This window comes from Loxodonta africana, chromosome 16 (assembly GCF_030014295.1).
Source record: "Loxodonta africana isolate mLoxAfr1 chromosome 16, mLoxAfr1.hap2, whole genome shotgun sequence".
Lineage (NCBI taxonomy): Eukaryota > Metazoa > Chordata > Mammalia > Proboscidea > Elephantidae > Loxodonta > Loxodonta africana.
The window spans coordinates 81,141,225-81,212,707 of record NC_087357.1 but is presented as its reverse complement, the minus strand read 5'-3'; the positions used below and the strand labels follow the sequence as shown (position 1 = coordinate 81,212,707).

At 46.4% G+C, this 71,483-nt stretch overlaps 1 protein-coding gene across 1 annotated transcript; it reads right to left on the bottom strand.

Moving 5' to 3' along the window:
- Window positions 1-18,214: 18,214 nt before the first annotated feature.
- Window positions 18,215-51,502, bottom strand: TMEM72 (transmembrane protein 72). The gene is made up of 5 exons (XM_064269106.1): window positions 51,433-51,502; window positions 28,773-28,839; window positions 22,214-22,285; window positions 20,131-20,270; window positions 18,215-18,693 (listed from the first exon to the last, which is right to left on the bottom strand). Exons 1-5 carry the CDS (start codon window positions 51,500-51,502, stop codon window positions 18,215-18,217), a joined length of 828 nt encoding a protein of 275 aa, XP_064125176.1.
- Between the last annotated feature and the right edge of the window lie 19,981 nt (window positions 51,503-71,483).

The window sequence follows — 71,483 nt, the reverse complement described above, 5'->3', positions numbered from 1 at the left end:
TAAAGAAGTTTGCGGGCTATTTTTAGATACCCTGCCCCATTGTTCTGGGGGATGGCTTTATTTCTGTGCCCTGGCTTATTGTTTGTTACTTTGCAGATTTGGGGGCCCCTCTGTTCCTTGTCTTACTAAGTCTCTAGGTTCCACACTCAACCCCCTATTACCTCTCTTGTAATACAGTCTATTTCTCTTTTGCTTGTTTCTCCTCTAACCACACCGGTCTCTTGGCTATTTTTCAAACAGGCACCCTCTGATCTCAGGGCCTTTGCTCCCTGTCTTGCTTCCATTCCTGTTTTCCTGAGTGTGTGTGTGTGTGTGTGTGTAGTTCATCCTATGGGCCCTGGGTGGCACAAACAGGTAAGCACTTGACTACTAGCCAAAAGATTGGTGGTTCAAGCCCACCCATTAACACCACAGAAGAAAGACGTGGAAACCTGCTTCCAAAAGGTCACAGCCAAGAAAACCCTATGGAGCAGTTCTGTCCTGCACACAGGAGGCGGTCATGAGTTGGAATCGACTGGGTGGCAACTGAACAACAAGAACCACTGTCCAGATCAGAAGACTAGGGAAGGAGATTCCTCCCTGCATTCCCAGACCTCCCCTAGGACCTGGGCTGCCTTCTCGCCCATCCGTTCCTCATACCCAACTAGAAGTCCTCAGCTTCTGCTTGGCTTGTGCTCCAGAGGATGCTGACAACGTGTGGCTGCTGGAAAGTAAATTATTATTAATGGATATTCTCAGGGCTGCGAGTCGATGACACCTTAAACATGAGAAGAAAATCAAGACTCCTGAACAGACTGCATTCACCATGTAACTATAGTCTTCTTTTTTTTTCTTTTGATTGCCCTTTAAGTGAAAGTTTACAGTTCCAGTTAGTTTTTCTCACACAAAAATATTGTTACGTGACCCTAGTTTCTCTCCCTATAAAGTGACAGCACACTCCTCCTTTCCACCCCGGATTTCCCGTGTCCTTTCAACCAGCTCCTGTCCCTGTCTGCCTCTGGACAGGAGCTGCCCATTTAGTCTCATGTATCTGCTTGAGCGGAGAAGCACACTCTTCACAAGTATCATTGTATGTCTTATAGTCCAGCCTAATCTTTGACTAAGGAGCTGGCTTCAGGAATGGTTTCAGTTCTGGGCTAACAGAGTCCAGGAGCAATGTCTTCCAGGTTCCCTCCAGTCTCAGTCAGATCATTAAGCCTGGTCTTTTTATTAGAATTTGAACCCTGCAACCTACTTTTCTCCTGCTCTGTCAGGAACTCTCTGTTGTGTTCCCTGTCAGGGCAGTCATTGGTGGTAGCCAGGCACCATCTAGTTCTTCTGGTCTCAGGCTGATGGAGTCTCTGGTTTATGTGGCCCTTTCTGTCTCTTGGGCTCATATTTTCATCGTGTCTTTGGTGCTGTTCATTCACCTTTGCTCCAGGTGAGTTGGGACCAATTGATGCATCTTAGATGGCCGCTTGCTGGCTTTTATGACCCCAGATGCCACTCACCAAAGTGGGATGCAGAACATTTTCTTAATAACGTTTGTTATGCCAATTGACCTAGAAGTCCCCTTGCCGTTTTGATTTGCATTTCTCTAATGGCTGTGGTGCGTGAGCATTTCCTCATGTATCTGTTAGCCACCTGAATGCCTTCTTTGGTGAAGTGCCTGTTCGTATTCTTTGCATATTTTTTAATTTGGGTATTTGTCTTTTTGTTGTTGAGGTTTTGCCGTATCTTGTAGATTTTAGAGATTAGACACTGATCGGTTTTGTAGTAGCCCATTTTTTTCCCAGTCGGTAGGTTCTCTTTTTGCTCTTTTGATGAAGTCTTTGGATTTTTAGGAGCTCCCGCTTGTCTAGTTTCTCTTTTGGTGCTAGTGCATTGTTAGTAATGTTTTGTGTTCTGTTTATGCCGTGTGTTAGGGCTCCTAGTGTTGTCCCTACTTTTTCTTCCATGATCTTTACCCTTTTAGATTTTATATTTAGGTCTTTGATCCATTTTGAGTTAGTTTTTGTGCATGGTGTGAGGTATGGGTCTTGTTTCATTTTTTTTGCAGGTGGATATCCAGTTATGCCAGCACTGTTGGTTAAAGAGACTATATTTTCCCTAATTAATGAACTTTGGGCCTTTGTCAAATATCAGCTACTCATAGGTGGATGAATTTACGTCTGAATTCTCAGTCCAGTTCCATGGGTGTGTATATCTGCTTTTGTACCGGTTCCAGGCTGTTTTGACTACAGTGGCGGTATAACATGTTCTAAAATCAGGTAGTGTGAGGCCTCCCACTTTGTTCTTCTTCTTCAGTAATGCTGTACTTATCCGGGGCCTCTTCCTTTTCTGTATGAAGTTGGTGATTTTTTTCTCCATCTCATTAAAAAATGCCTTTGGGCAAAACTTGGGTCAGGATTGCATTGTATCTGTAGTTCGCTTTAGGTAGAATAGACCTTTTCACAATGTTGAGTCTTCCTGTCCATGAGCAAGGTATGTTTTTCCAATTATGGAGGCCTCTTTTGGCTTCTTGCAGTAGTGTCTTATACTTTTCTTTGTATATAGGTCTTTTACATCTCTGGTTAAATTTATTCCTAAGCATTTTACCTTCTTGGGGGCTATTGTAAATGGTACAGATTTGGTGATTTCCTCTTCGATGTTCTCTTTGTTGATGTAGAGGAATCTAACTGATTTTTTGTATGTTTATCTTGCATCCTGATACTTTGCTAAACTCTTCTATTAGTTCCAGTAGTTTTCTTTTGGATTCTTTAGGGTTTTCTGTATATTTTAAGATCATATCAACTGCAAATAGAGATAATTTTACTTCTTCCTTACCAATTTGGATACCCTTTATTTCTTTTTTAGTTTGATCGCTCTGGCTAGGACCTCCAGCACAATGCTGAATAAGAGCAGTAATAAAGGGCATCCTTGTCTGGTTCCCATTCTCAAGAGGAATGCTTTTAGACTCTCTCCATTTAGGGTGATGTTGGCTGTTGGTTTCGTATAAATGCCCTTTATTATGCTGAGGAATTTCCCTTCATTTTGCTGAGAGTTTTTATCATGAATGTGTGTTGAACTTTGTCAAATGCCTTTTCTGCATCAATTGATAAGATCATGTGGTTCTTTTGTTTTATTTATGTGAAGGATTACATTGATTATTTTTCTGATGTTGAACCATCCCTGCATACCTGGTATGAATCCCACTTGGTCATGAGGAATTATTTTTTTGATATGTTGTTGAATTCTGTTGGCTAAAATTTTGTTGGGGATTTTTGTGTCTATGCTCTTGAGGGATATGGGCCTGTAGTTTTCTTATTTGTAGTGTCTTTACCTGCTTTAGGTATCAGGGTTATGCTGGCTTCATAAAATGAGTTTGGGAGTATTCCATCCTTTTCTATCCTCTGAAGTACCTTTATTAGTAGTGATGTTAACTCTTCTCTGAAAGTTTGGTAGAATTCTCCAGTGAAACCATCAGGGCCTGGGCTTTTTCATGTTGGGATTTTTAATTACCTTTTCAACCTCTTCTTTTGTTATAGGTTTATTTAGTTGTTCCACCTCTGTTTGTGTTTAGGTAGGTAGTGTGTTCCTAGAAATTTGTCCATTTCCTCTAGGTTTTCAAATTTGTTGGAGTACAAGTTTTCATAGTATTCTATTATGATTCTTTTAATTGCAGTTAGGTCTGTTGTGATATTGCCCATGTCATTTCTTATTAGAGTTATTTGTTTCTTCTTTTGTTTTTCTTTTGTCAGTTTGGCCAGTGATTTATCGATTTTGTTGATCTTTTCAAATAAAAAGCTTTTGGTCTTATTAACTATCTCAATTGTTTTCTGTTCTCTATTTCATTTAATTCTGCTCTAATTTTTATTGTTTGCTTTCTTCTGGTGCCCAAGGGCTTGTTTTGTTGCTCCCTTTCTATTTGTTCTGTTGTAGGGTTAATGTTTTGATTTTGGCCCTTTTTTCTTTTTGGATGTGTGCATTTATTGCTATAAATTGACCTCTGAGCACCGCTTTTGCTATGTCCCAAAGGTTCTCGTAGGAAGTGTTTTCATTCTCATTGGATCCTATGGATTTCTTTATTCCAACCCTAATTTCTGCTATAACCCAGTAGTTTTTGAACAAGGTGTTGTTCAGTTTCTATGTGTTTTTTTTTTTTTTTTTCCTTGCCTTTTCTGTTACTCATTTCTACTTTTATGGTTTGATGCTCAGAAAAGATTCTTTTGTAGTATTTTGATGTCTTGGATTCTGCAAAAAAAAAAAAAATTTTTTTAAGGCTTGCTTTATGGCCTAATATGTGGCCTATTCTGGAGAGTGTTCCATGTGTAATGGAAAAGAAAGTATACTTGGCTGCTGTTGGATGGACCATTCTGTATATGTTTATGAGATCAAGTTGGTTAATTGTGGCATTTAGATTTTCCATGTCTTTATTGAGCTTCTTTCTGAGTGTTCTGTCCTTCTCCGAAAGTAGTGTGTTGAAGTCTCCTACTATTATTGTGGAGTTGGTTGTCTCTCTTTTCAATGCTGTTAGAGTTTGTTTTATGTATTTTGGAGCCCTGTTGTTGGTTGCATAAATATTTATTATAGCTATATCCTCCTGGTGTATTGACCCTTTAATCATTATATAGTGTCCTTCGTAGTGGATTTTACTTTAAAGTCTATTTCGTCAGAGATTAATATTGCCACTCCTGCTCTTTTTTGATTGTTGTTTGCTTGATATATTTTTCCATCCTTTGAGTTTTAGTTTGTTTGTGTCTTTAAGTCTAAAGTGTGTCTTTTGTAGGCAGCATATAGACAGATCATGTTTTTCTTAATCCATTCTGGCACTCTCCATATCTATTGGTGGATTTAGTCTATTTACATTCAGCATAATTATGGATAGGTATGAGTTTAGTGCTGTCATTTTGATTTTTGTGTGTGTGTGTTATTGAGAGTTTCTTTGTTCTGCTTAATTTTCTGTGCTGAGTTGTTTTTCTTTATGAATTTTCTTTTCACCTTTTCCATTGTTGTTGATTTTGTATTTGCTGAGTCTATGTTTTTCTTGTTTTTTATTTTGATGTGTAGGATTGTTAATTTCTTTTGTGTTACCTTAATATTTACCCATATTTTTCTAAGTTTAAACCATTCTTTTATTTCTTTATATCATCTTGACTTGTTGTCCATACGAAAGATCTATGACTACATTTTTTAGTCCCTCTTTTTTGTTTTTATATTGTCATTTTTTACATATTGACATCTCTGTTTCCCTGTTTTCAGTGTTTTAGCTTTGATTTATTTTTGTGACTTCTCTATCTGGCTTTATGTCTGGTTGCTCTGTACTGTGTTCTAGTCTTGAGTTGTTATCTGATGTCACTGGTTTTCTTACTGGAGGACTCCTTTTAGTATTTCTTGTAGTTTTGGTTTGGTTTTTGCAAATTCCCTAAATGTTTGTTTATCTGAAATGCCCTATTTTTGCCTTCACATTTGAGAGACGTTTTTGCTGGATATATAATTCTTGATGGCAATTTTTTTCCTTCAAGGCTTCGTGTATGTCATCCCATTGCCTTCTTACCTGTATGGTTTCTGCTGAGTAGTCTAAGCTTAGTCTTATTGGCTCTCCTTTGTAGGTGACTTTTTTGTTATCTCTAGCCACTCTTAAAATTCTCTCTTTGTCTTTGGTTTTGGCAAGTTTGATTATAATATGTCTGGTGACTTTTTGGGGGGATCTACCCTGTGTGGGGTTTGATGAGCATCTTGGATAGATATCTTCTCATCTTTCACAAATCAGAGAAGTTTTCTGCCAACAAATCTTCAACAATTCTCTCCGTATTTTCTGTTTCGCCCCTGTTCTGGTACTCCAGTTGCTTGTCGGCTATTCCTCTTGATAGAGTCGCACATAATTCTTAGGGTTTCTTCATTTTAAAAAGTTATTTAATCTGATTTTTCCTCAAATAAGTTGGTGTCAAGTGCTTTATCTTCAATCTCGATTATTCTTGGACCCCTGTTGCAGGTGCCTAGGTGGCCCAGGTGCAGCCCCCAGTCCTCAGACCCCTGATATGGGTAGGCGAGGACCCTGCTTAATGGGCAGAGCAGTGTCAAATGTCACTAATCTGCCACTCTACCATTTACCTGACACAGTGAAGTTAGGCTTCACATATATTCCCTGTTGTACTGTGCTAATGAGGTCCTATGCTGTTGAAATGGGTCTATGCAGGGGTGACAGGCGTTCAAAGTCCACGAACCCCTTATGCCTGTGCCTAGGCAATGAAGCTTTACCTGCCGTGAGTTGCCAGTTTAGGGGAGCTGGCAGATTATTTTTCCCTATTTGTTAATTTGTTCCCTCTCCCTGGCCAGGAGAATGGCTCAGAGCACATGATGGGCCCTACCTCCAGCCCACGGAAAGTGGCAACTGGCAATTGCTGAAGCCTCTCTGGACCAGGTGCAGAACGGGGAGGGAGCAGGGAGAGAGCTTCTTCCCAAATGGGGTGTTTTTTGATTCCTTGTGGTAGGTTAGACACATATACTTATCTTTTGCTGATTGGGAGCTGCTTCTTGCTGATTCTGGAGGGTTGAGCAGACTCTCTGCACTCGGTCTCTCCCAATGTGGAAAACACGTCCTGAATGCCACTGCTTGCCTGCAGGGTGCTGGTTCCCACTGGGTCAGGTTCGGCAACTCCTTGCTGCTTCTGAACTGTCTCTCTGTCCCCCTGCCACTCAGTCTGATTCCTCAACTTTGCCTTTGATGTTCAGGGCTCCTAGATTGTCATATATAATCAATTCACTTTTTTTTTTTGGTCTTTGTTGTAAGAGGGACCATCCTCTGTAACTATAGTTTAAACATTAGAAAATTACTTATTGTTCTGTATTTTCATTCTTTTAACAAACAGCAAGACTCTTTGCTTGACCCAGGTGCTAGGCATGAAAAAACACAAGTTCAGGGAGGTTTGGAGAAGGATAATGTTTCTCAAAGGAGAGGTGCCCAGGAAGGGTTTTGTCTTAGTCATCTAGTGCTGAGTGCTGCTATAACAGAAGAGAAGAGAAGTTTATTCTCTCACAGTCTAGTAGGCTAGAAGTCTGAATTCAGGGCTCCAGCTCCAGGGGAAGGCTTTCTGTTCCAGACGGCTCTGGAGGAAGCTCCTTGTCATCGATCTTCCCCTGGCCTGGGAGCTTCTCAGCACCGGAACCTCAGGTCCAAAGGATGTGCTCTGCTCCCAGCACAGCTTTCTTGGTAGTATGAAGTCCCCCACTCTCTGTTCACTTCCCTTTCCTTTTATCTTTTTTTAAGATAAAAGGAGGTGCAGGCCGCACCTCAGGAACTCTCCCTTTACATTGGATCAGGGATATGACATGAGTAAGGTTGTTACATCCCACCCCAATCCTCTTCAACATAATCCAACCTTTCCTCATTAACCACAGGCAGAGATTAGGATTTACAACATATGGGAAAATTATGTCATTCACAAAATGGCAGACAACCACACAATACTGGGAATCATGGCCTAACCAAGTTGACACATATTTTGGGGGGACACAATTCAATCCATGACAGGCTTCCACAAGGATTTTCTTCCACAAAGAGTCTGGTGTTCCCCTAAGTAGCAAGATACTGATGAGACTGAGGGCTGTGAACTAATAAGCCATCAGGCCCTTCCCTCAAGACAGGATATAAAGCAGCCAAAGGAAGTGGAGGCCTTCCAGATAGAAAAGAAGAGGAACCTTGGGAGGACACAGAACACTGGCACAGACAAAGGCCATTTGTCCAGCTCCTGGGCTGGCTATTTCAAAACAGACCCTCCTCAGGGCAGCTGGGAGAGACTACCCAGCCTGAGAATGTGGCCATTCCTGTGCTCTGGAGGGAAGAACAACCCCCTCTGTCTCTTTTCCTGAGGCTGAAGCTTTCCAAGGAATGTGAAACACCCCACTGGGGGAAGGGGCAAGCTGGCCCACCAGCTAGCCAGGCTTGATCTATTAACCCCATGTTTAAAAAGATGTTTCATTTGAGTTGCCCTCACCTCTGAACCTACCGTCAGAGTCACCTCTGTTTAGCCCCTGCATCACAGAGGCTGCTCATTCCCAAGTCTCCTTCCCAGTCTTTGTGAAGTAAGAGCCTGTGTGTTTAAGGAAAGATTGAGCCAACATCCTGCATTTTATCACCATTTGGGAATTATTGCTGGCTTTTTACTTTGAAAATTCTCTCACAGTAAAACAAATAAACTGTCAACTTTACAGCCAGGACAGAAAGAGCATGACCAGTAATTCCAGAGAGTTTGACTAATAGCTCATACCCCCTCATGTCCCTATTGGGCACAGACTTGGTGGTAGAGTGTGGCTGATACCAGGGCATTCCAGGACGTATCTGGATGTAAGCAGTGCCTTTTCGCTCCAGGGATGTCATGTTCCCATATACCTGTGTAAGCTATAGCAATATTTGAGGAACCTTTGCTTCTCCATTGACCTAAAGGGTCTAGATTAGGGGTTGGCAAATGTTTTCTGTCAAGGGCCAGATAGCAAATATTTTCCTACTTGCAGGCCATATGGTTTCTCTTGTAACTACTCAAGCAGAAATAGCCACAGAAGATGTGTAAATAAATGGATGTGGTTTGATTCCAATGAAAGTTTATTTATAAAATTGGGCAAAAGACTGGAGATTTGGAAGGGTTTAGAGTGACATCAGACCTTTTTTCCTAGCCCAACCTGGAAAAGGGGGTGAATTGAATAAGGTACACCCAGGGTTAGGATGCTCTCAGCTGCAAGGAATAAAAAACCCAAAAGGTTTTTTTTACTGTATAGTAAAAAGCCCCAGTAGGTTAATTCAGTATCTCAAAAGATATCCTCAATTACCCAGGTTCTTTCCACCTTTGTACACCAACATCTTCAGTGTATTGGTTTTGTTCCCCAGTAGTTGTAAACTGCTCCTATATCCTCTGCAGACATGACCACGTTCGATGGATGAATAAGGGCCTGTTCCTGTGAGTCTCATTTCAGTAGCAAGGGGAACCTTTCCCAGAAGGTACCAGGTTATCTCCCATCACTTTTCCTTGGCCACAACTAGGTTCTGGACTCACTTGAAGAGAATGGACCCACCACGACTGGCTTGGTGAAGTGCATGGCTAGCCAGGTGGAGGAAGGTAGATTAGCCATGAGGATCGGGCTCTACCAGCAAAGAAGAGAGCAACAGGTGTCCCTGGGAAGAAGACCAATAAAGTCTGCTACAGCTCTTCAGAGTCCCAGCATGTGACGTTGGTTTATTCCAGGAGGGGCAAGGTTAATGCCCTGTGATGAGTGAGCAGGGTCTAAGGGGGGAGAGGAAGGGAAGCAGGCTGAAGGGAAGTTCAGGAAAGAAGTTTTCTGTGTCAAGTGCCCTGTATGAGGGGTGGAGGCTCCAGGTAACTGGGAGGGGACACTGGCTAGAGAAAAGTAGGATAAGCATTACTGCAGTGTGCCTCCTAGGCCACAGAAATGGGAACTGAAAATGTCCATGGAGAAACAAAGAGCAACTGTGGGGACCCTAGACAGAAAGGCCTCCAGCAGTGACTCAGGTCGGGGGAGCAGGAGGCCTTGAGTGTGTGTGTAGGCTGCTCTCCCTCTATTAACTGTCTTTATAGCCAAATCCCCGGGGAATGGAGTGCAGCAAACAAGAGGAGTGGAGACCTGGAGCACGACCTCAGAGAGAAAACCAGGATGTTGATGTTGTGTGTCTCAGGGTCAAGGTGACAGTGTCTACTTATCCCCTTCCTACCTGCAGGGGGTGGGGTGAGGCTCTGCTGTGACTGGAATTCTTGTCCTGGGCTTAAAAAAATGTCCTGGGCTTAGAGGTGAGCAATTCAAGAGGCTCCTGGGTTCTTCTGGGGCCCAGCTCTGCTCAGGCCTATCAGAAACCAGAAAGCACATGACCCCTGGCAGTGTAAGGAGCCCCAGAACAAATAGGAAGCATGGATCTGTCCTAGGGGGAAGGCAGAGCCTATGAGCTCTGTGAGTATTGGGGGGTAGGGTGGGCTGTTCCTCCTCTCAATTTTAGCTGTCTTCCCCTCCAGCTTCCTTTAGCTCTCCCTGGCAATCATCCCTTTTCCTCCTCTTTATCCACACCTCCCCCCTTACCCAACACAACTTGCCCAAGAAAAATTAGAGGAACTTTAGGAGTCGCCACTGGGAAGAAGAAGGTTGAGAGGCCCAGAGAGGAAGAGGCATGCCCAAGGCCACTGGGGAGGTGAGGTGAGTGGCCAGTCTCAGAGTTTGGTCCCCTGATGGAATCAAGAGCCCAGGCTCTGGAGCCTGGGATGAACACTGGCTCTACCGTTGTATTAGCTGCATGCCAATGCACAAGTTACTGAATTCTCGACGCTGCAGATTCCTCCTCTGTAAAATGGGATCGTGACAGATCCTGCTTCATGGGTTCAGAGAGTTAAATGAGATGGGACATGCAGAGCATTGAATGCCCAGCACACACTGAGGTCTCAGTTACTGTTGGTTGTAATTGTTGCTGCAGATATCGTCTTTGCCTTTCTACTACAGAAAAATTAGTTTTGTTATACGTGGAAAATATAACTGACCCCTTCAGACTCTCATAAGTTTATAAGGATGCTGCTGGTTTGAAAGAAATTGTTTCGCCCTAGAAAGAGAAAGTCAAGACTCAGAGCCTGCAAACATCCTTCTGAGTTTCCTGGAAAATGAAGAGGTAGTGGGCTGGTGGCATCCCAACTCCCACTCTAGGCCTCTTGGAAAAGCACCTTGTGGCTGAGTGGGAAGGCCATGTGCAAGCTCAGACAGAAGCCAGCTGTTTAGGGACAAATGAATCATCAAACACATATTACCCATAAACTTTACTTATGACCTAATCCTTAGAAGGAAATTTGATTTGAGACTTACAGAAGCTTTCAATATCCATTAGGTGGTCAACATTCCGTTGGATGGGCTTTTGCATCTGCCCCGGTAGATTGATTCCCCAAAGTCAACGTTCTCCTATTATGATGTTCTCCACCTCCCCAGATCACTGTCCTAAGAGACTATGCACATTTCCCAGTAGCTAATGACATCAAAAAATTGCAAAGTATACCTTTAGACTCAGTGACTTACTGCTGGATTTTTGTTGAGTAGGCTCTGAAGACTGGTCAAATGCTTCCTGTAAATATGAATAGCTGGGGGTCCCTGAGGATTAGAGGTGGCAGGAGTCTTAGAGATGGACTGGACTGGTCTCATTCGCTCAGGTTACATGAGGAGCTACTCAAGTTCCCAAACGTCAGCAGAGCCAAGTGGGGCCATGCTCCTGGCCTCCTCGCTTCGGCATGGTGTTGTGCAGTCTATGCAGCTGTTTTCACCCTTGTCATTTTGTGACTCATACAATGTTCCACTTAAATGAAACTTGGTTTCTACAAATTCCTACTTCCTCCTGTGCAAAGGTCATGCCTTGTCAGTTCTTCCCTCTTTTCTGGACAATGATAAGGCATTCAGTCAGTCACGGGGGAGCAGCCCCATTCGGGTAAGTGAGATGGTTAAAAAGCTGCCTCTCTACTGTCGAGCCAGTAACTCTTGGCTCCAGTTGAGCCCAGGGCCTTGAAGGGCAGATACAGATGGGATGACTGACCAGTTTGGAGTGAAATCTTGACATTTCCTGCAAATAGGATGGGACAAGAGGTTTTCACATTTGCACATACTAAGGGCTGTGTTTCCTTTTACAGATCAGTGAGGAGTGTGGTAGGGTAGAGCCCCAGGAAAAGAGTGTCAAGTTTGTTTCTCAGACAAACATGCCCTGGGCAGATACTGGCTCCAGGCTGAGCTGAAAGGAACAAGTGGAGTTTGGAAGACTAATCTGCAACCTGCAGAGCGAGCTGCATCCCTGCAGAGCTGATCAAGGAAGGAAAAACAATCCCAGAGCAGTGATAACCACCCAGGTCCCAAGAAACAAGCATTCAGGGAGGCCAGGAGTACCAGGGAGCTAATGTTTACTGAACACCTGTCAGCTACCAGGGGCTGTACTTCATTTATATTTATTCATATATTTAACTTTCAGTCAATACTTGGAGGTAAGTACTATTATTACCCAAAAAAAAAAAAAAATTTTTTTTTTTTTCTTTACAAACAGAAGTGGAGGCTCAGAGTACTTAAGCAAGCTGGTGAAGAGCAGATCTGGGACTCAAGTCTAGTTCTTGTCCACCTGATGGTCTAAGCATTCATCAGTAGATCACAAATATATAACCATTATAAATATATATATATACCTAACAACAAAGCCCCAAAACACATGAAGCAAAAACTGACAGAATTGAAGGAAAAATAGATAATTTAGCAATAATAGTTGGAGACTTCAACACCCCACTTTCAGTAGTGGATAGAACAGCTAGTCGGATGATCACCAAGGATACAGAAGACTTGAACAACACCACAAAACATTTAGACTTAATAGAAATGTAGAGAACGCTCCGTCTAACAGCAACAGAATTCTTCTCTTTTGTACGTGGAACATTCTTCAAGATAGACCGTATGAGAAGCCATAAATACGCTTCAGTACATCTAAAAGGACTGGAGCCATACAAGGTATGTTCCCCAACCACAGTGGAATTAAGTTAGAAATTAATAACCGAAGAAAATTTAGGAAATTCATAAATATGGGTAAATTAATCCACACTACTAAATAATCAAATAATCAAAGGGCCAAAGAAGAAGTCACAAGGGAAACTATAAACTATTTTGAGATTAATGAAAACAAAAGCACAATATAGCAATATGTATGGAATTCAGCTAAAGTATTTCTCAAAGTGAAATTTGTAGCTGTAAATGATTACATTTAGAAAACCACACATCGGTAACCTAATCTTCGACACTAGGAGACTAGAAAGACAAGAGCCAACTAAATGCAAAGCCAGCAGAAATAAAGGAACATAGAGATTGGCATGGCGATAAATACAGAATGGAAAAACAATTGAGCAAATCAGTGAAGTAAAATATCGGTTTTCGGGAATGATAAAAAAAAATGGAGAAGTGTTTATACAGATTTACCAAGGAAAAAAGAGAGAAGGCTCTAATGACTAAAAGCAAGAGTAAAAAGAGGGACATCAATAGTGACCTTGGAGAATAAAAGATATTATAAGGAAATACTGTGGATAATACTATGCCAAAAAAATTCTTAACCTAGATGAAATGGACAAATCCTGGAAAGACACAAACTACCAAAGAAGTCCTCTGTGTCAATTGAATTGCTAATCAAAATACTTCCTAAAAGGAAAGGCCTGTGCCCGAAATGACTTCGCTGGTGAATTCTGCCAAATTTTAAAGAATGAATCAGACCTTCAAAAACTCTTCTAACAAATGGAAGAGAAAAAAACACTTCTTAATTTATTTATGAGGCCAGTATTACCCCTGATACCAAAACCAGACAGAGATATCAAAAGAATAGAAAACTGCAGTCCAATTTCCCACATGAATATAAATGCAAAAATCTGTAAAAAAAAGAAAAAGGTAACCTAAGTCCAGCAACATATAAAAAAGATTAAACCCAAAACCAGACCCATTGCCATCGAGTTGATTCTGACTCAACGACCTTATAGCACAGAGTAGAACTGTCCCATAGGGTTTCCAAGGAGTGACTGGTAGATTCAAACTGCCACCATTTTGGTTACCAGCCACAGCTCTTAACCACTACGTCACCAGGGCTTCACATAAAAAGGATTACACACCACAAATACAAGTTTTTTAGCATCTGAAAATCAACTAATGTAATATATCATATGAATGGAATAAAGGACAAAAACACGCTCATCTTGATAGAAACAGAAATTTTCATTTTTATGAAATCCAAAAAAATTCATGATAAAAACACTTAACAAACTAGAAATACCAGAAAACTATACCACCCTGATAAAAGGCATCTATGAAACACCCACAGCTAACATTGTACCTAGTGGTGAAAGACTGAACACTTTCCCTGTAAAATTAGGGGCAAGACAAGGATGTATGCTCTTGCTACTTCTCTTCAACATTGTGCTGGAAGTTCTAGCCAGGGCAATGAGGCAAGAAAAAGAAATAAAAGGCATTCAGATGGGAAAGAAAGAAGTAAAACTATCTCTACTTGCTTAAGAGTAATCTTGTACGTAGAAATTCACTCAATGTCTATTAGAACTAATAAGTGAGTTTATCAAGTTTTCAAGCTACAAGGTCAATATACGAAAACCAATTGTATTTCTAAATTCTAGCAATGAGCAATCTGAAAATGAATTAACAAAATTATTCTATTTACAATAGCTTAAAAATACTTAGGAATAAATTTAATAAGATTTGCACACTGAAAACTAGAAAACATTGTTGAAAGGAATTAAAGAATGTCTAAAAAAATGGAAAACATCCATGCCTGTGGATGGGAAGACTTAATATTGTTAAGATGGCAATACTTCCCAAATTTACCTACGGATTCAATGCAATCCTATCAAAATCTCATTTGGCTTTTGCAGAAATCGAAAAGCTCATCCTAAAACTCTTGTGGAAATGTGATTAATCCAGAATAGTCAAAACAATCTTGAAAAAGAAAAACAAAGTTGGAGGACTCACACTTCTCAGTTTCAAAACTTAGTACAAAGCTATGGTATGGCATAAAGACAGACATACAGATCAGCGGAATAGAATTGGAAGTTCAGAAATATGCCCTTAACTTAATGGTCAGTTAATTTTTGACAAAGATGCCAAAATAATCCAATGGGAAAAAGAATAGTCTTTTCAACATATGGTATTGGGCAACTGGATATCCAAGTGCCAAAGAATAAAGTTGAGCCCCACCTCGTACCACACATAAAAAGTAACTCAAAATTAATCATGGACCTAAAGGTAAAAGCTAACATTAAAACACTCTTAGGAGAAAATATAGGAATAAACCTTCATGACTTTGGTTAGGCAATAGTTTCTTAGGCATGACCCCTAAAGCATGAACAACAAAGCAAAAATAGATAAACTGGACTTCACCAAAATTAAAAGCTATTATGCTTCAAAGGACACCATCAAGAAAGTGAAAAGGAAACCTACAGAATAGAAGAAAATATTTGTAACACGTGTTGTGTTATTCCACTTATATGAAAATCTAGAATAGGCAAATCTGTAAAGCAGAAAGATTAGCGGCTACTTAGGGTTAGGGAGGGGGCAAGGCTGCTAATGGGTATGAAGTGATTACAATGTTGTGAACTTAGATTGTGGTGATGGTTCTACAACTCAATGAACGTAGGAAATAAATTGTACACTTTGAATGAATTTTATGGTATGTGAATTATATAAAAATAAAGACATTGAAAGAAAATTGGAGATTGGACACACGGGGTGACCTCCAGGGCATGGCTCCTCATGATTAGAGGGTAAGCGGTGGCTCTTTACCTAAGTCAGGTAGGGGGACCGGGGTTTTGTACTCTCCCCAGGCTCGAGCCCTGGAGTCTGGAGCTGTGAAAGGAGCTCCTGGATATGGTCTTGCCTCAGGTACCAGGCTGCTGGGGCTTTCTCAGTGCTTCCTCACTAGCAGGAATGTGTACTCACTCGGTGACTTATAGTCTGAGAAACACTTACTGCTGTAGGTCTTGTTGAGTTGTTGCACCAGTCCTGAGAGAAATGCCGTTCTTCCCACCCGTTAGTGCTGCTGTTCTTGTGGAAAGGCCAGTTGGGGAGCGGTGCCAAGTTTACTGGTTCCTGGCCCAGTGCTTTTTCTCTGCTCCGGTTTCTGCTGTGAAAAAGGGGCAGGCCACCCCAAGTCAGCAAGGACAAGGGTGATCACAAGCCTGCTCCGCTGGGAGGGAATAAAATGGAGACGCGGGGTGCTCCTCTGCTTCTGAGGAAGGTGTTCTTGTAGCCTGGCCTGTTGACTCGGTGAGGGCTCTCGTCTGTCTAATGACCTCATCCAGGTCATTTTTTGGACAACAGTGAGGGTGTTTGAGGAGTCCCTGGGTGGCACAGATGGTTAAGGGCTCCACTACTAACTGAAATGTTGGCAGTTGGAACTAACCCAGAGGTGCCTTGGAAGAAAGTCCTGGCAATATACTTTCGAAAGGTCACAGCTTTGAGAACTATGGAGTGGTTCTCCTCTGAACATGTGGAGCCGCCGTGAGTCGGAACTGACTCAGCAATAATTGGTAGGAGTGTTTGAACGCCCTCCTTTGCCAACCAGGTAAGCTCCTCACCCTCTGAACCTCGAATGGGGTGCACCCAGGCCTCTCTCTCTTCACTGATGACAGGGGCCAGGAGCCTGGACGTCTAAGGATCAGGGCCTCACACACTGTGTCAAATATGTGCCCAGCACATATTTCACCTTTAAGACACATAGGAAACAATGCTCCTGCGGGTTTACAAACACGCTTGCCAAACAGGCTCTGACAGATCTGACGTCATGCTTAGGTTACGCTTCTGGAGACCTGGCCATCAAGCTCCCCCGGCTCTGAGGATGGAGCCACTCTGGTCAGCGGGAGCAGCCAAGTCTCCAGACACTTGCCATGCCTTTGCTGTAAGGCTCTCTGTGGCCTTCTCATTCTCTTTCCTCACGCGACAGGTGGGAAGATACCTGGCTTCTTCCTGCCTGGCTCTGCCCCACCTAAGCTCCTTCTGTGCACAGGAGGCCTGCCCAGGACACCTGGCCCTTTAGGAATTGGGCACACTCCCACCTGCCTCTAAAGCACATCTGGTATTATTCAGTCTCCCCAGCCTGGGGGCTCTCAGGCCCCGAGGCCCCCTCCTGTGCTGCTCCCACAATCAAGAAGGGATGGGGATGCATTCATTTGCCTTTTTTCATTTGATTTTAGGGAAGAACTGTGTCACTGCAGGCATTTACCCATTTAGACACTAGCCTGATACTGGCTCCTTCTGGTTGGCCATCATTTCCACACATTTGCAAGATGACTTTTAGGGAATGCTGAGAAGTCTACATGAATAAACAGAACACTGTCGTCTAGACCTTAAAGTGTGTGCCCTGAGGCTTCCCCGTGTGTCCTCACCACAAGGCCACGCACCTGCTTCTTCTTAAGACGGTTCATTAACTGAGATCGCCTGTGAGGAATAACACACTCTTCCTTGCAACAATCTCATGAGCCAAAGAATGCTTTTTAGAAATAAAAAGTATGTTGTAAGTCCCTTTATTTAGGAATATTGGATTCAATTTTTAATTCACTATGGGTTGACTGGAAACCCTGGTGGCGTAGTGGTTAAGTGCTACGGCTGCTAACCAAAGGGTCGGCAGTTCGAATCCGCCAGACGCTCCTTGGAAACTCTGTGGGGCAGTTCTACTCTGTCCTATAGGGTCGCTATGAGTTGGAATTGACTCGGCGGCACTGGGCTTTCTGAGAAGGGTTGACTGTCACTTCTCTGTAGTCTCAAGGCAGAGCGTGCCTGCCAGCCTGTTTTCTTCCTCCCTCCCTCCCATTCTGAAAAAAACCACATCTGTTGCCCATTGCCAGGCCCCTAAGGGTGGTGGAGCCCCTTCTCCGAGCTGTGGGGATCTCGAGGTCACCCTCCTTGTGTTTCCAGGGCCGGGTGTACAGCAGGGCCTGGGTGCTGAAGATAGCCGTAGGCTTTTTAGCCTCATCTTGTTTATGTCATCTACTTGGAATCTTGAAAACGCCCCTGAGATGAGGATGCAGGGAGCCTCAGTGCCACTTCTAGCATGAACGTGGCTCGCAGGCCTGGTGTCCCTCGCTGAGTACAGATGCGCATTGTTCCCCGAATGGCTCTGGAATGCTTCCTGCCGCCTACTGCCTGGCTGGCTCCTGCCCTTCCCCACCCTGAGCCTCCCCTCCCTACCCTGAGCAACCTCAGCTGGGACCTGTGGCCACAATTAACAGCTGCCTTTGAGGTGCTTAAGCTGTCAGTGTATCTCTGGATCTTCAGAGGTGGAACGCTGTGTCAGAGATAGGATGGATGATAGGGTCTTGGTGAGTGGAGGGTCCTGCATTGGGAGCAAGGGAAGCCCAGTGGCATCTGAGGGGTTTGACTGATCTGTCCCTTCTGGGGCTAAGGAGGCGGCCCCTGCAGCCTTGTGTGAAGTGAGAGTCATGGTCTCCTTCTGGGAGGTGCAAGGATTCCCATACTTTTTGGCCAGGAGGAAGGACTCTCACTTGTGGCTCCCTGGGCCTCTGCAGAAGGCTGACATGTCACATCTCTGATGGCCCCAGCCACGGTAGGGTTGTTTGGCCACCCCTTCCAGAGCTGACCTCTGAAGACTCCAAGCTGTCTGTAAGGCCTCACATATTGGGAAACTGTAGGCAGGGCCATTGCTCTGTGGAAACTCCCCGGCCTCAGTGCCCCAGGGGGAGCAAGTGGCTCAGAAGAGGCCCGTGGCCGTGAGTGAGGACATGAAGAGTGGGGCCTGGGGTGGGGGGATGATGGGGGCGGTGTCCGAGGTGGTCTCCTCTGGCTCGCTGTCCCCATCGTCCAGGCCCTCAGTGAGTGATGGGATGATCCTGACCACTTTCTCTTCAAAGTGCACCTGCTTCTTCTTGGGCAGTGTGTCTGTGGGCTCCAGGCTCAGCTCCATCAGGGTGTCTGGGGGCTTGCAGTCACCGGGTTGTGTGGCGCCCTTCAAGATGCTCTTCATGTGGACGAAGAGGGAGCCTGGCCCCTCCTTGAGGGCCCCGTGGAAGGTGTAGGTTTGCTCAGTGTCCCCGGAGCCGGTGGTGCTCACAGCGCTGCTGGAGGGGTCGGTGTAGTGCTCTAGGGAGGCTGGTCCCCGGGGGGCTGCTCTGCTCTTCTTCCGCTTGCTTAGCAGGAAGTAGGCCAGGCCAGTGATGATGAGCATGGAGCCTGGAAAAGAGCTGGAGATCAGGGGCACTGGACATGGTGTGGGGAACACAAAGGCCTTCCAAGCCACATTCCGAAGGGCTGCTGCAGCACAATGCTGTGTGGCGGTGGCCAGGCCCCCAGCCCAGCTCTCACACCTGGCTCACTTGACATACAGACACACACACACACAAACACACACACACTTCAGCCTCAGGGACAAGGCCTGCCTCCAAGCCAGTGCATGTGACTAGCACAGTGACCACTTGCCAGGAAGCCTGGGCTCTGGATTGGAAACCTGAGGAAAGGCTCTGCCTGGGTCCTGAGGCCTCTCTCCCTGTGTCCCTCTGCCTGAGGCCTCTACTCGTTGACCGTTCATCTGATGCTGCTGCCTGGCTTCCCACTACCATTCTCCACTGCTCCCCTCTCAGGACAGCTTTTTGGGCTGGACTTGTGTTGCTGGCCATGAGTCTGGACCCTGTTTTGGTTGCTGGGCCTATTGCTGGACTGGGCTTCCTTTCATTCCCAGAACTGGGTCATCCCTTTACTTCAGCCTCCCCCAGTCCTGTGGGTGCAGCTAGCATGGCATTTGCCCTCCCTGCAGGCCCAGCCCAGGACCATGCTGCTTTTCATCTCCTGTGTGAGACTTGTCCCATCTCAAAAGGAATGGGTGGAAGGGGTTGTGCTGTCTGCCAGGGCCACAGCCTCCTGTGTATCTGCTTCTCCCCAAGGAGTGGAGTTTGTGGTTTGTTCTGGCCTCGGTCAGAGCTGAAGCCTTCTCAAGTGCCTGCCTGGAAGGTTGGTGCATCTAAAAAGATCTCAGAAAGGTTGAGGGCAGCTTTGCCTTTCAGGTCAGTCTCCCTGGACAGTTGGCCTTATGGCACTTTAGATGGGCCATAAAGGAAGGGTACATTTTTACAGAGAGAGAGGATGGAAGAAGAGGGTGATAGAAGAAAAGGTCATGGACAAAAACACAGCAGTGGGAACACTGAGTCCTAGGTTCTGGAGGACTCGGTGCCTGCTGGGGTGTAGGGCTTAGAGGGTGAGGTCTTTTGGGATCAATCATGGCGTGCCTGGAAAGCCGACCTGAGGAGTTTGGGTCTAAATTGGTAGGCACTGGGGAGACTAGAAGGTTTGGATAGAGAATGAACCCATCTCAAGCCTTCTGCAACCTCTGACCATAGATGCAATGCAAGGAATGAAGAGTACCCCTGTGTGGGTGCAGCCTTGTGCCACCTCCACAAAGGATGTGGCTTCTTGCCATGTCCCTGCCATTCAGCCAGGATGGAGGGCATCTGATGGCTTCTCACCCCTGTGCTCTAGGCCAGGGAACTAGCAGTGGGGCTGATGTGGGTCATGAAGCCAGCTTCAGAGCAGATGTACTTCCCCGAAGAAGACCAGAGAGGGAGACCAGCCCTTCCCGCTCCGAGGCCTGGCTTCGCAACTTCCCAGTGCCCATACCTGGGATGGTCACATGCCAGACCAGGACTGGGTGGAGGAAGCAGGCCACAGACAGCAGCAGGTAGGCCAGGAACTTCTGGAAGCAGCCCAGCCAGCGGGCCTTCTCCTTTGCCCTGTAGGCCAGGGAGCCTGGCTGGCACCTGGGGGAGGGAGTCCTAGGATTAGCCTGAGGTGGGCATTCCTGGAAATCCCCTTCCATACCAGAGACTGCTTCTGTCCCAGGTTTGGCTCCACTCCCCATGGAGGCTGTGAGAGGCTGGGGCCAGGCTGTGCTGTGGTGATTTCCTCTGTGGTGGCCCCAGGGGCTGGAGTTCTGGGAGCTTCAGAGATCCTCACTATGGGTGCCACAGCTAGGGGTCTTGCCTAAGCCTCTCTGGAGCAGCCACAATTTTTCTGAAAGCCCGCCTAGGCCTGCCCTTCTGGTCTAGGGGGAAGGAAGGTGAATGCTCTCATACCCTGCCCAAGGCAGTCAGAAGGAGAATGGGTTAAGGGCTCACCATGGAGCCCCAAGAGGAGTGAGAAGGTATGGAAGACAGGGCCCACTGCCGCCAAGGTGTGTGGAAGAGCACTGCACAAGGGGCCTCATCAGGTGAGTGAGCAGGGGGCTGAGACCCAGCCTTGCCTCATGCCTTGGGACCACATCTTTCTAAGTCAGAGGCCTAATGGGAAGTGGGTTTCCCCAGGGGTGGGCCTCCAGGTTCCAAAGGAGGAAAACACCTGTCTCATCTTCTTCACCTCTGAACTGGCCTAACGGGGTTGCCTAGGCCCTGGCCAGGTGCGTCCTGCCCAGGCGGACTTTGCAGGGAATGGTGGAGGTGAGCAGGTTAACGTGGAGCCCAGAGCATCGGGGGCCAGCTGCCCTCATCTCACACCCGAGCCGCAGGCAGCCCTGGCTCGGGGCACCTTGGCGACTGCTAGTGGTCACTCCTTGTTGGTCAGATTCCAGGTCAGAGTGCAGGGAGACCCTAGCAGATAGAAGGCTTGCTTTAGATGCAGGACTCTTCCCTCCCCACACCCCTGGGAAGTTACAGGGACTCCTTGGCAGAGCAAGCAGGCAGCAGAAATGGGGCTCTTGCAGTGTTCCTGCCATTTGGCCAGGGTGGAGAGCGTCTGATGGCTCCTCATCCCCTGCTCTAGGCCAGGAAACTAGCAGTAGGGCTGGTGCGGGTCCTGGAGCCAGTTTCAGAGCAGGTCAGAGGGTCAGAGAGGGAGATCAGCCCTTCCTGTTCAGAGGCCACCTGTCTCTGATGACCCTGGAGGAAGTCAGTGGCCCTGCAAAGTGCTGGCAAAGCTGAGCTCGAGGTCTGGCTCTCTCACTGACCACCTAGTGACCTACTGTGTAGGTTCCAAGAGCCCTTGGCAACACTGATGACAGAAAAACCAAAAAAGACCCAAACCCAGTGCTGTCGAGTCGATTCCGACTCATAGTGACCCTATAGGGCAGAGTAGAACTGCCCCATAGAGTTTCCAAGGAGAGCCTGGCAGATTCGAACTGCCGATCTTTTGGTTAGCAGCTGTAGCACTTAACCACTACGCCACCAGGGTTTCCACACTGATGACAGAGTTGATTTATTGAGCTTGGTCACGGAGCAGGCTCAGGGACTCCATGGCCTTTGGACTCTTACGATGACCTGCAAGGTGGGGCACTTTTGCACTTAAACAGGGTGTGGGATTGCAGCCCCTGACCCTCTGTGGCACTGGCGGGTGGCAGAGTGCGCAGACACCCAGCTCTGCTCACCCCAGCCAGGCCCTCTGTGGGCTTGCTCCTCCCCCTATTTGTAGATGGCTTGGACCTGAGCTCAGTGATAGGCTAGCGTTTTGGTGGGGCTTGGCTTACCCCAGGAACTGTGAACTGAGGCAGGCACTGAACGAAGATGTGGGTTCACTCCCTGGTCGGGAGTAAGGACAGAAGACGAGTGAGCTGGCTTACCCTAACAACAAACCTCTGGGCCGGTGGCTTACGGTCCCTCAGGGAGGGGCCGCTGGTGTCAGAACAGGAGGTCCCAGGGGCTGTGGTCTCACTGGGGGTGCATGGAGCTGGGGGGGTGGGTGGTGGGGGAGAAGCAGCTCTCCTGGTACTTACTGGAAGCAGGTGGTCAGCAGCTGAGCCACGAAGTAGGCACCTTCACACACAGAGACAGCAGCTCCTGTAAACCTGAGGATGCAGACAGGTGAGGAGGGCTCGGCCAGCCCTTGGATCCCCTCTTCACTCTCCCACAGCTGTCTGCTCACAGCCTTCTTGGCCTCCTGGGCATCTGCAGCTGACTGGACGATCTATATTTCTTAGCATGAGGTTCCCACTCCAGCCACCAGCCAACAACTGCCAGGTGCTGTCTGGGCACCAGGGCCAGGCCTGGGCTGTGCTTGGTGGTGGAGGGGGAGGGGGACAAGCTCAGAGACAGGTGAGGAGGAAGCTCCTGTTGAGCACAGGAGACCACCGTCACCTCAGGACCCTGTGAGGACACTGGCAGGACACATCCCTCTGTCTGCTGGGCGCCAAGATTGACCCTGCTGCCTCCTTGTGCAAACCTTAAAGCTGCATTCATTTCCAAGCTGTTTTCTTCTCTCTCTTTCAGGATTAGCTACCAGAATCTATTGATTTTATTCCTTAAATGCCTTTAGAGTCATTCCCGTTTTCTCGGGCCTCACTGGCATCACATGTGGTCAGGAGCCTACTCCGGGCCCCCTGGCACCCTGGCTCCATCTCCTGAGCCTTCACTATATCACCACTGAGCCACTCAGGGCTCCTTCTGACTCCGGTATCGGACCACGTTCCTCCTAATCCAGATGCTTCAAGGCTCCTCGTACTCAAAGTGTGGTAAAGGGACACTCCAGAATCTTCCAGAGAAATGCAAAAACCCCAGATTTTTTTACCAGCATCTTTGGGAATGGAACCTACACTGGCCTCTAGAACTGGAATTTCTTAGAAAGTCTTTTACGGAACTTCAAGAACTCCTGTACTCCTCTGACTACACAGGAAGCTGTCAGGTTCCACTGACTGGGCCTTTGCACGGGCTAGCCCCTTCCGTTGAAGGTCTCCCTCTTCTTGCTCTTGTCTGCCTGGCGCCCTCCTATTCCTCGTGTTGTCCAGTGTGACCAGAGCCCCTCTCTAGAGCCCCCGTGCAGCCAGGCCCAGCTCTGTGCATGTGCATTGGAATGAATAGATGCGTGAGGGTCAACGCCGCCCAGAAACACTCAGGCTGGGGCAAGCTACCTGGGCAAGAGCAGGATTTCCCCAGGGCCAAGGGCATCTCTCGCTCTCTCTGTGACCATTTTGGACTCAGGTTTCTACTTTCTCCCACTCTCTGTATGCCTCTCAGTGTCTGCCTAACTCTTCTTGTTAGCTGCCGTCGAGCTGCCCCAACTCATGACAACTCTATGCACAATGAGCTGAAACACTGCCTGGTCCTGCACCATCCCCATGGTGGGTTGTGAACTAGACCATTGTGATCCACAGGGTTTCTAATGACAGATTTTGAAATTAGATCGCCAGGCCTTTCTTCCTAGTCTGGAAGCTCCACCGGAACCTGCTCAGCAACACCAAGCCTCCACTGATGGACGGGTGGTGGCTGTGCATGAGTTGGCCAGGAATCGAACCCCAGTCTCCCACATGGAAGGCGAGGATTCTACCACTGAATCACCAATGCTTGTTAAGTCTTAACCCTTAGCTTTTAAAATGATAATAACTAAACTTCATATAAAGACCTCTGGTGGTGCAATGGTACAGTGTTAGGCTGCTAACCAAAAGATAGATCAGTGGTTCAAGCCCACCGGCAGCTCTGAGGGAGTAAAGACCTGGCAATCTGTCCCTTTAAAAATTACAACCTAGGAAACCCTATAGGGCAGTTCTACTCTGACCTATAGGGTCGCTATCAGTTGGAATTGACTTGATGGCAAACAACAACCTTTATATAATGATTACTGTGTGCTGAAGGTAATTCAAAAATGGTTGCAGCAGTACACCCACAGGGAACTACCAGAAATTCAAACTGGATTCAGAAGAGGAGGTGGTACGAGGGATATCATTGCTGACATCAGGAGGATCTTGGCTGAATGCAGAGAATACCCGAAAGATATTTACCTGTGTTTTACTCACTATGTAAAGGCATTTGACTGTGTGGATCGCAACAAATTATGGATAACATTGCAAAGAATGGAAATTCCAAAACTCTTAATTGTGCTCATGAGGAACCTGTACATAGACCAAGAGGCAGTCATTCCAAAAAACAAGGGGATACTGCATGGTTTAAAATCAGGAAAGATGTGTGTCAGAGTTGTATCATTTCACCATACGTATTCAATCTGTATGCTGAGCAAATAATCCAAAAAGCCAAACATGGCATCAGGACTGGAGGAAGCTTCGTTAGCAACCTGTGATATGCAGACGACACAGCCTTGCTTACTGAAAGTGAAGAGGGCTTGAAGCACTTACTGATGAAGATCAAAGACCACAGCCTTCCATATGGATTAAACCTTAACATAAAAAAACAAACAAACAAAAATCCTTACAACCAGATCAGTAAGCAAAATCATGATAAATGGAGAAAATATTGAAGTTATCAAGAATTTCATTTTACTTGGATCCACAATCAACACCCAAGGAAACAGCAATCAAGAAATTAAACGACGTACTGCATTGTGCAAATCTGCTGCAAAAGACCCGTTTAAAGTGTTAAAAAGCAAAGATGTCACTTTAAAGACTAAGTTGTGCCTGACCCAACCCATGGTATTTTCAATTATCTTATATGTGTATGAAAACTGAACAATGAATAAGGAAGACCAAAGAAGAATTGTTGCATTTAAATTATGGTATTGGTGAAGAATATTAAATATACATGGACTGCCAGAAGAATGAACAAATCTGCCTTGGAAGAAGTACAGCCAGAATGTTCCTCAGAAGTGAGGATGGTGAGATTTTGTCTCACATACTTTGGACATGTTATCGGGAGGGACCAGTCCCTGGAGAAGGACTTCATGGTGGCTAAAGTAAATGTCAGCAAAAAAGAGGAAGACCCTCAATGAGACGGATTGACATAGTGGCTGCAATAAGGGGCTCAAACATAGCAATGATTATAAGGATGGTGCAGAACTGGGCAGTGTTTCATTCTGTTATATGTAGAGTCACGATGAATTGGAACCAACTCCATGACACCTAACAACAACAACAATGTGTGCCAAACATGGTTTTAAGAGTTTTGCAAATATCAACTTATTTAATCTTTATAACAATTTTATGAGAAGTAGTATAATTACCCCCATTTTACAGATGAGGAAACTGAGGCACAGAGAGATCAAGTCCCTTGCCCATGGTCACACAACTGTCCAGGAGAAGGGGCAGCATTTGAATCTAGCACTCGGGCTCCAGATCTGTGTGTCCAACAACTGCACTAATCTGTGTGCTTTGCAAATAAATTGGCATTGCCTTTTTCTAGGCCCTGGGACAGAGGCAGGAATAGAGGCTAGTAGAATCAAGAGGCTCATTCAAACTTCAGTCTGGTGCTACAGAGGCTGTGCCTTTTGGGGCCATGGGAGTCCAGGTGCTTCTGTGGGACAGCAAATTCAAGCAGAGGGCCTTGCCCCGGTAGGACCATCTGCTGAGAGGCCCCTGCCCTGGAGCACCATGCTGGTATTGGCCTGGCTCTGAGTCATCCATCCCACCACTTGCACATGAGAGTGAAGAAGGCAGTGGAGGCCTTACTGGAAGAAGGAGGAAGACAGAGAGGAAGCAAGTGTGGAAAGGATAAGCAAAGAAGAAAATGGGAAAAGGCAATCACAGTTTAGTTCCTGGCAGTGCTGCTCTCGGCCATGGACCTGCTTGGCGCTGGGGATGCAGAGAAGTGGGGGACAGTTTTGTTTAGGGCGATTTGCTACCATTGACTTGTGCTGCCAGTGGGAGGGGCCACAGTGGCTGGAGTACCAGAGAAGACGGTGTGGCGGGGAGGGTGGTGTTAGAGGATTGAAATGAGAGAGGCTGGTGTCTAGACACCGCCTTGAGGAGTAAGTGGGGTAGTCAGGTGGCAGGAGTGATGGGTGGAGTGGACAAAGGATGTTGGCCCTGCAAGGCTTAGAGAACAGAGTGTTGAACTAGTTCATGATGAGGGGCAGGGGACACAAGGCACAAGGCTAGAAATAATGTCTTGTGGGACTGGACCATAGATTGACCAGATTGGCACAGGGACAGAATAGACAGGAAGAAAGGACCCCTCAGAGGACCTACCTGTCACACTGGGATAATAACTCCCCATCTCTTATTCAAGGTGATGTTGGGGTGACTTCACAATCATGTGAAGAGGAGGAAGCTGAAGCCTGCTTCTAGACACAAGGGAGACAGTGGGACAGTGTGTAGGGGCAGAACCAATGAGACACGGGGTTGGGGCGGAGGGGGGGATCAGGGTGTGGAGTAATGTCTTCCAGCAAGTAGGGGCTCCAGGGCTTGGTGCAGGCTTCACAGGGTGGAATGTGATAAGTGGATGCCAGGCCTTCCAAACCCATTGCCGTCAAGTTGATTCTGAGACTCTATAGGACAGAGTAGAAGTGCTGCGCATGGCTTCCAAGGCTGTAATCTTTTCAGAAACAGACTTACACATCTTTCTCCCACAGAGTGGCTGATGGGTTCAAACTGCTGATCTTTTGTTTAGCATCCGAGGCTTAACCACTGCACCACCAGGGCTGTTGAAATGGGTGGACAGGCACTCAGGGCAGAATCAGCAGTGTGAGCAAAGCCTCACAGGCAAGGTGACGTGGGTGAGTTTGAGAAAATGTTGGGGGCTCCAAGGTGTAAATATGAATGGTGGAGGCCAGGTGCTGACAGAGTGTGGACCAGAGGCAATGGGAGCCCTTGAAGATTGTGAGAGCTCTGAGTTTCTAGGAAGTTACTTCTGTGGCCTCCTGACCTGTCTGCTCGTTTGTTGTACTGTGGAGGCTTGCACGTTCCTATGATGCTGGAAACTATGCCACCAGTATTTCAAGTATCAGCAGGGTCACAGACTGGGAAGAAAGGCCTGATGATTTACTTCTGAAAATTAGCCAATGAAAACCCTGTGGATCACAACGAATACTGTCACATCATCAGAAAAGATCAATTGCTAGAAAAAGGACATCATGGTTGGTAAACTAGAGGGCAAGGAAAACCAGGGGAACCCACAATGAGATGGACTGACACAATGCTTTTAACAATGGACTTAAACATACTGAGGATAATGAAGATGGCACAGACCAGGGGATGTTTTGTCCTGTCATACATACGGTCACCATGAGTCAGAGCCAACTTGATGGCAACTAACAACAACAACAACCACAACCACAACAATTCTGTGGCAGTGTGGAAAATGGGCTAGAAAGGAGGAATCTGGTTGGGAAATTGTAGGTGTGATGCAGGCAAGCCAAATCAAAGAGCCCACTCTAAGGAGGGTTGGAAGGAGGGCCGCAGACTTGAGGGCTCTTGGGTATCCAGACCGGGCAGATTATGAAGAAAGAGGATGCAGAGGGTGAGGGAAAGACAGGATCGGAGGACACAGCCTGATGGCACTGCAGGAGGTGAGGATTCTCAGGAATAGCCGCCACAGACTAGTGCTTCTGTGGTCTGCCCAGCCGGTTATTACCCACAGCTTCCCAGCTCAGTGGAGCTGGAGAGAGCAGCCTTCCTGCATTGCCAGGAAGAAACTCCTGTTAGCCCCAGGGCCCTCAGTAGAGGGCAGCTGAGAGGCCAGGTCAGAGCCTGCAGGGACCCCAGGCTGTCCTCACTCCTGTGGGGCACCCTAGCACAGTTACCTCCTTCCTGCCAGGGAACGTTCTGGGTGGAGAAGAAAAGGCACAGCTGGGGATATGAGGGACCTGGTTCCAAACTGGACTTTGCTGGTGATGTGCTCTGTGATGTGGGCTGAGGGGTTTTCTGAATGTTCTGATTTGTAAAGCTCAGCAATACATGTTTCTCATATGGTAGCTGTGAGGCTTAAATCACATACTATAAACAAACGCTTAACTGTACTTGGCATGTAGAGGAAAGCAAATATGTATTCCTTGGACCTGATTTCTTTCCTCTAAACAAGAGCTCAGTTAATGTTTACTCAATGAAGAAATGATCGAAGGAATGGATAGATGGATAGAGGAATAGAGTTGGATGAAATGGTTGAATGGATGGGTTGATATATAGATAAAAGAATATACATATGGATAGAAGGAATGGATGGATAAATTGATATATGAATGGGTGGGTGGATGGATGGATAAATGGATGAATAGGCAGATGGAAGGATAGATATAGGGATGAATTGATGGATGGGTGGGTGGACTGATGGATAAAAGAACAGATATATGGGTAAACAGATGGATGAGTAGGTGAATAAATGGATGGAAAAAAGGATGGATGGATGGATGGATGGATGGATGGATGGATGGATGGATGGGTGGGTGGGTGGGTGTGTGGGTGGTGGATGGAAGGATAACTGGCTGATTTAGAGATGGTTTAACTAAAGCCCTGGTCTGACCAGGGACCATCCTAGAAGGCCCCTCAACTCTTTCCATCTCTGTGATAGCATAGGATTAGTATGGGGAAAGGAGGCTCCTCTGGTCTGTTCTGAGCATACAGATGCAGGGTGAGTAGGAGCAGACAGGTGGGGAGGGCACACTGGGGTCATACTCACAGCAGATAGAAAGCCAGGCTTGTGAACTGACCCCGGAGGAAGGTCTCGGTGCCCACGCCGATCAGCACTAATGGGGAAGAGGAAAAGAGGAGTGTTCCCAGTTGTTCCTCGCCATAGCACCGCCTACCAAGTGTGCAAATTCACACTGGGGTGGGAAGTTCTGTTGAGGGCTCCTCAGGTGTGGAGTGAGCCTTCTCCTGGGGACCAAGAGTCAGAGCAGTCTTTTCGCATAGCACTGGGAGCTGTGGCTGGGAAGAAGCAGAACAGGGATCTTCTTAGATTGGTCTCTGGAAACCACAGGGAGAATCCTGGAGGTCTTAAAACCCAGAGCACAATGCCTGTCTTTCTCAGCACATGCTGGTCCTGCGGCTGCCCCTTAGTGCCACCAGATATCACCCACAGTGGCCAGGCCCCCACTCCTCTGCTCCGCACTGTCATCCTACCCATGTTTCTCACCTGTTGTGACTTCAAGGGCCCTCACCAACATGGCAGCCATTGCCAATGTGTGCTGAGTGTCTGGGCTTGAGGGTTTGCCCCCCCCCACCACCCCCTGTCCAGAACCCTATTCTTGCTTTGCCATATCTTTGTTTTCACTTGCTGATTTGGCAGCTGCATCAACACTCTTGGCTCATTGCTTTGGACAAGGTGCTGCATGCCACTTCTGTAAGGCCTTCTACAAGGCCCTGAATCCCACTTTTCTCTGAAATGCCACTCAGCCTCTTCCATTTCTGGGCAGTTGGTGTTCTCGCCCAAACATCCCACCTTCCCTTTGTCCTGGGCGAATTTTGTCTTGGATCCAGGCTTTGCAGACTTGCTTGCTCCTGATACTCGTTTCACAGGGCTTCTCTCAACCAGCTGCTGTTACGACCCTGTCCAGTCCCTGACACAGACATTCCAGAGACAGGCTGAGGACAGAGTCCAAGAAACACCCCTGGACCTTCCTCCAGGTTGGCACTGACCCCTAACCAGGCCTCTTTATGTCCCTAAGTAATTACATCCCCATGCATGATACCTGGCCAGTGCCATCTTTGGCTAGGTGTCTGTGGGTGGCCCTCTGTCCTTGCCACTCATGGCTTCCCTTCTTTTTCCTGGCAGAGACATTGCATGCGCTCCCTCTCCACCCTGAGTGTCCAGGGTCCTCTCTGCTCTCAGTGAGCAGCCCACCCATGCTGGCAGGGCCCTTTACCCACTGCTGAACTGCTGCCTTCTGAGAAGTAGGCCCTGTTCCCGACCTGTCACTTCAGGGAGGATTGTAGAAGTAGCCCAGGGAGAAGGGGGCAGAGAGCTTACATCCAGGAAGGGGACGGCATTTTCCCAGTGATGAAGGGTTCAATTGCTCCCTGTGCTTTAGGGGCGGAGCCTATCTTCCAACCTCTCCAGATTCTACCTGCTTTGCCAGTTCATGCTGGGGGATGGGCTGGTCATGCAGTGTTGACATAATTAAACAGCCCAAATTCACGGAGCACTTAATACCTATGCGCAGCGGTTACACACGCACCGTGACTCCTCACAGCAGCTCCTGACTCCGGGAGTCCTAATCTCCCCATTTTACAGAGGAGGAACTGAGGCTCAGAGCCTTTGTATAGTTCACTCAAGGAAGGTACTAGAAAGTAAAGGGCCTAGAGACCAGTTAACAGCTGAGCCACTCGATTTCTTTGAGTCTCAGTTACCTCATCATCATTACATAAGTGGTCACGAGGATTCAATACACTAATTGATGCCAGTAAATGTTCCATAAAATCAGTCTCTAATTTTGGTACACAGGTCCGGCCCAGCCTGGGGAAGGGGTATTCAACTCAGGGATGATGCTCACGGTTGTGTGAGCTGTGCTTTGCACTTCTCCTGGGCTGCATTCACGTTTGTAGCCTGAGTAGATTTGTGGAGTCCCTGGGTGGTGCAAATAGTTAAGGCACTTAGGTGCTAACCAAGACTTGGGAGGTTCGAGTCCACCCGGAGGTGGCCCAGAAGAAAAGCCTGGCAATCTACTTCCCCCAAATCAGCTATTGGAACCCTAAAGAGCACAGTTCTACTGACACACAGTGGGTCACATGAGTCTGCAACGACTTCAAGGCAGCCGGTTTTTTATGGCAGATGAGCAGCAGATGGCAGTAGAGGGTGTTGGGAATGCAGCCTCTTTCCTTGGTTTGCACCAGGTGGGCACCTAGACAGCTACTCTGATGCTTTTTTTTTTTTTCCCCTGGTCTGCTTTAGAGTGCAGCAAGGGTCAACAGTCAAAGGAACATGTGAGAAAGGCTCTAGAGGCAGCGCTGGATTTACAGTTAAAAAAACAAATCCAAATAACAATAAAACATGAGAGTGGGCTGGAATCCCAGGTCTGCCTGTTATCACCTGTGTGAGCCCGGGAAAGTACTTCACCCATCAGATTCAGTGTCCTCATCTGCAGAATGGGAATAACAATATACCTCACAGAGTTGTTGCTTGGGTTTTAGGAAATAGCAAAAATGAAGTGCATGGCTTTGTGTCTAATGGTAGGTGGTAAATAGACGTGAGCTCCTCCTGCTCCTAACTGGGCCCATGGCAGCTCTCACGGCCATCAGCTGGCACATTTGGCACCCAGGAGAGAGGAAGCACCCTCCCAAAACTACTCAACCAACCACACCCAGGGAACAGAGTGCTGCCCTTGGCTGAAGGAGAAGCACCAGGGGTGGGGGAGTGATGAGATCTGGGTGGAAGTCAGGAGAACAGACCCTCAGCTGGGATATCCTTAAAGAGACCCCTTTCTGATTCTTCTGGGGTGCTGTAAGGCCCTTTGACCCTGAGTCACCTGCTTTCTACTTGATCCTCCTGGTTCTGGGGCTCATCTCTCAGGGGCGGGTCATGCCAAGGCGAGGCAACTTTGACTGCCATGAAGTCCTTCCTCCTGCCCCCGCATCTGTCTCTCTGTGGTCCTGGCCTTCTGCCCAGGTCTGCATGCTCTGCATGGACGATGCTGGCCATCATGCAAGTGACTTGGGGCCAGGCCCATGCTGGGCTGAAGTCAGGCATGGGGCTCCTCTCTGGGTGTCTTTGGTCCAGTAGGAGCGATGGGGTGTGGACTGAGGAAAGCACATACATGGAAGACAGCATCCTGGGCTCTGGGGCCAGAGGAAGGAAGGGCCAACTCTGGGGACTGTCAGGAAAGACTTTATAAATAAGATTCAATCTAGGCATGCTAGATAGTCAGGTGGGAAATGGACATTGCACATGGAGAAGTCATAGCATACCAGAAAGGGGACTCTCCTGTGACAGCAAATTGTCTAGTCTGGAGCAGAGGGCACAAAGGGGGGCAACAGGTAGTGCAGTTGGATTGTGGGGTCCTTAAATACCAGATTCCACATGGTGGGCCAAGGGGGACCATGGAATCTTTTGAGGCAGGGGAGGAATATTTTAGAAAGTAGCATTTTAGAAAGTTCCCTGATCTCAGGCAGACTGGGTAAGAGGTTTTGGCAATATTTAGCTGAGACTTTGGGCAGCTGGGAGGTGGTGGTGAAGGGACAAGGCCCTGCTCCAGATGTTCCTGGTCTTGCCCACCCCCAGCACACTAGCAGCCACTAGGTCCTTTATTGGTCCTGGCTTGAGGTGGAGCTCTGGTTCCAGCCTCTGGTGGGGCTCGGATGGCCCCATCCACCTATCTGCATGGCCGGTGGGAAGTTTGGCACGTGGCATGAGAGGGACGGATTGGCTCTGGCCACTGGAGAAGCAAGCTTCCTGGGGCTCGGAGGAGAAAGGCATTCCCTGCCATTGGTGGGCTGGCTTTTTGACTCTTCCTGGGTAGCGAATGGTCACAAGTGGGCATCTGGGCTTAGGATGCTCTCTGGCTCTCCATGAGGACCTGCCACAGCCACATGCGGCAGTAGCCCACACGCACATCTTGTTTACTCTGTGAAACATTCTCAAGGGTGGGAGCTGCCAACTCCACGTTATTTATAGGAAACAGCAAGCCACTGGGAGGTGAAACACCTTGCTCAAAGCCACACAGGTAGTTAAGCATAGAGGGAGCCAAGGTCTAGCAGGTGTTGGGGAAGGACTCAGGCAAGATGTGCAGGCTGGGGAGGACATTTGCTGAGTGAGCACATGAAGGGTGTCAGTGGAGTGATGAGATCCATCTTGCCATTGGCAGCGGGGCAGTACTCTCTCCCAAGCCTGCTGCTAAGGGATTTCCTAAATGTCTGAATCAGAATGAGGCAGAAACTACCTCTTTGCTGCTTCAATGATCCCAAGCTGAGAGTCAGAGTGGAGCATGGAGACCTGTCCCTTTGCCCCAGGTGAGGGCTCTCTGCCTGTAAGAAATTCTCTTCTGAGTGTCAGAAGCTGTCACAGCCTGCATCTCCCCTGCCAGGACCACCTAAACCCAGTAACCCAAGCTTGCCCTGGTCAGAGTTCAATCTTCCCTCAGACAGTACACAGCCACATTCACGTGCTTCCTCTGTGCCAGGCCTCCACGGAGTGTGGGGGTATAAAAAAATCACGGGCTGACAGTCCCAGACCCAACACGCGGTGTGGAAATAGAGGCCACAGTGCTCTGGGCAGGACCCCCTCTGCCTGGGGACCCAGATGGCTGCACAGGGAGCAGCCTGACCCATGTCACTGAAGCTCTACCTCCACAGGGCTCTGGCTTAGTGTGCAGCAGTCCTCACCTGCAGCAGTAGCTCACAGTACAAACCTGGGCCCTTCCCTGAGGAGCTGACTGTGAGATAGAGGAGATGGACAAATGCTATACACATCCACAGAATCAGGAATTCATGACAGCAAAGTTTCAGTAAGGAAGAGTTGCACCCAAGCACTCCGTTGGCCACTAGGTGTGTTGTTCTTCCTGCTGTAGGTGGGGAAGGCTGAGTCTTACTACACTGTTTACGCTGTCATTAGTGGTGTTATGTTTTCTTCCTTTCATTCCTTCCCTGCTGTCCCCACCTCAACATTCCCAGTTACCCCTCACTCCAGCCCCACAGACCTGCATCACAAGCCTCCCAAAGCCCAGTCCACCAAGATCTTCTATCTCACCTCCGAACACAGGCCATGGGGACATGTCCTGGATCATGCCTTGTTAGGTGGCTCTTTGCCCTCCAGCATGAGCTGATGGACAGGGCCCTCGATCATCCCATCCCTTCTCCTAGGTCTCTGTTCCCTCCTGTCTGGGCGGGGTTGGCCTCAGGTCTTTTCACCCAAGCTCAGGGGAGCCACTTTCTTCTCTCACAGGCCCTGGCTTTCTTCTGAAGTTACCTTCCCAAGCTATTTGTTCCACTTCCCAAGCTATTTGGCTTTAGCCACCTCTGAGCATCTTCTTAGAATTCTGAAGACTGGGTCCCTGAGTGTGGGTGGATGAAAGTTATAAATGTGCTGTGTTGTCGCAGAAGTAACATGAGGCTTGAACTAGAAAACCTGAGTCCTGTCTCTCTGTTAAGTCATAAACTCTCTGACCTGCTTCCTTTTCTGGAAAATGAGGGTAATAAAGACACGCGTCAAAGGGTGGCTCTGAGCATTCTCTCAGCAAATTACAGAGTGCTGTGCAAACCTAGACGATTGCTAATCATTAGGAGAGGCAGGCTGTTCCCATCAATGCTGTCCAGGGGGAGAAGAAAGTATACTCTCATCCTTTCCTTCCATTAACCCACACTTTTGTTGTGGCTAAAGAGCTCTTCTCTATGCATCAGCATTGCTTATCGATTTCTCTGTCTCTGGTTCCATCCCTAGGCAGAATATAAGTGGTCCAAAGCCTCAGCTGATTTCCCTGTCTCTGGCCCCATCCCTAGGCCAAATATAAGTGGTCCAAATCCTCAGTCGATTTCCCTGTCTCAGATCCTATCCCTAGGAAGAATACAAGTGGTCCAAAGCCTCAGCTGATTTCCCTGTCTCTGGCGCCATCCCTAGGCCAAATATAAGTGGTCCAAAGCCTCAGTCAATTTCCCTGTCTCTGGTCCCATCCCTAGGCAGAATATAAGTGGTCCAAAGCCTTAGCCATCTGTACATTTCTTTGTAAGGGCCTCTGTGTACATGCTAGGGACTCTAAAGGGCACAGGAGAGGGCCAAAATCTGTCTACGGTGCTGACTGCTGAAGGGACAACCCCCTTGTGGTTTCAGGACTCATGCTGTATTTACTTCAATGATTGACTTTAGCGCTGACTATTGCTTGTCTGGTTCCGACATCATTACTGGGTTGAGTTTTGACACCTGTCTTGAATTCAGTGCAGGCCCCTCGGTGACAATGTGGGGACACTACACAAAGGTTTTGCTTGGGGACACACTAACTAGCTTTTCACGCCAGTCAGTAATCTTGGCCCTGGATGTCTTGGGAGTCAAGTGAGAATTTCATACTCACTGTTACTGAGGGCTCTTTATCCTCAAATATGCCCTACTGGTCTTGGAGTCTTCAAGAACACTTTAGTTGAGGATGCATCAGGTTTATGACAATGGTTAGGAATGGTTTACGAGAAGTAGCCACAGCTGGCTGTAGAGGTGAAGCTAAATTTTCACCATTTCTAAGAATATGGAGATGCCGGAACCAGTTGCTGAGTCTACTGAGAAGATAATGTAGCAGTAGCAGGCTCCTGTAACTTAGGGGAGTTTTGGCGGATTCCAAGCATGGCAGAGAGGTTTGCCTGTCTGTTGAGAGCAGTTCAGCTGATACAGGGAAGCCAGAGCTCAGAGACACTGTGAGAAAAGGCCCAGATTCTATAGTAAAAAGTGTGAACGTTCAGTTGAAGAGAGCTTAGAGTATAGTGCTGCAGTCAGAACCTCGAAAGCCTGGGAGAATTTCCCAAAGATGTTCCAGTCCACCCATTCTCTACTAGATTCTCTAACATGAGCTAGAGATTAAAATGGACCAGTCAAGGGGTCTCTTTTGTTTTGGCCTGTGGAATTCTCCTGTGGTAGATTGCAACAATGCCCCCAAGCCCACACCCCCCTTTTTTTATGTGACTATGCAATCACTAAGTCACTACGGTGAAATCTATTTCTACATCCCTTGAATCTGGGTTAGCAATGTGACTATATTTGGCCAATGGAATATTATCAGACATGATACAAGAACAGATATGAAATGGGCTCACACTGGGCCTGCTCCATTGTGCCTCTGCTATTGACATGAGTATATGCCCAGGCTATCCTGCTGGACCAAGAGACACACAGAGCAGAGCAGTCCTCTTATCATTCCAGCCGAGGGCAGCCTAGATAAGTCAATGGCTGGTTCAACTAAACTTGGCAGAGCTGCCTAGCTGATTGTCTTAGGCATGTGAGCAATCAAAACTTACTGGTGTATGCCACTAAGTTTTTCCAGGTGTGACACAGCATCATTTTGGCAATAGATAACTGTTACACCTACTTTCGAAAGCAGACTTATTGTAATATAATGGATATATAAGACTGCATAATTAAGGTGTACAATTTCCTAAGTATTGATCTATCTATATAAATGTAAACCATCACTACAATCAAGATAATAAACATATATCACCTCGAAATTTTCCTCATACCTTTGTAACCCTACTCTTCCTCTCCTCTCCCTGTTCCCACACAGCCGCTGATCTGTTTTCTGTTTCTATGGATTAGTTTGCATTTTCTTAAAGTTATATAAATAGGATCATACAGTATGTACACTTTTTTGGCTGTCCACATTCATTTGGCACAATTATTTTGTAATTTGTCTAAGTTATAGCATGTATTAATAATCCATTCCTTTCTATTGCTGAATAGTATTCCATTGTATGGATGGATATACTGCAGTTTGTTTATAATTCATCTTTTTATAAACAAGTGGGTTGATTCCAGATTTTTGCCATTACAAACAAAACTGCTATGAACATTCGTGTACAACGTCTTTTTTTGACATATGTTCTCTTTTCGCTTGGGCAAACACATAGGAATGGAATATCTGGATTATATGGTAGGCATATGTACCATTTTACATTCCCACTAGCAGTGTATGAGAGTTCCAGCTTCTCCACATCCACGCCAACAGTTGGTCTGATGAGTCTTTTTATTTTTTAGCTGTTCTAATAGGCATATAGCGATGTCTCATTGTGATTTTAACTTGCATTTCCCTCGTAAGTAGTTATGTTGAGCATCTTTCCCTGTTTATCTGTCGTTCATATCTATTTGTTCAAATCTTTTACCTTAAAAAATTAAGTTGGGTTGTTTGTATTGTTTGTGTTGTGTTTTGAGAGTTTTTAATGTATTCTGGTTATAAATTCTTTACGAGATATATGATTTGCAGGTATTTTCTCCAAGTCTGTGGTTTGTCTTTCATGCTCTTAACCGTGTATTTAGAATAGCAAAGTTTTTAATTCTGATGAGTCCAATTTATGAATTTGTTCTTTTATAGATCGTGCTTTTGGTGTTGTATCTAAGAAATTTTTGCATAACCCCATCATTGGAGTTTTCTCCAATGGTCTAGAAGCTTGAAGTTTTAGGTTTTACATTTAGGCCCATGATCCATTTTAAGTAAATTTTTCTGTACAGTGAGATGTATAGATTGAAGTTAATTTTTTGGCATGTGGATATTCAATTGAACCAGTACCATTTGTTTGAAAAACTATCCTTTCTCCACTAAATTGTCTTTGTAACTTTGTAAAAACTCAGCTGTCCATATATATATGTGGGTCTATTTCTGGGCTCCCTATTCTATCAATAGACATCGATCTATTTGTCTTTCTTTGTGTAAGTACTGTACTCTATCAATTTTTGTAGCATTATAAGTCTTGAAACAGGTCATGTTAATTCTCACAGTTGAAAAACAAGGCAACATATGACCCATGAGGTTAGAAAGCAAGGAAGGAGGTAGACTGCAAAAGCCTTTTACATTGGGTAACATTTTCCTTCATATTTTGAGTTTGAGTCATTAAGACCAGCCTATAGGAACCTTGTTATCTTCAGTGGATGTAGTGATCAAAGCACATGGATAATAATAATTACATTCTCTATTTTGATGGACCGGCAGTCTTTCAAGATTGTCCTTGGTTCTTTTCTCTTTTAACTTTGCTCTTTCTTTTGCAAAGTTGTTTTGGTTATTTTAGGGTCTTTGAATTTCCACTTGAATTTTAGAAGCAGCCTGTCAATTTTTAAAAAAACAAACAAACAAACAACAGCAAACAAACCAGCAGGGATTTTGATTGGAATTGCATTGAATCTATAGGCAGTTTGGGCAGAACTGACATCTTAACAGTATTCTTTCGACCCAAGAACAATATATATCTTTCTATTTATTCAGCTCCTCTTTACATATATATATATCAGCAATATTTTTTAGTTTTCTCAGGATACAGGTCTTTCACATCTTTTGTTAGACTTATCCCTAATACCTTTGTATCCCTAATGCTGTTGTACATGGTATATTTTAAAATTTCATTTTCCAATTGTCTATTGCTAGTACATACAAATACAATTGATTTTTGCACTTTGGTCTTGTCTCCTGCAGCCTTGCTAAACTCCTTATTAGCTTTTCTTTCTTTCTTTTTTTTTTTTTCGTGTAGATTTCATTAGATATCCTACAGATGATAATGCCATCTGTGAATAAAGAGTTTTATTTCTTCCTTGCCAATCTGTACAGCTTTTATTTCTCTTCATGCTTTATTGCATTAATTAGAACCCCCAATGCAATGTTGACTAGAAACGGATGTCCTTGTCTCATACCCAGTCTTTGGGGAAAAACACTCAGTAATTTACTATTAAGTAGCTCTGTGTTTTTTTTTTGTAGATGCCTTTTATTTTTTTTATTTGATTGAGGTAGTTTCCTTCCATTACTAGTTGAAAATTTGTATCATGAAAGAATATTGGAGTTTGTCAAATGCTTTTCTGCATTTTCACCACCCATCTGTCAGTTCGTCACACTGTGGAAGCTTGTGTGTCGCTATGATGCTGGAAGCTATTCCATCAGTATTTCAAATACCAGTAGGGTCACCCATGGACAGTTTCAGCAAAGTTTCCAGACTAAAACATACTAGGAAGGAAGGTCTGGAGATCTACTTCCAAAATTTAGCCAGTGAAAACGCAACGGATTTTTCCACATGTGGAAATCCAGTTTTCTCAACACCATTTATTGAAGGGATTCTTCTTTCCCCGTTGAATGGATTTAGCACCCTTGTCAAAAATCAGTTGACCATAGATGTGTGGGTTTATTTCTGGACTCTCAATTCTATTCCATAGGTCTATGTGTCTATTATTATGCCATTACCAGGTTGTTTGATGCCTATAGCTACATAATATGTTTTAAAATCAGGAAGCATGAGTCTTCCTACTTTGTTCTCTTTCAACATTGCTTTATCTATTTGGGGCCTCTTGCCATTCCACATAAAGTTGAGGAGATCCTGATCAAAAGGTGGAAAATGCAGAAAATGCAGAAATTCTCATGGACTCCAGACTTTCTCTAGTCATGGGGACTAGATGAACCCCTGAAACGATTGCCCTGAGATAATCTTTAAAAGTTAAACCAACATATCCCCTGAAGTCTTCTTAAAATCAAACAATAGTTTACCTTAACTAGTTAAAAATGTCTGCTTTGAGCATAATGCTCTCTTATGTTGTTGCTGTTAGGCGCCGTTGAGTTGATTCTGACTCATAGCAACCCTATGCACAACAGAACGGGACACTGCCCGGTCCTGTGCCACCCTCACAATTGTTCTTATGCTTGTGACCATTGTTGCAGCCACTGTGTCAATGCTCTTAAAATGCTCTTTGAAGAACTACCTACATGGGCTCAAAGTGGCAACAGCAACTCGAAGGATTAGATAGGAACCTTAGGGGGCAGTTTATATTAATGGAAGAAGAACAACTCAGAAAAGGAGGGTAAGAATGGTTGCACAACTTGAAGAATGTAGTCAATGTCGCTGAATTGTACATGTAGAAACAGTTGAATTGGCGTATGTTTTGCTGAGTGTAATCTCAAAAACAAAAACAAACAAAAAACCAATGGATCACAACAGAAGTGTTACTCACTTGCTTCGGACATGTTATCAGGAGGAGGACATCATGTTTGCTGAAGTAAAGGGCCAGAAAAGGTGAAGAAGACCCTCTATGAGATGTATTGGGACTACAGTCTCAATAATGGACTTGAGTACGCTGACGATTGTGAGGATGATGCAGGACTGGGCCACGTTTTGCTCTGTTGTACATAAGGTCATCGTGAGCCAGGGTTGACTCAATAGCAGCTATCTCTCTATCTTTTCTGAAGTTATTGAGATGATAATATGGTTTTTCTTTTTTTTTGGTTAATATGGTGAATTACATTGATTTTTGGATATTAAACACCTTGCATTCTTGGGATAAACTCCACTTGGCTATGATATATTATTCTTAATATATATTTTTTTATTGCATAAATTTTGCTTAGAATTTTTGCCCATATGTTCATAAAGGATATTAGTTTATAGTTTTCTTGTAATGTCTTTGTCTAGTTTTGGTATCAGGGTAATGCTAGCCTTATAGAATACTTGAGTCCCTCCTTTTCAAGTTTCTGGAATAGTTTTTGTAGAATAAAAGAGGAATAGGCATAGATTATTGCTTAAGTGTTGGTAGAATTCACCTGTGAACCATCTGGGCTGATATGTCCACTTTCTTGGTAATTTTACCAGTTTACATGGAGGGACTCTATAGGCCTACACAATTTATTGGTACTATTGAGAATATCATCTCCCATTTAGAATAGTGAGGGATTATGAGGATCCGCAGGAGAAATTTCTTATAGGTCTTAATTCAGGAATACTTGAAGGTTTTGCTCCTTATTCTTTCTCTGTGTTCAAAGAGACTGTGGTAACTTTTCTAGTGTCGAAAAATAATGACCACGGCTCTACGAAGGGTTCTCTTTGTCTATGCCAAACATATCAGCTGATCTTTACCCGATCTATAGCACAATTTCCTGGGTTCCTTCTCCCCAACATTGGCCACTTGTACCTGACTACACTTCTTTTTGTTCATATCCTTCTTTGTTGTTGTTGTCATATGCCGTCGAGTCATTTCTGACTCATAGTGACCCCATGTACAACAGAATGAAACGCTACCTGGTCCTGCACCATACTCACAATTGTTGCTATGCTTGAGCCCAACACTGCAGCCATAGTATCAATCCATCTTGTTGAGGGTCTTTCTCTTTTTTGCTGACCTATTTTACCAAGCATGATGTTCTTCTCCAGGGACAGATTCCTCCTGATAACAAGTTCAAAGTGTGTGAGATGTAGTCTCGCTATCTTTGCTTCTAAGGAGCATTCTGGTTGTACTTCTTCCAAGACAGATTTGTTCATTCTTTTGGTAGTCCATAGTATATTCAAAATTCTTAGCCAACACCACAATTCAAAGGCATCAATTCTTTTTCAGTCTTCCTTATCCATTGTCCAGCTTTCACAGGCATATAAGGAGATTGAAAATACCATGGCTAGAGTCAGGCACACCTTAGCCCTCAAGGTGATATCTTTGCTTTTCAACACTTTAAAGAGGTCTTTTGCAGTTGATTTGCCCAAAGAAATTCATCTTTTTATTTCTTGACTGCTGCTTTCACGGGTGTTGATTGTGGATCCAAGTAAAATGAAATCCTTAAGAGCCTCAACATTTTCTCCATTTATCATGATATTGCTTATTCATCCGGTTGTGAGGATTTTTGTTTTCTTTATGCTGAGGTGTAATCCATACTGAAGTCTGTAGTCTTTGATCTTCAGCAATGAGTGCTTCAAGTTCTCTTCACTTTCAGCAAGCAATGTTGTGTCATCTGAATAAAGCAGGTTGTTAATGAGCCTTCCTCCAATCCTGATGCCCTGTTCTTCTTCATATAGTCCATTCATAAGGTTTTATCTGGCTAATTCTTTTCAGAAGTAGACCACCAACTCTTTCTTCCTAGTCTGTCTCAGTCTGTAAGCTCAGCTGAAACATGTCCACCTTGGGTGACCTTGCTGGTATTTGAATACTGATGGCACAGCTTCCAGCCTCACAACTATACACAAGCCCCCACAGTACGACAAACTGACAAACACTTGGGGATATTCTTCTTTAGAGGATTGAAAAGAGCCAAAGACACTCTTGAAAGACTGCTAGCCCATCAAACTTGAGAACATGGCTACTATTTTCCTTGTGGTTTGATCACTGCAGCCACTGTAGAAATGTCAGGTTTCTGTAGGCTGTTCTTAATTACCCAAGCTCAAAATCAAGGGAAATTGTCATCCAGTGTGAGGATTTTCACAGCCCAACTCCTCCTTTGCTTTCTAGCCTCATGGGACGTGTGTTGCCTTGATCCGTTCCTTTGACCTTCCCATCTTTTTCCATTTCTCAAGGACAGCCTATCCCTTACACTTGTGCTGTGTCTGTGCCCTGTATATTCCTCCAAAATTAACTAAAACTAATTGTTTATCATTCCTGGGTGGTGCAAATGGTTAATATATTTGGCTGCTAACCAAAAAGTTAGAGGTTCAAGTCTACGCAGAGGCACTTTGGAAAAAAAGCCTGGTAATCTTCTAAAAATCAGCTATTAAAAATTCTGTGGAGCACAGTTCTACTCTGATGCACATGGGATCACCATGAACCGAAACTGCCTTGATGGCAACTGGCAGCGGTAATTGATTATCTATGTTCCAATCAGTTTTCTGCTTTAGTTGTTGTTTCATTGGATCCTCACAACCCCAGAGAGCTGATACAATTGTCATCCTCATTTCACAGATGAGAAAAGTGAAGTTAAAAGAGGTTAGATGATTTGCCCAAGGTCAAACACTTCTTAAGTGGTAGAAACAGGACACAAACCCAGATCTGTTGACCTATTGCCTCAAACCCTACAATTCAGTGCTTAGAGCTGTGACGTAGATTTATTAGCTTGTCTGCTTGTCAGACTGTGTCCCCCTCTACAGCAGAGGTCATGCCATCCTAACCTATGTGTCTACATTGCACCAAGTATGAGGTCAGCAAATGTTAGCCAAATAAATGAACCGTAACTGGAGTTCCAGATTTCTTGTTCTAAACCTAAGAAGGAGGAAATAGGCACAAAGAAGTAAAGAAAAAAAAATGTTTGAACAAAATCATATTATCTTTCAGTGGTAGGAGGGTAGAACAGAGGAAAGCATATTCAGTTTACTCAGTGGGACAACTGGACGCATTGGAAAAGGATACCAGTCAGCATTAACTTGGAAGATCTGAAAACACAATTCAGTCTTGCATGGGTAATAAACCCACCTGCATATGTGTTGGAGTACATGATATTTTCTTGAATGGTAGGAAGTGGTCACGGGGATATACATGTAACAGGAGTGGAAATTAGCATGGAAGGCCCAAGGTGGTTGCTTCGGAAGCATAAGTTTTTTTTGAAGGCCTTTAACAGAGCTAAGGTCAAACTATGCATTTGTTGTACTCTTTAAAAAATAATGAGAACCCCTGGGTTTTAAACACTTTTTTGTTCCTAGTCTATATTAAGAAGCCAAGTCTCCATTTGGAATGAAGTATAGCAAGGAATGGGGTCATTGGGAATGTGACACTATCCTTTATGTATGTTGTTGTTGTTGCTAGGCGCCGTTGAGTCAGTTTTGAACTCATAGCAGCACTGTGTACAGCAGAACGAAACACTGCCCGGTCCTGCACCACCCTCACAATCATTGCTAGGTTTGAGCCCGTTATTGCAGCCGCTGTGTCAATCCCTCTCTTTGAGAGTCTTCCTCTTTTTCACTGACCCTCTACCAAGCATGAGTCTTTCTCCAGGAACTGGTCCCTCCTGATAACATGTCCAAAATATGTGAGATAAAGTCTCACCATCCTTGCCTCTAAGGAGCATTCTGACTGTACTTCTTCCAAGACAGATTTGTTCATTCTTCTGGCAGCTCCTGGTATATTCAATATTCTTTGCCAATACCATAATTCAAACGCATCAATTCGTTTTAGGTCTTCTTTATTCTTGTCCAGCTTTTGCATGCATATGAGGTAACTGAAAACACCATCGCATGGGTCAGGCACAACTTAGTCCTCAAAGTGATATCTTTGCTTTTTAAAACTTGAAAGAGGCCTTTTGCAGCAGATTTGCCCAAAGCAACACTTTGTTTGATTCTTGGCTGCTGCTTCCATGGGTGTTGATAGTGGATCCAAGTAAAAATGAAATACTCAACAACTTCAATATTTTCTCCATTTATCATGATGTTGCTTATTGGTTCAGTTGTAAGCATTTTTGTTTTCTTTATGCTGAGATGTAATCCATACTGATGGCTGTGGTCTTTGATCTTCATCAGTAAGTGCTTCAAGTCCCTTTTACTTTCAGCAAGCAAGGTTGTGTCATCTGCATGACACAGGTTGTTAATGAGTCTTCCTCCAATCTTGATGCCCAGTTCTTTTTCATATAGTCCAGCTTCTCAGATTATTTTCTCAGCATACTGACTGAATAAGTATGGTGAAAAGAGAAAACCCTGACACACATCTTTCCTGATTTTAAACCATGCAGTATCCCCTTGTTCTGTTCAAATGACTGCCTCTTGGCCTGTGTATAGATTCCTCATGAGCATAATTAAGTGTTCTGGAATTTCCATTCTTCACAATGTTATCCATAATTTGTCTTGATCCACACAGTTGAATGTCTATGCATCGTCAATAAAACACAGGTAAACATATTTCCGGTATTCTCTGCTTTCAGCCAAGATTCATCTGACATCAGCAATGATATCCCTAGTTCCATGTTCTCTTCTGAATCTGGCTTGAATTTCTGGCTGGTCCCTGTCAATGTATTGCTGCAACCATTTTTTAATTATCGTCAGCAAAATTTTACTTGCATGTGATTTTAATGATATTGTTTGATAATTTCCATATTCTGCTGGATCACCTTTCTTTGGAATGGGTACAAATGTGGATCTCTTCTAGTTAGTCGGTTAGGTAGCTGTCTTCAAACTTCTTGGCATAGATGAGTGAGTGCTTCCAGCGCTGCATCCATCTGTTGAAACATCTCAGTCCGTATTCCGTCAATTCCTGGAGCCTTGTTTTACGCCACTGCCTTCCGCACAACTTGGAGTTCTTCCTTTAATTCCCTCAGTTCTTGGTCATATGCTACCTACTAAAATGGTTGAATGTCGAACAATTTTTTGGTACAGTGACTCTGTGTATTCCTTCCATCTTCTTTTGATGCTTCCTGCATCATTTAATGTTTTCCCCGTAGAATTCTTCAGTATTGCAACACAAAGCTTGAATTTTTTCCTCAGTTTTCAGCTTGAGAAATGCTGAGTATATTCTTCCCTTTTGGTTTTCTAACTCCAGGTCTTTGCAGATTTCATTACAATACTTTACTTTGTTTTCTTTAGCCCTCTGACATCTTCTGTTCAGCACTTTTACTTCATCATTTGATCCTTTTGTTTTAGCTACTCCATGTTCAAGAGCAAGTTTCAGTCTCTCCTGGCATCCATTTCGGTCTTTTGTTTCTTTCCTGTTTTTTTAATCACCTTTTACTTTCTTCGTGTATGACATCCTTGATGTCATCCCACAACTTGTCTGGTCTTCATTCATTAGTGTTCTATGTGTCAACTCTCTTCTTGAGATGGCCTGTAAATTCAGGTGGAATATACTCAAGGTCATGCTTTGGCTCTTATGACCTTGTTCTAATTTTCTTCAGCTTCAACTTGAACTTGCATATGAGCAATTGATGGTCTGTTCCGCAGTTGGACTCTGGCCTTGTTCAGACTGATACTGAGTTTCTGCATCATCTCTTTCCACAGATGTAGTAGATTTGATTCCTGTGTGTTCTACCCGTTGAGGTCCACGTGTATAGTCACTGTTTCTGTTGTTGAAAAAAAGTATTTGCAATGAATAAGTAGTTGGTCTTGCAAAATTCTATCAGGCAATCTCTGGTGTTGTTTCTATTTTTCAACTACCGATTCTTTTTCCTTGTTTCCAACTTTCACATTCCAATCATCAGTAACTATCAATGCATCTTGACTGTAAGTTTGATCAACTTCAGACTGCAGAAATTGGTAAAAATCTTCAATTAATTTATCTTTGGCATTAGTGATTTGGTGTATAAATTTGAATAACAGTCTTACTAACTGGTCTTCCTTGTAGGTGTGTGAGTACTATCCAATCACTGACAGCATTGTACTTCAGGACATATGCTGAAATGTTCTTTTTGACAATGAATGCTACACCATTCTTCTTCAGTTTGTCATTCCCAGCATAGGAGACCATATGATTGTCCAATTCAAAATGGCCAACACCAGTCCATTTCAGTTCACCAATGCCTAGGATATCAATCTTAATGCATTACATTTCATTTTTGGTAACTTCCAATTTTCCCTCATACATTAATCATACTTTGTACATTCCACATTCCAATTATTAATGGATGCTTGCAGCTGTCTCTTGTCACTTTGAGTTGTGCCACATCAGCAAATGAAGGTCCTGAAAGCTTTGCTCCATCCATGTCATTGAGTTCGAGTCTACTTTGAGGAGGCAGCTCTTTCCCAATCGTATTTTGAGTGCCTTCCAACTTGAGGGGCTCATTTTCCAGCACTCTACCAGACAATGTTCTGCTGCTATTCATAAGGTTTTCTCTGGCCAATTGTTTTGGAAGTAGATCACCAGGTCCTTCTTCTTAGTCTGTCTTAGTCTGGAAGCTCCACTGAAACCTGTCCACTAAGGGTGACCCTGCTGGTATTTGAAATACCAGTGGCATAGCTTCCAGCTTGGCAACAACATGCAAGCTACCATTGTACGACAAACTGACAGACATGTGGTGGCCTTTATGTATAAAACCCGAAACCAAACCTGTTGCTGTTGAGTCGATTCTGACTCATAATGACCCTGTAGTACAGGGTAGAACTGCTGCAAAGTGTTTCCAAGGAGCGTCTGGTGAATTTGATCTGCTGACCTTTTGGTTAGCAGCCAAGCTCTTAACCACTGCACCACCAGGGCTCCCCTTCATGTATAGAGGCAAGTTAATGGGTCAGAAACCTGGAACAAAAACAAAGCCCATAGGTGACCCCAGTTTGATCCAACAAATTGATTTGAGATAAAGGGCATGCTACATTACAAGCAGGACTTGCTCAAAACAGTTTTGTTTCAATTCCACCTCATTTCCTTTTTGGCTCCTTGTGCTCTTTCTCTTTGAGCTGCGTGCCAATTGCCCATGGATGTTCTACTACATCATAGCCATGTGGTTTGGCAAACTAGAGTTCCAACACCAGACCGGCTGTTTACTGGCTGTGTGACCTCTGCCAAGCTATTTAAATGTTCTGAGTCTTTCAGCTCAGTAATGAGGTCACTCCTGATGTTTACCCTTCAGCCAAAGATTGAGTAGGCCCATGGAACAAAACAAGACTAAAGGGGTGCACATGCCCTGGGGCAGGGACTGAAAGGCAGGAGGGGCCAGGAAAGCTGGTAACAGGGAACCCAGGGTTGAGAAGGGAGAGTGTTGACATGTCATGGGGTTGTTAACCAATGTCATAGAACAATGTGTGTACTGACTGTTGATGAGAAACTAGTTTGTTCTGTAAACCTTCATCTTAAATAAAAGAAAAAAGAAAAAAAATATTCTGAGTCTCAGCTTCTCATCTGTGAAATGGGACTGATCTCAGCACTTCAGCCTTCCAGACACTTGTGCGGCTGGAGCAAGATAATGACTAAAAAGCGCTTTGTCAGTCATGCACCTCTAGACTCATAAATGGAAGATCCTAGTGTGATAGTTCCCTCTGGAAATGTGTACTAATTTGTCTGTCTCCAAATGAGGTCCAGGAGTGGGCTTGGTTGGAGAAGGTCATGATGGTGCCAGTTAATGCATGAACAGCAATCTTTCAGAGACAGAGAACGAGTACCTGGACCAAATATTGGTGTCTTTAGATTTAAAAAGTCTTTTGCGACCCCCGACTATGTGTTTCAATGTAACTGTGTCCATCCTTACCATGACCCCGCCTGCCTGTGCCTGTGCACTGGTCAGGGTGACTGATGGTGCGTCATGAGGGTAGACTGATGGGGTGGCTCTGATTGGGCCTGTCTGCTACCCCTCTGTGTGTTGGTTTGCATCCTCCATTCTGAGGTCACCAAGATATGAACAAGTATACCCTTTAGCCCAATGTAGGTGGAGGGCACAGTGATTAAGAGCAGAGTTTCAGGGGTAGGCAGCCTTCAGTTTGACTCTTGTTGGCCTGCTTCCTGGTTGTGAGATCTTCAGCAAGTCATCTCATCCCCACCAAGTGTTGGTTTTCCTATCTACACAATGTGGATGAGGGTGTGCTTCAAAGGGTGGTTATGAGGATTAAATGAGATATTTTATTTAAAGCATGCAGCACGAAGCTTGGCCCACATTAACTACTCAAATAATAATGTTGATTATTAGCTGTTATTACCCAGAGCAGTGGCTGAAGAGTGAGAAAAGCCCTTAGGTGTTGTCAGGAGGCCCTCACCAATATGGTCCAGAGACATTTCCTCAGCAAATCCATGAGCCCTGAGGCAAGAGAGCTCTTCCCAGGCTTTCTGGTGGCTTCCGCAGGGCAGCGGCTGAGGAGTGGGGAGGGGGAATGTTTACTAAGATCCCCGCTCAGGAATAAAGAGGACTGTAAGAACTTCAAAGGGAAGACAATCCAGCCTTCTAGGGAAAGCGAGGGAACCATGCCTTTTGGAAGGCCCTTTGCTTGTTGCACAGACGGGTTGGCCCTGGACTCTGAGCTCCTAGCTCAGTTAAACCCATTCTCCCGAATTGCCTCCTCCCCACCCTTGACGGTTAGTTTGTAGTGAGAACAAATCACAGGTTTGAGCACTCCCTGGGGCCTGAGTCTCTAACTCAGGATTTCATCACCCTGTCTGCAGGTGAGCACAGTGGGAACCTGCTTGAGGGATGGGCTGGCATTCCAGTATCTGCAAGGGGAGGGCCAGTGTGCTCACATCTGTCTGTAGCTCCTCAAGTCTGTCTTTGAGCAGGTCCTGGTGCCACATCTGAGCAACAGAAGCCCTCTAAGATCTCTCTTTCTCATACACACACACACACACACACACACACACACACACACACAATGCCTTCCCAGGCCAGGCAGGTCATGCAAATGAGTGAAGCCAATCAAGTATAAGATAATGTGGCGGGGGAACTCTGAAGACCTGAAGCCATACGACTGGTCCACAGGGTAGAATTTTCTACTTTTGTAAACACCTTCAGTGAGATGTGGTCTGCTGTGGTCTGTTTACCCATGTGGCTGTGGAAATGCAGGCCTGAACATAGGGTGGGGCAGAAATGGCCCATGGGGCAACGGGACACGGAAGAGAGAGAAACTCAAAACAGAGTGTCCAAAATGAAACTGGACAGAGTCCCAATGAAGCTGCAGCCAAAGGGCTGGGCAGAGAGACAGACCAGATCAGGACCTTGTGTGTCCTGGGACAGGTGCCCAGGGTCCTGGTGTCTTTGGCTTCCCTGACAGCTCCAATTCCATACTTCCTTGTCCTTCCAGGTAACACTCCAGGTGGCCTCGGGTCACATGCCTTGCCTAGCGTCTAGGAGCCCACACTTCCCGCATACTGTGGGACTAGGTGCCACCTTAGGTCCCCCACTGTCTCTGCAAAGTGCCAGCCTCTTTCTCTCTAGCTGTGCTGCCCCTGCAAATGAGGTCTGGGCTTGTCAACAGAGGATTTCAACAAAAAAGAGGCTTAGAGGCATAAGGAATTTGCAAATCTTATATGCTGGAAACAGGCCAGGAAGCCAATGATGCTGGGAAAAACTAGAGATTTGCCCCAGAGTGCCAAAGCCCCTCTCCAAAGCTTCCCACTCGCTCCCAGTGCTCTAGAAAGCCTGAGCAAGATTATTTGAAAGCCTGGCTGTTAGAAGGAAACTCGTGGCCTATTCTTAGCCCGGATCTGTTATCACAACCAAGTAGAGCCCCCACCCCCAGCATTAATAGGAGCTGTCCGTGCAGAAGGAGGGGCTGTGGTTAAGAGGAGGAATAAACATGTGGGGGGGCTGCAGACCTTTCCATTGGCTGAGATAAATCAGCCTCTTAAACTGTCTTTAGCTAATTCATTAGGAGGATAGAGACACACACCTTCAAACAGCTTCCTGACAGGAGGCACATCTCAGCTCTGGTGGGGTGTGGCTGACTTCCATTCATGCAGACAGGGGAATAGTCACCAAAATACCTGATGCTGAGAGAAGTGCATTCTGTTTGGAAACCAAGGCCTGGGCGGGGGGAGGGGGATAGGCGGATTCAAGGTCAATGGTGTCATCCAGGACTTGAACCCTATTTAGGCTAGCCTTCTGGGCAGTCATTCCCTTATGTGTAGGAGACAGTGTGTTCCAAAAGGGGCTGAAGCTGGATACCCCCTCTTGCCCATCCACTCGGGACCCTTGAAAGAGCAACTTGAGACCCCTTTCTTGTGTAGACTAGGCAGGGCTTCCTATCTGGGGTGTAGGGAGGGCTTTGGCCAGAGCCCTGGCCTTTGCTGAACAAAGTCTAGGCTGGCTCCTTCCCACCTACAGCGTGACCTTGGGCAAGGTTACCTCCCCTAGTTACGCTCAGAGGCTCCACCTTGTAAAAGGAAGAGTGGGACTAGAGGATCCCTACCAGCCCTTCCTGCTCTAGCCCATGGCCTAGAAGCTCACAGGACCCACTTGCTAGCTCTCCGGCAGCCTCAGCCCAGCATCTCCTGGGGATGATACCGATCTCCACTGAAGTTTCCAGGGTGTAATAGGGACTTTCCCCACAGGTTTACATTCCTGGTTCCCAGCATCCTTGATCCTCCAAAACACCCTGGCCTGCAGCTCTAGTGATGTCCCTTGGACAGATCAGAAAGCACAGGCTAAGAGGGGTTAACAGGTTCATCCGAGGTCATGCATCTGCTAAGCGACAGGGTTGGGGCTGGAGCAAGCACTGCATGAGTTCAAGCTTGGGGAACTCTCACATTTCGCATGACCCAAGTGTAACTTTTTTCCAATGGGAGGGAAGGACTTTGGTCCCCAAGGGACAAGGGGGCCCAGTGTTAAGGTCTAAGATTGCTCCTGCTCACATCCCCAACACAGATGCTGGCTGAGTAGGGGTCATGAGGCTAAGTGTGAGCAGGCAGAGCTCAGGACCGCAGTGGGTGCTGGTTCTGCTCTGTCTTCCCAGTGAGTTGAACAGCCATGACTCTGAAGACTGGGTGGAAGGGAGGAGCTGTGTCAAGAAAGTCCAGCCTAGGAATCATTACCCCTCAAAACCACACTGGGCTCCTGCAGCAGGCAACAGACAGGGGGCCTTCTGTTAATGGGGCTGAGGGGTGGCCAAGGGAAGCCCGAACCTCCACGTCCAGCCCTTTAGCTCAGCCCCACCTGGACAGAGGCGATCTGGGCATTGGGGATTCTGTCTCTGTGGTTTGAGCAAAACAAATGAGCTCAGTTTACCATTTTCTTGCCTGCAAAGTGAGGTACCCAGTTCTCATGTTTGCCCAGCCCCCTACCCCTCCCCTTTCAGTGCCTGACCTCTCCCTCACCACACCTCATCGACCCATTTCCCAGATGAGGACACTGAGGCTGGCTCTTGGGCACTCAGAGAGACAGCTGCCAAGCAGAGATCCCGTGCTGGGCGCACTAGCCCCAACCCCAAGCTCACTCCACTGTGCCTGCTGCTGCCTGCAGAGCAGGGCTGCTGGGGGTGTGGGAAGGAAGGTGAGGGACAGGTGTTGTCAGAAGTGCCTGCCTGGCCAGCTGGCCACCTCCCACTCTTGGGCAGCCCTGTCTGCTGTGCCCAGCATGCAAGGACAACAGGGCAAGGTGGTGTCTTACCTGCAGCTGTGGTGATGCCCAGGAGCCGGCAAGTGTATTCCAGCCCAGTCCAGAACACCTGGAGCTTCATGGTGCCAGGGGTGGCGAGGGCAGGGTCCCAGCAGGTCAAGCGGCAGAGGCTCCAACCTGGGGTACTCCTGGATGCCCTTGCACAGGCAGAAGGCTGTAGCTACGGGCTCCAGGTCCCCGAGCTTAGGGACCCTGCCTTCCCAAACCAGTCCTGGCCACTGCAGCCTTGCTGAGGTGTGAATAGGGATCACCTTTCTGGCCTTGCCACTGTGCCCTTGCCAGGCACTAGGCTTAATCATTACCTGGGAAGAATGCCCCTGCTGCTGCTCCGCACAGCTTGGGGCCTTGAGCGCTGCAGCCTTCCTTTGCCTCTGCCTGAGATCAGGCTGATTAGGGCTGGGCTGGGGCAGCTGGAGCAAGCAGGGAATTACCGTTTCTGGCTGGGAGGAGGGAGCTGAAGAGGGAGCCAAGGTTCCTTCCTTACCAGACTGCGCTGGGGCAGTCTCACCTGGACCTGACACCTGTCTGGGGAGAGCCAGTTCCACAGGAGATGGGGCACATGAAGGTCCCCGTTTGTGTGGATGGGGAGAGAGGGATGTGCCTTTAAATCACCCGTAGAAACAACTTTTGAAATAAGTTCCAAGCTTCATTCTTCTGCTTAAAGATGGATTAGAACGCTTTGCCAGGCTGTAGTGGACTTGGACTCAGACCAGGGCATACTTAGGCTAGGCCCCACCACAAATGGGCCTTCCTTTATCCTGGACAGGCATCCTGAGCATGTGATGGGGGAAACTACGTATTACAATTCTTCAGGAGGGGAGTCGTATGTCAATAATTAACTGGGTGACCTTGACGAAATCCAAAGAGACCTGTGAGCCTTACTTAGTAACTTTTGCAAAAACTAAATGAGAGGGCTTAGCTGGGTTAGTGGTTCTCAAAGTAGTGTGTTAAATGGAGCTGGGCCTGGAAGCTCAGTCCTGAAAATTGGATAATGATGGGTTTTTACTAATTCTTATTTTACTAATGGACTTACCAAGTTTTAGTTTTCCTCTGAGATATTTTTCTGAAATCTATTGCTTCTTTGCTCATATGGAATAGACCCCATAAACAACAACAACAAAACAAACAGATTAGGGGGAAGAATTCTCATAATAATGGCAAACTCAGACATAGTTGGTCTTACTTTTTATTTGTTGAGAATACATGTGCCTTCATATAATTAATTAATAGATACTTTTTGCTATTAAAATTTAATTTGATTGATAAATTTGATCAAGATTTCGTGGCATACCATAAAGGCTACCATTTTTTTAAAAACGTATTTTATTTTTCTCCATTAAACAAATTTACAACCTTTATATTTATGTGATCCTTAAGATCAGGTTTTAAAAATGTATGATTTGAAATGTTTTTTTCTTGGATTAGCAGACTATGCTTATAAACTCAAAATTTCCCCAAATTTGACAGGTCTGCTGAGGGCACCTCCGTCCCACCCCCCTGCCCCCAGAAATGCTGGTATTTGGGCGTCCACGGAGCTTCCTGGAGTACCCAGACAGGGCTACTGGACCAGCTGTTACCAGCCCCATGGCTTCATCCCTCTGGGAACCATTCTGTCTGAGCTGGTGGGGAAGCTCTGGCTAACACCCAGAACAGTGCCTTCTTTTTCCTTTCGGACAACAGTTAATTTTGTTTCTTTCCCGTGATGTCCATGTGCTCAGAAGAGATGGATGCTCTGCAGCCCTTGGTGGGTGGAAGGCTGTTCAGTCTACTTATTGATGGTGGCTGTGACCGTTCCCTTCCCGGGTTTAGAAAAGAGCATGTGAATCAATTCTGGTCAAATGCCAGGAAGGGGCATGTGCTGATGCACCTCTGGGAGGTATTCCTCACTCTTACCAAGCAGCACAAGGGTGGCTGCACCTTCCTCTCTCTGGGTGCTATGGTGTCGGGATGGTGGCCGTCTCAAGACAAGAAGGGTGGAGGCAAAAGGCATGACCCCTGCCCAGAGACTGGTGGGCGAGATGCGGAACGCTGGGCACCTGATGATGTGATGGAGCTGCTGAACTTACCAACACCGTCAATACCACCAGCCTAGTGCTGTCCTGTGCCCATTGTTAAGTTGGCTGCCTTGGGTTTTTGGTTACAGCTGAAAGCGTTTTGCTTGACATAGTGTGTTGTGCCTGAACTGAGTCCTCTCCACAGGCTTTTTCTCAGGAAGCTCTTTCCTGTGCACTTGGCTCAGGTCGGTGGAGATTGAGAAACAGAGAGGCTGAGGGAGAGGGTACCCTTCAAGCCCTGGGGTGCCCCTTCTTTACAGGGGCTGCCCTCTTCAGAGGAGTAGAAGTGGGAGTGTTGGGCTGATGGTAGAAGGAAAATAAGGCCCACTACAAAAATAAAACATGGAGAAACCCCAGAGAGGGCTGGGAAAACCACAAAGAAGACCCTAGAACAACTTTGATCTCTCTGTACCATTGAACCCATTTATGGAACTCCATTGGGGAGGAGAAGCCCCCCATGGGTGGAGGCAGACATGTTTCTTAAACTCCTAAGATAGATAGCTACTGTGAAGTCAGCTCTGACTCATGGCAACTTTATGCACAACAGAAAAAAATGCAGCCCGGTCCTACATCATCCTCATGATCACTGGCATGTTTGAGTCAGTCCATGGTTGCAGCTATTGTGCCAATCCATCTCACTGAGGGACTCCCATGCTCTTGCTGGCCCTCTACTTTACCAAACAAGATGTCATCCTCCAGCGATTGATCCGACCTGATAAAGTGTCCAAAGCAATCAAGTTGGACAACGTTCTCTTGTGATCCATAAAGTTTTCACTGGCTAATTTTCAGAAGCAGATCACCAGGCCTTTCTTCCTAGTCTGTCTTAATCTGGAAGCTCCACCAAAGCCTGCCCACCATGGGTGACCCTACTGGTATTTGAAATACCAATAACATAGCTTCCAGCATTATAGCAACACACAAACCACCATAGTATGACAAAGTGACAGATGATCGATGGAAACTCCTAATGGTTCAGGAAAAAGATTGTCAGGAAATGAGATCCTAAGACACAAGCTGGCTCAAAAGGTGGTGAGGCTTTCAAACATCAATTCTGACCATGCAGCCAGTCGTGGGCCCCGAGAGGAGAGGAGGGGTTTCCTTGAGAACTTAGTGGGACAGCCCAGGGAGCTCTGCTTCCAGCAACCTGAAGAAAGGGATGTGGGGCCTGTGGAAAGCAAGTGGAAAAGTACTACAATGACAAAAAGGGAGTCTCACATTACAGTGGCACGTGAAGCAGAAGGCGCCGGGGTCACTGATGCATGGGACAGTGATGGAATGTGGATGTTACACAGAGACATAATTTCGATTTCTATTGTACCCTAAGGAGCCCAAGCTTGCACTAATGGGTGGCAGTTATGGGGGGAAGCTTTTAGCTCAAAACAGGGAAATATATTCTAACCATCGGCCTCCCAGTGATCACTTGGGCTGTTTTGGAGGCAATGAGCTCCCTGGGGCCTGCAGAAACCTTGGGTGGGGGTGGGGACCCTGTGGACGGGTCACTCGCTGACTGGATGACTCAGACCTGGGAGGCTCTGGTTCTGTTGTCAGTGCTGTTAGGTGCCGTTGGGATGATTCCACGTGTGCCGAGTAGAACTGTACTCCACACGGCTATGATCTCAACGGCTGTGATTTTTCAGTAGATTGCCAGGCCTTTCTTCCAAGACATCTCTAGATGGACTCAGACTGCCAACCTTTCTGGTAGTAGCCAAATGCTTCACTGTTTGCACCACCCAAGAATACCAGGTTAGATGGATAGAGTCAAACATGCCTTGTCTAGAGCAGGTTCCAGGGAATGGGAGCTGATAATACAGGGGAACAAAGACAGCTGACTGCACTGTGGCCCACTTGGGTTAGTTTTGTTACTCCAGCAGCTGTTCTTTGTGACATAAGTGAGTTTACTTACTATGCTGTTTCATTTCACTATATGCTAACCAAAGTCTCTGTGTGCGGGAATGATAGCAATGCAGGTTTACCCAATAAACTCACAATAATCCCAGACACTTGACAATGAATGTCCTGCCTCCAGGACTTGTCGAAAAATAGTGGTGATGTCAATGACTATCACAATAGGCAGCGTTTGCTGAACATTAACTGTACTGCAGGCCCTGTGCTAAGTGCTACAAATACAAGCCTATTATTCTTCTTCTCAGTTTACAGGGGAGGAGGCAGGGCCAGGTGAGGCTTCGTGCATTTGCTCAAGATCGCACAGGACATAAAGAAATGAGGGGTAGGGGGAGGAAGTGATTCTAGCCACATCTCCAGCTTGACCTCCTCTGCCTCTCTCTCTGGTTATATGGACATCTCAGTCATAAAGCTGCCGAGGGTAAGACCATCCTAGTAGCCCAGAGGCAGATCATCCAGGAGGGCTTCCTGTCCAAACCAGGTGATTTCCTCAGCTACTATTAGACAAGGGGAGGCAACAGTGGATTCACCAAAGGCTCCCCAGCCGCCTTCTCCTGACGGTAGTCAATGGGAAAGAGTGCCTCCAACTGTCAGTGCCACTCCCTCTTTGTTTGTTGCTATAAATGGGTGCTCCCAGGCATTCTCTGCCATATGGGATGGCCATAAATTGGGTGCCGTTAATAAAAGGCTCATTGCCGTTGAGTTGATTCCAACTCATAGCGACCTTATAGGACAAGGCAGAACTGCCCCATAGGGTTTCCAAGGCTATAAATCTTTACAGAAGCAGACCGCCACATCTTTCTCCAGTGAAGCAGCAGGTGGGTTCAAGCAGCTGAACACTTAACCACTGCACTACCAGGACTCCTTGCACCATTAATAGCTGCACAAAAATTCGAGATGCTTGGGATGGCCCTGGGGAGCTTGAGAAGTCAGGAGAAGATGAAATGTGGGTATGTGCTAATCACCGTTCAGCCATTGAGGGTGAGGAAGTTTCCACAAAGCAGCAGGAAGGTCATAGCATAACTCAAAACAAGTGCCTGTCCCTGGAGGCAGATCCCTGAGCTATGCTAAGCTTTGACCTCTTCAGCTCCCCTCTCCCATCACACCTCTCATCTCAGTGTCAGCAAAGAAACTCAAGACCCTCAGACCGGCACACTTCAATCCCCCTCACAACCCTCCTAGCCATCCACATCCTCACCCTCACCTGTCCTGTGTCTCCGTTAGAGGAAGAGGGCTAATCCTCTCACTTGTGCCTTCAATCTGCTGCCTCTGTGTCTTTGGGGACCTTCACCATCAATTATAGTGTCTATTCTGTGTATCCAAAGTTTCTCCTCCACCTCTTCCTTCCACTCAGTCTATAGTCAGGGTCAAGGTTCTTAAGCCTTTCGGTCCTCCAGCACACAGAGACGATGGCTAGTCCATAGCGAAATGATCTGCCTTCCCTGCAAACCTCACCTCCCCACAAACCTCAAGTGGAGGTGACCTCCCCTTCACAGCCAGGACACTCCCTCCCACTTCTAAGATGTGGCTTTCACCTGCTTTCACCTCACTGTGACCATGTGGGCTGGCAGCTGATCCCAGACCCAGTGACCTCATTTCTCAGCTCATTCAGATCCATTCTTGGACCGTTTAGTATTTAAAACTGTTAACCACCCCTTTCTTCTTGAAAAGCCTCCTTACAACATGCCTTTTGGTGATGTCCTCCGTGTGTGAGGCTTGCATTCTCTCTCTTTTCCTGTGTGTCCTTTGCTGTTTCCCAGGTAGGAACCTGTGGTAGGCAGCCTCCAAGATGGCAACAACTATCCCCCTCCTGGTATTCACACCATGTGTAGTCCCCTTCCATGTTGTATCAGGGTTGGTCAATGCGACCAAGACAATATGGCAGAAGTGATGTTGTGTCAATTCCGGTAGTTGCTATCTCTTTCTCTCTCAGTTACTCTCTCAGGGGAAGCCAGCTGCCATTTCATGAGCAGCTTTATGAGTGGTCCATGCAGTGAGGGATTGAGGCCTCCTGCCAACAGTCACAAGAGTAAGCTCAAGAGTAGATACTCAGCTCCAGTCCAGCCTGCAGATGACTGTAGCCTCCGCCAACAGCCTGATCAAAAACTCATGAAAAACCCTGAGCCAGAACCACTCAGCTAAGCTGCTCCCAGACACCTCACCTCAGACACTTTCTGATATAATAAACGTTTGTTGTTTTAAATTGCTAGCTTTTAGGATCATTTGTTATGCAGCAAAGGTTAACTAATACATCATTCTTGACCCTATTTTCACTCTCTCATTTTCTTCTTTTTCTGGTTATTCTTCTCTAAATCCATGGCTTAAGTATGACCAAACCAACCAACCAAAAAACAAAAAATCAAACCCATTGCTATCCAGTCGACTGTGACTCATAGCAACACTATAGGACAGAGTAGAACTGCCCCAGAGAGTTTCCAAGGAGTGTCTGGTGGATTCAAACTGCTGACCTTTTAGTTAGCAGACTAACTAGCCCTGCCAGGACATTATCACCAGCCACCTAAGTTTCTACCTGTCTGTTGGTCACCTCCGCCTCAAAGTCAGTATGTCCCAAATCAAACTTAGCCTTTCTATCTCAATTGTTTTCCTTCTTTTGAGTTTTATATCTTGGCTACTAGCCTCATTATTACCCTAGTCACCAAAGCTAGAAACTTCAAAGCCAGTTTTGGCATCTCCCCTTCCTTTTTCCCAAGTTCTGCCAACTTTATATTGCCATTGCTTACCGTCCACCCTTTCTGTCTGCTGCTTCTATCCTTCTCTGTGTTTAAACCCTCATCGCTTGCACCGATCACTGCCGTGGCCCGCTATCAGGACTTCCAGGCTCCAATTCGCCCCTCTCCACTTGAACTCCATCCTGTAGCCTGCGTTGTGTTTTTGAAAGTGCAGATATTCAGAAGTTATACCCTGCCCAACACTTTTAATGATTTTTTATTGCCTAAAGAACAAAGTTGAGATTGCCTAGGTTGGAAGGCTAGGCCTTCCATAAGCAGACCCCACACTGTCACCCTAGACTCATTGTGTGCCTGTCCCTTCCCTCCTTCCCAGATGTCTGGGCTTTCAGACTCTACGGACCAGATACAGCCTTTCAAGCTGTCTGTGCTCATGTTGTTCTCTCTTCAATGTCTTGTTTCTTTCTTCAATATTCTCTCTTCTTCATCACAATTACAGTCATTATTTTTGAGTTAGTTTAGTATCAGCTTCTTGATGGATTCTGTTTGGTCTCTGCAGTCAGAATTAATTATGTCCATGCTGCACTTGACTTGCCTGTGTTAGTGTTGGCTTCTCCCACCAGGTGGTGAGACTTTGGACTCAGGGATGGTAGATGCTTGAGTGGATGAAGGAGGCTTATCAAAGTGGGCTGTCATGGATCGAATTGTGTCCCCCCAAAATATCTGTCAACTTGGCCAGGTCGTGATTCCCTTGCATGATTGATTATCCACCATTTTATCTTCTGATGTGATTTCCCTATGTGTTGTAAATCCTATCACTATGATGTAATAAGGTGGATTAGTGGCAGTTATATTACTGAGGGCTACAAGATTACATAGTGTCTTAAACCAATCTCCTTTGAGATATAAAAGAGAGAGGCAAGCAGAGAGACGTGGGAACCTCATACCACCAAGAAAGCAGTGCTGGGAGCAGAGTGCATCCTTTGGACCTGAGGTTCCCATGCAGAGGTGCTCCCAGACTGAGGGAAGACTGATGACAAGGACCTTCCTCCAGAGCCTACAGAGGAGAAAGCCTTCTCCTGGAGCTGATGTCCTGAATTAGGACTTGTAGCCTACTAGACAGCGAGAGAATAAGTTTCTCTTTGTTAAAGCCATCTGCTTGTGGTATTTCAGGTATAGCAGTGCTAGATTACTAAAACATGGGCCCTGTAGTTATATTTAAGTTCTTGCGATCAGTTTAGCTAAAGAATAGGAAGTAAGCAAAGCCATAAACCTAACAATTTAGCCAAATTTTAACAGGACACAGCTGATAGATTTTTAGGTGAAATCATCTTCGCCCTCACTTTTCCTCCCTTCTCCAAGTTGGGTGTAATCAACTTTTCCTCCCTCACATATCCAGAGCCCATGCAGTGCTTGTGTCCCCCAGAAAAAGAAGACAGGCTGTGGTTCCCATTCAGGGTTACGTTAACAAATCCCCTGAGAACACTTTAGCTTGTGTGGTACCAAGCAGGGGTTAGTCTGGGTGGGGCGGGGATTAGGTTAGCCTCCTGCCCCTGAATGGAGAGAGGAAGAGCTGGCGGAGCAGCCTGACCTGCTCTCCTGGAGGCTTTGAGAAGGGCTTGGCAGCTGTCATCTTGCCACCTGGTTCCAGCAAGGGGATGGTGCAGTGGCCCCTGAATCAGCTGGTTGTTGTTGCTGTTAGTCGCTGTTGAGTTGGCTCCAGATCATGGAGACATGATCTTTCCTAATGACGTGTCCAAAGTAAGCAAGTTGATCTCACCATCCTTGTTTCTAAGGAGCATTTTTGTTGTATTTCTTCTAAGACTTATTTGTTCATTCTTTTGGCAGTCCATGGTATATTGATTATTCTTTGCCAACTGCACAGTTTGAACGCATTGATTCTTTTCCACCTTCCTTTTTCATTACCCGGCTTTTGCATATATATGTTGTTACATTGTTGTTAGTTGCCATCAAGTCACTTCTGACTCAAGGAGACCCTGTGTATGCAGAGTTGAACTGCTGTATTGGGTGTCTAGGCCGTGACCTTTCAGAAGCAGACCACCAGGCCTGTCTTCCAAGGCACCTCTGAGTGAATTCAAACCACCAACCTTTCTGCTAGTAGTTGAGTGCTTAACTGTTTGTGCCAAGCAGTCATGCATATGAGGCAATCAAAAAGACTAATTCTTGGACAAGTCATGCTTTTTGGGCTTCCGTATTTGTGATGAGGCAGTTGGATCCTTCTGATCCTCCTGAGTCTCTGAAGCTGAGGTCTGTACTACTGTGAACTCCATTTCAATTAAGCCACCTTGAAAGAGAAGATGGCTGACAGGGTGAAAGATCGCCATGCCCGTTGAGGCCCAGCACAGGCACCACCTGCTCTGCTGGACATCAGTCAGATGCTCCTTCCAGCTCAGCTCTGTCTCCTGGGAGGAGCTGTCCTACGCAGATTTACAGCAGGCAGCTAGGGAGCTTTAAACGTTCCTAGAGCCTTGCCCTCTTCATGATTGCAGATTTCTATAAATTGGTCTCTGACATCAGTCTTCCTCAGCGACACTGTGAGACTAAATACCTGATGAGATTTGTAGCATTAGGAGGTCAAATCTCTAACCCTCCCAGGAGTAGATTCTAACATGTGGAGGAAGCAATATTTTAGTCAAAGGAGAAGAGTCACTGTGGACAGATTCCTCTTCTGCTGTGCTATGAGGAGAAGGTTTTCAAATTCACTAGAGCCTCAGGGTGGGCGAGTTGGGGGCCAGCCCAGGAGTAGAAAGCAAGGTCCTTCATGGGGTGCTGGCTGTGCTCTCCCAGAAACTTCACCTGTATGGAATGTAAAGGCTGGTGTGAAACTTTGGAGAGGAAAGCTATGATTTTTCCCCTTCCCTTTATCTAGAAACAACCTAGCTGTGATGGTTAAGATTGTGTGTCAACTTGGCTGGGCCATGATTCTCAGTGTTTATATGTGATCACTCCCATGATGGAATCTACTGTGAGTAGCCAATCAGTTGAAGGGGATTTTCCTTGGGGGTGTGGCCTACATCTGAATATAAGCAGACGTTCTGGCGTTTTGCTTGCTCTGGATCCCTCGGCTGCCTCCTGTTCATCTGACCTCCGGTTCTTGGGACTTGAGCTATCAGTTTATCTGCTAATCTTGGGATTTGTCGATCTTCACAGACTGTGACTGGGAGCCCTGCCCTCTGACCTGCCGAGCTTGGGTTCGCCAGCCCTTGCGGCTACGTGAATCCAGGGAAGCCTCCATCCTGATCCATGGACTTGGAATGTCCCAACCTCTACAATTTCGTGAGCCGTTTCCTTGATACAAATCTCTCCCATATATGCTTTACTGGTTTTGCTTCTCTAGAGAACCCAGCCTACGATGGTAGCTGAGCTGATCCAGTAGAGATTCTTAGATTATGGGTTTCCAGGAAATACTCCAAGCCACAAGTGTAGAGGTCTGGGGGATGGAGAGCCCCAAGTTTGCATGGGCTAATGCTAGCCCCATGCACTCCTCAGCCATTGAAGCTGCCTGCATCCTGCTGAAAGCGTGGCCCCATATAGTCATGGCGGTAGCCCAGGTTGAGGCCAAGGGCCAGGGAGCTCCTTGCTTGGTTCCAGGGAGCACTGTCTCTGTCTGGGAAGGAGGTGATCTGGGGCCAGGTGTCTTTCTCCACCCCAGTAATGATAATGAGCTTTGGTCCTGAAGGCTTACCACGTGCCTCACCACTCTAGACTCAGTTCTTTCTTTCCTTGCTGGGGAGTTTCCAGCAAGTCTATCCATAGTATGTAATGATGAACTAAACTGCCTTGAAGACGGTGAGGTCCCCATCACTGGAGGTTCCTAAGAAGAAGCTGGTGGCACTGTTCAGAGCTGCTGCAGAGGGCTCCCCTGTGGGGGGAGTGGGTGTGCCTGTGTAAGTTTCCACTTGGGGATAAAGCCCTGGCTCTGACCACCTCCTGATCATGCCTTTGTGAGCTCCTTTTGGACCTGTTCTCAACTTTAAATGCCAGGCCCTCACTTTTCCTCTGCCTGTGTCCTTCCATGTGATGCCCTCACCCCTCTGTTCCTTCCACCCACACTTGCTGACTTTTGACATCCCACCTGCTTTACCTGATCCAAAACAATTATCAAATGATTCCAAAAGCTTTAAAGGATTCCTGTGTCCCAGACTAGGTCCTGGGTGATGCAGTTTGTGCTCATCTACTAACTTAAAGGTTCAAACCCAGCAGGGCTATGGAAGAAAGGCCTGGCAATCTGCATCCGTAAAGATTACAGCCAAGAAAACCCTATGGAGCAATTCTACTCTGTAACACATGTAGTCACTATGAGTTGGAATCAACTCAACGGCAACAGGCTTTTTTTTTTTGGTAGCCCAGATTGATGGCTCCCTTCTCAAAACCCCTGAGTTTGTTTTTTGAGACTCTGACCTGAGTGGGTGTTCCTGATGTATGTGCCTACCTTCTCTCCTCCTGAGTATGCTATCCCAGAAAAGGGGTCAGGGCTTTGTTCCTGCTTCTCTGCAGATCCCAGCATGTTGCTCGTTGCTTTGTGCTGGTGAAGTTGCTCTGGGATATTGTAGATGTCATTTGTGCTGATAGCCTCCATTTGCTGCCCATCCTCAACTCCACTCCCAGATTCATTCTTCACCTTTCTCTGCCTGGAGACTGAATCCATGGGTGGCTTTGGCTGGGCTCTCTTTTCTCTGGAAGGCACAACAGGAGATCAGAGGGTGGGAGAGAAAGAGCTTGGGTGTTTCTTCCTTCTACTCCCTCCTGGCTTTGCCACAATTCTGGCAGTGGCTGGGTACCACTAAAGCTAAAATCTCATATTGCACTTGCCCTCGAGGCTAAGGAGGTTAACAGTTTATTCCTATTAGTTGGCTATGGATACCTCACCATCTCTTGCAGGTTTTCTTAATCTGTTCACACCTCCATACTTAAGCTTTATATTCAGTTCAGTTAAATTCTGTGGATTTTGCTGTCTATTCCTGAAGTGGCACTGACTGATGTGTAACCAAAGATATCTTAGCACAAATCCTGAGTAAAAGACTGCACCATTCACCTTGTGGTGAGGCCTTGGACAAAGCCCCTTAATCAGCATGAGCCTCAGTTTCTTTTTCTGTAAATTGGGGACAATATTGCTTGCATCATATAGTCATTTAAAGTGGATGAAGACACACCTAGAAAGATGTGAAATGCTATCAGTCAATCAGCAAATATTTATTGGTGTCAGTGATGTGTCTGGCAGTCTGGTGTTATCTTATGTGTAGATGGCACGACAGAGAACAAAATGGGCAAATCCCTGCCCTCCAGGAACTCATTCTAGAGAGAAGAGACAGTCAGTAAACATGACCAAACTAGTTGCTGTCGAGTCGACTCCAACTCATGGTTACCCCACGCATGTCAGAGTAGAATTGTTCTCCATAGGGTTTTCAATGACTGATTTTTCTGAAGTAGATTGACAGGACTTTCTTCCAAGGTACATCTGTGTGGACCCAAACCTCCAGCATTTTTGTTAGCAGCTGAGCATGTTAAAAGCTCGTAACCGCCCTGGGACTTCCAAGAAACACGATAGTCAATAAGAAAACTTCAAATCTTGGTTAACGCTATGAAGAAAATCAAGAGGCTTCCTTAGTATGGTCGAGTGGCATCTGAGACCTGCAGCCAAGCAAACATTAAGGCTAAGGTGTCTCAATAATAAAAAAAGCAAGGGCAAGCCCCTGACAGGGAAATAAGCTTGTGTATCATAATTTTTTTTTTATCAGAAGGAGAGGAAGGCTAGGGTGGCAGAAAGGTACGGGGTGAATGACTTGGGGAGTAGAGGAAGGTATGGTTGGAGAAGTAGGAAGGGCCACATCCCAGACAGCCAGGGGGACACAGTGATAAGTAGTTATTTTACGTAAGCCGCAGTGGGAATTCATGGAGGGTTTTAAGTAAGGGGAGAGGTGATGACTTGTTGTATGCCTTATAATAGCATTCTGGCTACTGAGTGGAAAATGGACCATCGACCATGGCAACAGTGGAGACAAGGAAGACTAGGTAGGAGGCCATTGTTACAGTGGCTTGGATAAGAATGTCACACGGAGATGGTGAGAAGTGGCGGGACATGGGTGGAAGAACCAGTGTATTCTGTGTCAAGATGTTCTTAGAGTAGATGCTCAATGAGGAATCGTTTACAGAGTATAAAATTTATGCTAGGGGCGCTAGGCTAGATCATGCCCTCTTAGATGTTAACATCTTTGTCTTATTTATCTTTGTACACTCACTGTTTATCATAGGGCCTTGTACAGTGAGCATTCAAAAGAGTGTTTAATTTCAAGGTGGGCCAGCACAGGATGGTGTATATATTTTTTAGTGCTTCTGAAACAAACTACCACAAGCTGGGTGGCTTCAAACAATGGAAATGTATCCTCTCATCATTCTAGAGGCTAGAAGTCTGAAATCAGGGTGTTGGCAGGGCCATGCTATCTCTGAAGGCTCTAGGGGAAAAGTCTTTCTTGCCTTTTCCTAGCTTCTGGTGGTTCTTGGCGATCCTTAGTTTGTAGATGGATCACTCCAATCTCTGCCTCCATCTTCTTATGGCTGTCTTGCCTCTGTGTCTGTGTCTCTTTGCTTTTATAAGAACACCAGTCTGATTAGATTAGGAGTCACCTTACCTATGACCTCGTATGAACTAATAATATCTTCAAAGATCTTATTTTATATGTACCAGAGTTAGGATTTCAACGTATCTTTTTGGGGGACACAATTCATTCCACAACATCTAGCATGTGCAAAGCCCCTGGCCCCTCTGGCCCAGGTAGTGCTCAGTGAATGCCCCTTTGCTGTCTGTGGAGCTGGATCTTATTTGTGTCCAGGAGGGAAACCTGTGGCAGAAGGCAGGCTTGGGTCCCACATATGAAACCTGGATTAAGCCCAGAAGTCACCCATGTAGCTTTGAGATTGGCTCTAACTAGATATGTTCTACTTTTAAATTCAAGACCAGTACCCATATGTTGATTGATTGCAAAATGATTTCCCTCTGGCAGTTGTGTAAAACCCAGAGAGAAAAACAAAACACAGAAACAGAAGAGATGACCACTCCTCTGTGCATGCAGGTGCCTTTTCCAGACCCCTACCTGGGGAGATGGGTGATGCAGAAATGGGAACTTCTCCATGTAAGGGCTGGAAGTCTGGTTCCCAGTGGTCTTTTCTTCTTGAGAGGCAGCCAGGGCCTCTCCTAAACTACCCTCTCTGCCGCAGTCAGCCCCCCAGGGTTCTCTTTATGGGCTAATTGGTGGAGTGTTCTCCTTCTACTACAGCCTCTGGCTTCACGTGGCTGGCTTCTTTCTTTATAAACCAAGGTAATATGTGCTGGTGTGGTTAGTAAATGCAGGCTTTGTGGACCCTTTTGAGGTTCAACTATTTCGAAGCTGCATGACTCTAGGCAAGTTACTGAGCCTCCCTGAGCCTTGGTTACTTCACCTGCATTTAGCAGGTATGGATCCTAGTCCACACACTCGAGTATAAGAATTGTCACGTTTCTCCAAATTAGATCATTCTCTCCAGCTCCTAACTATTAAGATGGTGGAAGATGCAATCTCCTTCTCCACAGGGGTGACCAAGAGTCTCAGGGGTTATGTTAAATCATAAGATGTCCTCTGGTGTTCATTCTACACTGGTCACCACTGATATTCTTGTTGTTCAAATCCAAAGGGCTTCTTGTGGCACAGTGTAATAAGGACCACAACCCTCCCCTCCTTCCTGTGATGTCTTTCTTTGCAGTGTGACATGGTGGCTGCTATTGAGAGGTGGACACTCTTTCTCTTCCCCTTGAGTCTGGGCTGGCCTATGCCTCGCTTTGGCCAGTAGCAGGTGGTGGAAGTGACAGGGCCAGGTCTGAGCCTGGCCCTCGAGGCCTCTCGCATGCTCTTCCTACCTCTGAACCCCACCAGCGGCTATTTGAACAAGGCTGGGCTAGCCTGCTGGAGGATGGGGTCCATGTGGAGCTGGGAGGGGCCATCTCTCCTTCAGTTGCCTGGCAGTGAATGAGCTGGAATCAGGGGCTCCTGCTCCCCCTGCTGAGGGGTTGTGTCCAAACTCTACTCCTTCAGGAGGGGTCCCAAATTTTCCAGGTGCAGGGCTGCTTCATTTCTAACACTTTCCTATGCACCCGGTACCCATGCTCAAAATCTATTCTCCCCACACAGATCTACTTTTCTGCTGGCTCTATCAAAGGAATAGGAGTGGGGCTTGGTGACAGCTATACCCAGCCCAAGCCTGTTGTTGCAGAGTGTAGTGGGGTAGTGGCTGTGATGGTTAAGGGTATGTGTCAACTTGGTGGGCTGTGATTCTCAGTGGTTTGGCAGTTGTAATGTAGTTTGGCAGCTATGTAATGATGTAATCATCTCCGTAATGAGATCTGATATAATGTAATCACTTCCATGACGAGATGTGCTATGAACAGCAAATCAGCTGAAAGGAAGTTTCCTTGGGGGTATGGCCTGGATTTAATATATGTGGACTTTTTGGCAAAGCTCACAGGCTTTTGCTCTCTCTGGACCCTGCAGCTGGCTCCTGTTCATCTGACCTCTGGTTCTTGGGACTTGAGTTAGCAGCCTACCTGCCAATCTGGGGATTCATCAGTCTTTGCAGCCTGTGAGCCAGAGGCATGCTGTCTGACCTGCCGATCTTGGGTTCACCAGTCCCTGAGGCTTTGTGAGTCAGAAGAAACCTTTAGTCTGACCCACAGACTTGGGACTTCCCAGACTGTACAACTTCGTGACCCATTCCCTTGACATAAATCTCTGTCTCTCTCTCTCTATAAACACATCACTGGTTTTGCTTCTCTAGAGAACCCAGCCTAAGACAGTGGGTGACTTTAGCCCCTGCTGGCCCTTTTGCTTATGAGGTCCAGCCTGCACCGAGTGACATCTTGTTCCCTGAGCCGATGAGACAAAACAGCAGTGCTCCCAGGGCCGCTGGTGGTCTCGTTGCCGTAGCAGTGGGAGGGCCTCGAGGTACGGGAAGGTGGTGGAATCACTGAGCAGAGGCGGAGCTGAGGGCTTCCCTCGGGGTCTTTCACTTGTCTGATCCTGGAAGCACATGAGAGTGGGGAGGGGGTGTGTGTTCCTGGGGAGCCAGTTTTTCTTTCTTCCAAGGAAGTTTCTCCTGCCTCACAAGGGCAGGTTCAATTTCGCATGAGATCAGCATATTTGGCTTCTCCCCTTTTGGGCCTCTGCAGCACAAGAATCTATGTTACACTTCTACCACCAAGTTCATGGCTGAGCCTGCATGTGGGCATGTTGTTCTCACCAAGAGAATCAGCAGGTTAAAATGTCAGTGTCTTTGAGCAGACTTATGGATGATGACCCCCAAATAAAGCCCCCACTTGAGGGGCTGGCAAGCACTGCCTCCTATAGGCCCATTTGGTCACCTCGGTGGGTCTATAAAGGCTGCAGGGCCAGCCTGGGGGTGAGAGGCTGGGAGCTGCTGAGCTCGGTTCAACCTCTGTGCCTTGGTAACCTCACCTGTGCAATGAGGTGAGAAGCCCTGGGGACCACAGATGTTCTTCCAGCTCTGATACCTGAAACTGTGACAGTGTGCTGAAACCTGCCGAGCAGGGGGACAGGATCTGTTCCCCAAAGATTCAGCATCTTTCCTCCAATCTCTTCTTTGCTGTCAATGAAGTCCCTAAAAGTATTCCTCCCCAAGAGTTCAAGATCTGACCGTGTGCAGCCCACTAGCCAGGAAAAACAGCTTCTCGTTCATTTTCTCAGATCATAAAATGTCAATGTATGGACAAGCCAGGATTTACATCTGTGGCACTGGCTGCTATTTGGGGTTTGCTTGGGTTTTGAGATATGAATCACTTGTAAGTGTGTCTCCTGCTCAGGACTCATGTGATTTGCTGTTTGAGTTTAAGATAGGAAGAAATCAGACAGGAGGACAGGAGAATCTGGCCTGCACAGTTGACAGGGCCCTGCGTTATGGTCCCTATTCTTTATTCATGCACACTGGCTCCAATCATTTTGAAAGTGCACAATAGCCCATAGATGTGAGCGTGAAGCCTGGGCGGCGGCTGCTGACCTTCCCCAGCACTGGCTTGTGGCCCATGTGTTTTCTGCTCCAGGCGTCTCTGCTGTTGCCTTCTCTTCTTGCCTGCACAAGGGTGGCTGGCTGCAGGGGGTGGGCGAGGAAAGCATTGGGACTGACTCCTTAGGGTTGCAGCTTGGAGAGCAACACATTGTCAAACTTTTTAAACAGGCTGGCAGCCCCCACGTCACCTCTATTTCTGTAGAAAGGGATGTAGAGACAGTTACAAATTTGCTGACCGCCTTTGATAATCTCTTGAATTGCCCATGAAGTATAGAATACTTAGCCTGGTGAATACACCTCATACAGCAGATGCGTTATAAAGGTATCGTGTCTACAGCAATGTAGGCGTGTAATGAGTACAGATTGCGGGGTGCAACCTGAAAATATTTCATTATAATTACAAAAAAGATCCTTATCAATTGCTCTGTCGTGCGATGTGCTCTCCCAGCCACAGCTGCGCCCCTCGGAGTCCTGTGGGCTGGGAGATCTGGGGGTATTACCAGTCCCTTTGTATAGGTGGGTAAACAAGGGCATGGGGTCCCCGGGTGGTGCAAATGATTAATCTGCGAACAGAAAGGTTGGAGGTTAGAGTCAACATCAAGATGCCTCTGAAGAAAGGTCTGGCAATCTAATTCAAAAAAATCAGCCACTGAAGACCCTGTGGAGCATAGCTCTACCTTGACAGACATGGGTGGCCATGAATTGGAGCCGACTTGACAGCACCTGGCTGGCTGTGTCAGCCGGTAAACAAGGGCGCGAAGAATTTGCCTCAGAGTCCACTATTTGTCCGTCCTTTCTTCGTATGCGTCCATAACACATTCTCATCTGTATACCTGCTAACATCCTTACCTGTCGTTCATTCTCTCCACGCATTCGCTCAGAGCAGGGACCATACGGGCCCTCACCACAGTGTTTTCAGTGCCTGGAGCAGTGCCTGGCACAAGGGAGTGATGCCCAAAGAAGTCTGTAGTGAATGCGAAAGCAAACGACACTGTTGGCCTGAGGCTGGCTCCAGAGCTGGCCCAGAGCAGAAACAACCAGAGCGAGCCTTGTCCCTCGGGCTCCAGCTGCCTGTGCTCTCCAGCACCCCAGGCTGCCCAGATGGGCCAGCAGGTGCCCCGTACACATGAGGACTCTTCGTGCTCCAAGGAGACAGGAGCTCTGTATCACTGTACTCTGAGCAGGAGGGGCCTCCCTTGGTGGTCATGGGGTCTCCCCACTGAGGTCATCTCGTTTTCCTTGGCTGGAACTCCTCCTAGCTTCCTGCTGCACCATAAGGCTATCCTGCCCCTCAGCCAGGGCAGGCACCTGGAGCCCTCTTCTCTTCCTTTGCTCCCACTGAACCAGGTACATTCTGCTTCCCCAGTCCTGGGCCAGAGTGGGAAGCTGGCCCTGTCCCACTCAGGCTGGCGGAGGGCCCGCACACAGAATGTGCATGTTTGGGAAGAAGGCGCCACCCAACTCTAGCTTAGTCCTGAGCTCCTCACAGCAGGCCCCTCCTCCTTGGAATGCCTCCTCCACACCTTCCTCCTAACTGGTGGCCAGTGCTCTAGGCTGTTCTGGCACTCCCAGATTGTTAGGGCCCTTGCTCTGGGATGTCCTGGTACCTCCAGATCCTTAGGGCCCATGTTCTAGGATTTTCTAGTACCCTCAGATGTTTAGAGCCCATGTTCTAGGATGTTCTAGTACCCTCAAATGTTTAGGGACCATGTTCTGGGATGTTCTAGTACCCCAGACCCTTAGGGCCAATGCTCTGGGATGTTCTAGTACCCCAGATCTTTAGGGCCCATGTTCTGGGATGTTCTAGTACCTCTAGACCCTTAGGACCCATATTCTGGGATGTTCTAGTACCCCCAGATCCTTAGGGTCCATGCTCTAGGATGTTCTAGTCCCCCTGGATCATTAGGGCCCATGCTCTGGGATGTTCTAGTACCCCAGATCCTTAGGGCCCATGTTCTGGGATGTTCTGTTACCCCAGATCCTTAGGGCCCATGTTCTGGGATGTTCTAGTACCCCAGATCCTTAGGACCCCTGCTCTGGGATGTTCTAGTACCCCTGCACCTTTGGGGCTGCCTTTCCTTCTTTGCTCCTCATCATCCTCTCCAGCAAGACCTGCCTGTCCTGCCAACATTGATCAGAAATAAAGAGGCACCCTTGATGAGCTGGTAAGCATTGCCAACATAGACCCCACTCCCATCCTGGTTTCTGGGAGTGACAGGGCTGCTCACTGACATGGGGTGTTAGGCCTGGGAGTGACAGGGTTGGGGCCAGATAACCTCAGACCAGGCCCCTGGGTCTTGATGACCTTATCTGCAAAGTGAGGTAAGAGGACCTGAGGACCACTGTCTTCCTTTCAGCCCTGACACCTGGGATTGTGACACTGAGAGGAAAACGTGCTGAGTGGGGGAATATGATCAGTTAGCCAAAGATTCAACATTTTCCTCCAACCTCTTCTTAGCCTATGTCCTATATTTGGGGTTCACAGGACTCCATCAGTTACTTCTGCTTCAAAATAGTCCACTGAGACTCATTTTTTCTGAATTTCTGCCCTCAGTTGAGGCCTGTTTCTATCTCTGAGACTTACCAGTCACTCAGGCTTAAAGCCTCAGAGCCAGTTTTTGCTTCTATTTTTCCCTCAGCAGCAGCAGTTGTCATTTAGTCAATTCCAACTCATGGCAACCCCATCTGTGTCAGAACAGGGCTTTCAAGGCTGTGACCTTTCAGACGTAGATTACCAGGTCTTTTTCTGAGGCACATCTGGGTGGATTTGAACTGTCAACCTTTTGGTTAGTAGATGTCGTGGACTGAATTGTGTCCCCTCAAAATATCTGTCAACTTAGCTGGGCCATGAATCCCAGTGTTGTGTGATTGTCCACCATTTTATGTGATTTCCCTCTGTGTTGTAAATCCTATCACTATGATGAAATTAGATGGGTTAGTGGCAGTTATACAGATGAGATCTACAAGATTAGATAGCACCGTAAACCAATCTCTCTGAGTTATAAAAGGGAGAAGTGAGCAGAGAGACATGGGACCTCATACCACCAAGAAAGCAGTGCTGGGAGCAGAGTGCGTCCTTTGGACCCGAGATTCCTGCGCTGAGATGCTCCCAGACCAAGGGGAGGCTAATGACAAGGACCTTCCTCTAGAGCTGACAGAAAGAGAAAGCCTTCCCCTGGAACCAGTGCCCTGAATTCAGACTTCTAGCCTACTGGACTGTGAGAAAATAAACTTACCTTTGATAAAGCCATCCACCTGTGGTATTTCTATTATAGCAGCACTAGATGACTAAGACAGTAACTAAGAGCTTAAACATTTGTGTCAACCA

Bases quoted from the DNA above. Each gene is read 5' to 3' on its own strand.
- TMEM72 (XM_064269106.1), bottom strand. From the start codon at position 51,502: ATGAAGCTCCAGGTGTTCTGGACTGGGCTGGAATACACTTGCCGGCTC. The intron at 28,840-51,432 runs GTAAGACACCAC...CTTCCCCATTAG, and splicing joins GGGCATCACCACAGCTGCAG to TGCTGATCGGCGTGGGCACC. The intron at 18,694-20,130 runs GTATGGGCACTG...GCTCTTTTCCAG, and splicing joins CTGGCATGTGACCATCCCAG to GCTCCATGCTCATCATCACT.